This window comes from Sphaerodactylus townsendi, linkage group LG04 (genome assembly GCF_021028975.2).
Source record: "Sphaerodactylus townsendi isolate TG3544 linkage group LG04, MPM_Stown_v2.3, whole genome shotgun sequence".
NCBI classification, from domain to species: Eukaryota; Metazoa; Chordata; class Lepidosauria; order Squamata; family Sphaerodactylidae; genus Sphaerodactylus; species Sphaerodactylus townsendi.
Genome location: NC_059428.1, coordinates 120,808,896 through 120,880,984, shown reverse-complemented (window position 1 = coordinate 120,880,984; position 72,089 = coordinate 120,808,896). Strand labels below are relative to the sequence as shown.

The window sequence follows — 72,089 nt, the reverse complement described above, 5'->3', positions numbered from 1 at the left end:
TGCTCGGGAGCAACAGCAGCAGAAGGCCATTGCTTTCATATCCTGCATGTGAGCTTCCAAAGGCACCTGGTGGGCCACTGCGAGTAGCAGAGTGCTGGACAAAATGGACTCTGGTCTGATCCAGCTGGCTTGTTCTTATGTTCTTAAGCTTCAGGAGAAATATAAACATTATTTTCACAAAGTGCTATCTTTACCATTGCATAGAATAATGGTTTCAATGGAAGTGGCAATTAAATATGCTTTTCAAATGCTGCCAGAGAACTGGACTTCTTGACATGTGGCGCACCCTGCTCCGACTTCCGCCAGAGAACATATAACCGCATTGTCATCTTTATCCTAAAAACGGTAAAGTGCAAACAGCATTACTATATTTTCTACATTTCTCTTCCAAAATAAGACATTATCAAGATATAATATCTTAATATTTTGTTTTTAATATTTTGACTTTGCAAGCTCCTTTAAGCAGGTTCCTGGAGAGGCAACATAAAAATGTTTTGATAAATAAATAAACTGAATGGATACTGTATCCTGATCTAGGTAAGCAACAGGCAAACAAAGTATTGATTGTGCAAACCACCCATCTACTTTGCAAAAACAGCCAGCTCTTTGAAAGGAAAGCAGCAGACGTGTGATTGATCATATTGTTCTATATTATTTCTTCCAAGTTCACCAAGCGGTTCCAGTTCTGTGAAGAATACAGAAAAAAGCAGTTCATGAGAACAAGTTGCTTACTTATAGCTGTTGTCCTTTGAGTGGTCATCTGCATTCATACCGATGAACTTTAAACCTGAACAAAGCTAGGATGCGGGAAGTTCAAGAGGTAGCTTTTAGATGCAAAAGCTAGCATTTAGTTGCTTTCAAGATGGATGGTTTCACTCCCTCAGAGCCTACAGTACAGAAATCCATCTTCAATGCTGCCAAAATTGTGGGGATAAATTCCTCTGGCATGACTGCTGACCCTTTTGCTTAAGACATAGGTGTCAAACTTGTGGCCCTCCAGATGTTATGGACTGGCAGGGGATGATGGGAACTGTAGTCCATAATCCATAGCATCTGGAGGGCCACGAGTTTGACATCTGTGGCTTAAGAGAACTAACAGGGGGTTGCCTGCATTCACTGTCAAAAATTCAGAAAAAAAGGAACATCTTAATCAGGCCCCCCTTTGAGAACAAGAATTAGCTCTGGGAAACAAATGATCTTACCAGAAGATTCCCATTGTGGCAGATAAAACAGAACTATATGTGTGAGTGTGTGTATGCATATAAATGTGTGTGTGTGTGTAGGATTTTTTGAATATTTAGACTTAAAAAAAAAGTTTAGTTCTGAGAGACTAGGGCCCCTTCCGCACAAGCAGAACAATGCACTTTCAATCCACTTTCACAATGGTTTGCAAGTGGATTTTGCTCTTCCGCAAAGAGGATTGAAAGTGCATTATTTGGCATGTGTGGAAGTGGCCTGGGGCTCTCACGAAAAGGTTCACAATCAGTACTGTCACTGCACTGGAAAAAAGGTAATTTGAGTGGGGGAAGGATTGCATGGTCTAAACTGCATCGCTGAGGGGAGAAGATTTTGTACCTAAAAGCTCTGATCTGGAGGTTTCTGAAGTATAGCTGTACACAGGTGCAAAACCCACCAGTGCGATGCACAGAAACCACACAGAACTTGAGTTATCAGCACCTTTTCCTGACAAAGCCCGTTTTGTATTCCTTTGTGACTATGCAACCAACCACCAGACTTGACTCCTGACTCCTCTTCCCATCTTAAAAGAGACAGCCGAAGCTGCCATTATCAAAATACTGGGCCTGCATCTTTCCAGCTCAATTGAAAGGGTGTGTGCGCGTGTGTGTAGATCTGCAGTGGTTGGACATAGTGCCACCTCCGAAGAGAAAAGGAACAGAAACCTCGTTGGTTGTCGATGACTTACAGTATCCTTTTTGTTGGTGTAAGTCTATGCCCAGAAAAGGAGGTGTTCCTAGGCTGAAATGGCAGTGGGAGCTAAATAAAGTCAGCTTCCGCCAGGATCGCCCCAGGACACCCCCATCCACACCAGCAGGGGCTCCTGTGGCAGAGGGGTGCTGGCGAATGCAGTATCTTTAGCATTTGGGCATTTGTGCAGCATCCCGCCACCAGCATAACAGCCCCTCCACCGGTGTATTTGCCCCTTATGCCAGTGGAGTGGGCACCCACATTGGCGCAACCCTGTGTCGCTTCCAGGGCTCCACTCGCCACCACCACTTTTGGATTGCACTCTTAATCAAACGTTGTTAAACGAACTGTTCAGTGTCAGTTATCACTAAGATATTTTCTGATTGTGAACAAATATCGCAGGCTGGGCATTTAAGGCCCCCTCCCCAAACCATTAAATCTTCTTAAAAAATCTTCTTTAAAAATTCCCCTTTGCAATTAGGGGAAGGTTGCTACTAAGCAATGGACCAGGCAAACTTAGTTGAAGCAGCAGCCAGAACTGACTGAATGGAAAAGATGCAGGCCCAGTTCATTCATTAATGGAATAGTTGCTGTGCCACAGTAAGAAAAAAACAGACTAGACAGGAAAGCTGGGAAGTGATTCCCAAACCATTCTGGTAAATTGGATCTAATGTACCATTTTGACTCCATAAGACTGATCCCAGGCTGAGGTAACTTCATGATGGAACCACAAAAAGAAGTTATATATTGGATTTGTTTGGTGTGGTGAATACTTGTTGCCTCTTAGGTTTTTTTGGAAAATGGCAGAATTACCAAAGGCAGCTAGGATTTGATTTAATATATTCTTTTTGGATTTCAATTATATGAAGAAAAACATCCCACCATGTAATGCTACAATAAAAAAGTAGGAATGATATTTTCCTACCATATTCAGCCAGAGAATTCCAAATATTGTCTCCCTGTATCTGGTCCCACCCTTCCCTCCTCTGACATGCCAGGTGTCACTGAAACCAGCGTTGCTCTGATTAAAGAAACAAAAATGGGCTGCTTACCTTTAACTGGTATCTGTCAAGCAGTCCTCTGGGCATATGGGTTCCACATGAACACAGAAGCCATTCTGGAATATTCTAGACCTCGGGCCATTCAAATTCTGCTCTCCAAGGGAGAGACTGACTTTTCCATGGTTGCCCTGAAACAGAGGGAAGAATAGGTTTGGGCAAAACCCAATGCTCAGCTGACCTTGATGGCGAGCACAAGAGAGTGAGAAGTGGCCTGCTAAAAATACAAAGACAAATTTTGTTGGATATCAGGAGCAGGAAGGTGGCAAAGGACTGCTGGGGACAAAGGAATGGACAGATGGCATCAGCAAGATGGGAAAATGGCAGACAAATAATTTAATTCTGCTGCTCGCTGCTAGTTGATACAGTAATAACCAGTAGCATTTAGAGGGCAGTTGGACATATTCATGAAAGATGCCCATCAATAGCTACTAGACATAGCGACTAAAAGGAATCTCCATATTCCGAAGTAATCAACCTCCAAGCTAACAGGCCACATCAAAGGAAGACATCCATGTCTATGTGCTGTTTGTTGACTCTCTAAAGAAATCAGGTGGCCACTGTGTGAAACAGAATGCTAAACAAAATGGACCCCTGGTCTAATCTCTTGAGGTTCTTGTTCCCAGACCATAATGTGCACTGGTTTCAAGTAACTAACCCAAGTTTTTGAATATTTCAGGAACAATGACTACGTAGGTTTGAATATTTCAGGAACAATGACTACGTAGGTTTGGTCTTGAAAAAGAAAATGCTGATATTTAAAGAAAAGAGTGCCAAAAGACACAGTTTAAAGGCAGCCTCGAAATAAGTTTTTCTTTATTGCTGATTTTTTTTTTGAAAAATGATGTTATCCTATAATTAAAAGGAACAGACATCCAGAGTTCTAAAACAAAATAATAGAAAGAAATCAACTTTGGTCAAATGTCTTTTTCTTTTGCTTTCGAGTTCACTTTCCCCCCTTTTTCCTTCTATATGAGAAGCGATCCCTTGGCAGGTCCTTCATTGTTTTCACTTATTCTCAGGTTGGGCAGAAAAATCTTGCGTTTGCTGAAACACTGTGGAATACTGGAAATCTACTGAATATCTGTGGAACCCCAAACTAGTGTTCAATCTGGGTAATGCTAAACATATTAGAACTGGAGGCATATGTCCTCAATTCTTAATTCATTCCAAACGGGCGTCAAGGGTACAGAAAATTCTTTCCGATGGCCAAAGCAACAGGAAAAAGAAAGAAGAACGAATGGGGTTTAGAACGTCTAGTTAGGAGGCAAGGACAGGCCTGCAGCCATCTGGAGATTAGGGGAAGTGAATACATGGCAAAAACAAAATAGAGCCATCTCAGAAGATCATTACACAGCTGTGGAACTTCTCCCCATGGTATTCTTTCCCCCTTATTTGCTCTGTTGCTCATGTGTTCTTCAGCTATTCATCTCCTTCAGCTGTGACATGTATGAAAGGCAGATGACGACAACTGAACTTATGATTGAGAACTGGAGCTCACCCAAAGTCATCTTAATCAGTGTAACCAACTACTTTTTTTTTTTTTTTAAGAAAAGAGGCCAAATGAGAATGCTCGGTTAGCAAAACACGAGTACCTAATCACCCCACCCTCTCACTGACATTTGAAACAGGGTAGACTGAACTTGTAACTTCCAGAAACCAGATTTTAAATGAGGCTTTTGTAAGAAGCGCACAGTATTTTGCATACAGATGCACAAACATTCAAACATTAGATTTGAGAAGCCCAAGAGAAAAGGGAAAGGCTGAAGAGGAGCTGGTAAGCACAGGAAAATTAGTTTGGTTCCCAGTTATGTAGACAGAGTGCCCTCTAGCCTTCAAAAGAAAAAGTGTACGCATGGAATTATAAACCTTTCACACTCAGATGTGGCTGAAAAGTCTTGCATTAGTTGTAAGAAAAAGGAAGCTTTTTTCCCTTTACATTGCAAACAGGTGAAAAACATGGGAAACCTCAACAACCAGGTGTTCCAGAATCCTTCGGAAATGCATTAACAAGCGACAATCTTTCATCGGGAGAAATACAACCTTTAAGGTCCAGTTCCTGTCAAAACATACACATGGACCAAGTGCTAAGATTCACCCTCACAGATGTCACCCATTCAAGAACATTACAGTTGCTTCAAGCTATGAAATCACTCGTCACGTTCATGAGAAGAGCCTCAGTTCTTCATTTTTTAAAAAGAGGTTCTTGCTGATTGTTAGCATCAAGCATTCCCGATTTCCCAACAACAAGGAACCAAAAAATACATTCATATAATATTTCCCCAGAATAGGCAGAAGTGCTGCAAAGTATCTGATTTGAGGCACCAGTTTTTCTTCACACTGATCACAGCTCCCATTGCTTTCAATGAAATTAACACCGGAAGTGGCCAATTTCGGTGCCATTTGCACAGAAGTAGGTTTGGAAACAAAGAGGGGGCCTTAAGCCAACTAATAGTCCTACCTATCCTACTTATTAATCTGGCCATCCTCCTTGGAGCATACAGTTCATTCCTTCCCATATTTGCCTTCGATAACTTCCATTTCTCAAAGGCCAGAATTTCTTTAAGCCACAGGAAGGTTATTCTGCAAACACTCCGAAGGAAAGAAATTAGGCTGCGGTTAATGCATTCTGCTGGCTTTCAATATGTAAAAGTTTATATATTAACAAGAAAAACATAGTTGTCCAATTTGCAACCCTTCCCCTATAGCTTTCACCCCCAAGGGCTTCTTAATGTTGCAACAGCCCTTAAAAGTTACCTTTGAATTTCCACCTTCAAAAATGATCAGAAGCCTTTTCAGCAGAGAAAAAGACACGTCCATCTTGCTGAGCGATTGATTAGCTGCAAAGTTTGGAAACAAACAAACAAAATCAGAACGTTATTGGAGAAGGTAAAACAAGCAGTATATTCAGAAAGGTCCATTAACAAAAAATAAGCAACGTCATGGAAATGCAAAGAATTCAATGGAAAATATGTGCACAAAGTTGCCAGAAAGGGCTTCAGTTCTTACTACAGGAGTGGTGGTAGAAATAGAACGTGCATTGGGTATGTTATAGGTTGAAACATAACATGGCATAAGAAATATGCAGCCCATTGTTGATACTCTCTGGTCTTCTTTTCTATTTAGACCCAACTGTAGAGATCCCTTGTTCCTTGATTTTGACATTTAAAAAAACGCAGCCTTCTGAACACTGAAGTTACCATGGCAAGAGCTATTGCCAAAGGAAGGAAACGTGGCCCCGGAAACAACTCAGAATAGCCTTTCAGCTGCAAGCCTGGGCTCCAAGCCTCATCCGTAATGCTTGGCAAAGTAACTTGCCCACGTAAAGTTGATAGATTTGTGCTGCTTTACATAATTGGGTGCTGACACTCTTTCCTAAGTTCACAAGTTCTTTCCAGCCAAAACTTTTAAAGACGGTTGAGAGTCATGATTTAATCATATGGGCAGAAGATGGGATTCCTCCACAGCATCTTGAATTGCATTGTGCCCATGCCAAAAATGCAGGTTTGCAATGGCCTTCTCGCTCCAGTGTAGTCGACCCACGTGGTCAGCGCAAGAACGAGACGAGACGCGGAGATAACATCTGGTGGAGATCGCCAGCAGCGGGAGCGCGGAGGTCCGTGTTCCTAGCGAATCTCCCGCGTGCTGGTTCCTGGCACCTTTTATTATCATTCTATCGGGGGCGTGTAGAAGGGAGGAACGGAGGGAGTTCCGGGAGAGCGGGAGGTCGGGAGATCATCATGTGATGCATGATCTCACCTGGCTACGTGCGGAGAGGAGCGTAAGCGTCTAAGCCTAATCCTCACCTGGGGGCAAGACCATTGTCCCTGCGCCCGGTGACTGAGCCAGATAGTTCATGACCCGTGACTCATACGGGGTTGAGGAGTGGGGGTGCGGTGCGACCAGAAGGCCGTAGGTCCGTTGGTGTGCTGCAACGTTTTACTACCACGGGGTGCTGCTGGGTCAGCAGTGCATTACCTACATCTCCTCCTTTTACATTTTAGAAAAAAGGGGACCGGAATTGCTAAGGGGCGCATTTAGGGGGACACTTGTCTCCTCCAGCGGTCTGGTCGAGTTGACCCGGAAGCTGCTTGTGCAACATTAGAACTTTGGCTATGCGAGGTAAGGGAAAGTCGAGGGAGCTTCTTACATGAGGTTACAGGCAATATTAGACATACATTTGAACGCAAACAAGATCCGGAGTAATGAGGCATACAGATTAAATCCAATGCAGTGAGCTGGTACAATAAAGCATCTTTGCAACCATCCTCCCGGCAGCCAGCTCCAGAGGGCTGACCACCATTGGTAAAGGCAAAAACATCATACTTCAAGATTAGATACAACTTCCTGCAATTCGCCAAGCGAGACTTTCAAGGTGGTATGAATCAATTGGGAATTATCAGAGAGATTAAAGCAACACATATTACGTATTATTTTCACAACCTTTGGTGATTGCAACAACAATAAGTAATCAATAGCTGACTACACGCGATTATCTAGGGTCGCTTGATCGAAGTTCACACTTTGCTGCTGCTTTCCGGAGGCCATGGGCATCCAGGAGGCGGTGGAGGTAGAAGTTGATGGACTTCGCAAGGGCACAGGTACCAGCCGCCAATAGTCTTAGCATTGTAAGAAGCGAGTCCGGGGACTCCCCACTAGGGAAGTTGCGAGGGAGACGAACTCCGCCGGAGAGGGCAGCAACCGCATCGCTCCGGCAAGAGGGGTCGAGGGGCAGAGTGGAGCTGGCGGGCGGCGGCGCCGGGCTCTCGGGGTGGAGCCTGGAGGCAGGACCGATGGGTGAAGGCGACTAAATTGGCAACAGAAGAGTCCCGCAGGAGAGCCGAAAGCAGGGATGTAGTTGAAAGTTCTCTCCCTCAAGCAAAGTCCAGTGAACCAACCCTTCCGGGAGCAAGATGTTTCGAACCACGGAGAGGACAATGTCCTCGGTGTGCGTGCAGAAAGTTCCAGTTGGACGAACCGGTGAATGGAGCCCTGGTCGGTTCCTCGAATCTGCGGCCGCGCCGGAGATGCGGGCCGCAGGTGTTGGACTTCGTGATTAGCGACAGTCTTGGTGACAAGGGAGAGAGCGCCGGCCGGAAGGGTTTGGACGACGTGGTCCCCAGTCAAAAGCGCCATGGAGTACTTCCTGATGGATGAAGCATTCATAAAGGGGCTTTCAAGCCAGACTCCGCTAGGAAGTCTCGGGGAGGAGGCTTTGCAAACGGGGAGCAGGCAAGTGGTGAGCTTGAAGCAGGCTCCCCGACTCCTCAGGTACTGGGGCTCCAGGCAGAAAAGATGAGACGCTGGCAGCGGCAGCAAACTGCTCCCCAGATGTTGGTCTGGCTAAAGCTCGTCAGGGGGTGGCCGATTGCCATCGGTAGGAGGCAAGCAGACGCATGCAAAGGATGGTGGCCGCCGAAAGTTGGCGGTGATGATCGCGAAAGAGAGCGGCACAGAGGTTCTCGGAAGCGTCTTGGGGTGGCCTTAAGCTATGCAGCAGCTCTTAGCGAAGAGCTTGGCTGGCGGTTGCTTTGGATCGCTTTTCCCCAGGTCATCATCATCCGGGTCTTTGGACCCGTCTACGCCGGGCGCCGGGCGTCAAGGCGTTCCGTTAGAAGGCCGGGCTGGCGGGATCCTTCAGAGAGATGTGTTCCATCTTCTGGGATGGGGTTGGATTTCCTCTGGCGCCATTCCATGGCTGGCCCGCGTCGTGGCGGAAGTCCCGGAATCCACAAGGAGCCTGTAGGAATAGGGACTGAACACACCACCCTTCCCCAGGTTATAGGAGGGGGCCGGGTCCCGCCAGGCTTGGTTCCTAGAGCGGAGTGGCGGGGAGATCAAGATCGAGAGTTTTTTGTTTGAGTTGGGAGCTTAGAAGCTTCTAATATAAGAAGAGCTTTGTTCTTTTGCAGCTCATGCGTGAAGGTTGCTTTTAATGCAATCTCTGCTGGGGGCGCCTACTCCTCTTTCTTTAATTGTTTGACAGGGAGGGCAGGAGGTGGGCGACCCTGGTGGGAATTGGCTTCAGAGCGTCATCAGGGTGCGTCAAGGCGGGGGTCCGAGCCTCGAGGGGAGGGGACAGGCCGAGGTCCTGGGGGTTGTGGGGATGCATGCTTAATCAGCAACACAAAGGGGGCTTGGGAAGCGCCTTTTGGGGGGATGGGTGCATCCGGGGAATGAAGCAATCAGGCGATTAGAGGCAGATTCCTCGTGCACAAAGAAAAAAGGGGGGGGGGGGTTTTTTAGCAAGGGAGTTGCACTTACCGTGACCTTGGTGGCTAATGCAGGAAGGCTGGAGGGGCGCGAAATTTGTGATCGAATTATCTTTGGGAGATGCCGCCCGCCCGGGAGCCGCTCCTTAAGGGGCGGTTTCGGCTAAGCGCCTGGCTTTTAACGTGGTATTGGTAAAGTTGCCAGGCGCTGGGCAGCCATAACCCAAGCAGGTTTGGGTATTAGGGGCATAATGGTGGCAGCCCCTTTTTAACCTGGGGCCTGTCCTGGCAGTGCTGCGGTACCAGGACGGGCCCAGATTTTAATCCAGGGAGGGCTAGTCAGCCAATTGGCCCTCCCGCCTTAACTGGTCGAAAAACAGAAGGAGAAGAGAGGGGGAGAGGGAAACAGTTTCCTTACGGAAATTAGGAAGTAAATTTCGGAAGGCACAATTGGGATCACTGCTCTGTGATGGCCTCACCCATCCCAGCCCCAAGTCGCTTTGACTCGACTCATGAGGTCCCTTCCCCAGAGATTGGCATGGATGTCTAAAACGATGGGGCGGACTGTGAGCTGCCGCTCGAGTCCCGGGCTGTTGACCGTGAGCGGGCGGATGCTCCGTCTCGCGGTTTGTCTCCCCCCCACCCCCCAGATGCGCGGGCAAGCCTCGGTCGGCCACTGGTCGGGCCCCTCGGCTGCTCTGATGACGGTAACATCAGCGCCGGTGTCCACCAGGCCCTTGAACATACATCCTTCTATGGCGAGCTCCAGGTATGGGCGGGAGCTCCCGATAGGCGTCTCCACCGCTGCGATGGTGGTGTGGGCTGCGCCATGTTGGCTGCTGGGGCCTGTAGCCTTTATTGGGTCGGCAGCGGGCAACGCATGGGGCAGGAGAATCAACTGAGCGCAGCTGGCTCCGGCAGGCAATTCTTGTGGGATGTTTGTCCAGACCTGGAGATGGATGGGTCGCTTGGTGCGTGGAGTCGATCACTCCGGGGGCGATGAACAGTCCCTGTTCAGCGGCAGAGGCCTTTGGCAGCACTAGCCCAATAGTCCCGGTAGGGATGGGCTCGGCATACCGGATTGGGGCGACATGAACCTCGTGCGGGGACTTAAAGGAGACAGGCTGGGTGCATGCGAGCGAGATGCCACGAGAGGGGGGTGGTTTTGGCAGGGGCCTTGGTGTTTGGGTCTGCTCTAGTACTCTCCTCCTTGGTCCTGGGCTGGGGAGATGCCCGGGCGGGAGTTTCCCGACGGGCAGTCGTTCCTCCAGTGGAAGCCCTTCTGGCATCGTGGGCACCGGGCTTTAGGTGGCCTTCTCCTCCTGGGGGAGGACCCTCCTCCATCGGGGTTGTAGGCCCCCCCACCGGGCTGCCTACACTCCCTTCAGAAGTGTCCGGGTCTGCCGCAGTTAAAGCAGTCATCCCGAGGCTGCCTCCCGCCGGTGGAGAGTGCTGCGGCGAGGGAGGCTAACGGTGGGCGGAAGATCCGATGTCCTGGCAAGCCTTAAGCATGTCGGCCAGTTCAGGATCTTTGCCCAGGCCTGTGATTGCTCTGCGGCACTCCGTGGAAGCGTTCTCTTTAGCGAGGCGCATGAGGAGCTCGTTTTGGGCCTCTTCGCTATCTACCTGCCTCTTGAGCTTCCTGGAGCCTGCTCACACACTCGGCATAGGGCTCTTGGGGCTTTTGCGGATGGTGGAGAAACTCTGGGTTGGCTGGCGGCATTGGGGACTTTGATAAATGCCTTATAGGCGCACTCAGAGGCTACCGTAAGGGTGGCCTCAGGCAGGACAATCTGATCGTTGGGGTTGGCGAAGGCATCGAAACCGTAAAGCTGAGCGGCTGTGTAGGCGCCGCCGGAGGCGGCTCCCCTGCTGATGCATTGCTGGCGGAATTCGCTTTCCCAGATCACAAATTGTGCAGGGCTCAGGAGCGTGCGAAAGTTGGTTTTCGAGTTGTCCGGCACCATTAGGGGATTCCTCGCGATTGCCTCCGGCATGCCTCTCCCGTAGGGGCTAGTGATTCCTACGTCTAGCATCGCTTTGCGGTGCTCAGTGCGGTTGTTATAGCTTAAAGGGCGGTTTTCGACAACCCGTAGCGAATGACGCCACCACTCCCTCGGTATCTGTGAAATGGGCCGGGGCATAATGCAAGAATATCGGCATCGTCTTCCGTCAGGGTTTCTTTCTTCTGCAGATCGTGGCTAATACGCTCTGCGAGAGGTTTGAAACTCAGCCATTACGTGGCGCTGGCAGCGGAGGTGCAGTGGCTTCGGAAAATGAAGGTGGAGCAGGGAGGAGGCGGCTGAGCCAGCGGGAGAGTTTGAAATGGGCGAAGGAGCAAGGGGCAGAAGGAGGACAGGCGTCCAATTTAGCGGATAGAGAAAATTCCGGGGTTGAAATTGAAGGTGAAAGATCGAAGGAGGCTGACCTACAGCAAGGGAGCCATAGGTCTGCAGGCTGATGGCGACATAACATTGTTCCGATCCACGTCAGTAGCAGTGACATCGGCGCGCGAGGCTCTGTCGCGAAGAGTGCGCCCGATGTTTTCAATCCTTAAGATTCAATGTCCCCCCCCCTCTGGGTACCATGGACATTGAGCTTCAATCTCCTCAACCAATTTGCGCAGCTCCCTTCTCTTTACGGGGACCCTGCCGCATTTCGCTAACGCTTTCAGCTCGTCAACGTGCTTGTCATAAGCCCTGCTTTTGCAAGCTCCCATACTCACCGGTGTTCCGTCGGACGAGAGAGTGTCCTAGGGCCAGCGTGTCTCTGGATCGCTGATCCAGAGGACAGGCGATACCGAAACGGTGGTCCCTGGATGTGCCGATCCAGTGGACTTCGGTATCGCGGACCCTTCCCAGGCGACGGTGAGCAGGGTGGAGGTTCGAGGATTCCCGGGTTTCGGCACCAGCTTGTAGTCGACCCACGTGGTCAGCGTAAGAACGAGACGAGACGCGGAGATAACATCTGGTGGAGATCGCCAGCAGCGGGAGCGCGGAGGTCCGTGTTCCTAGCGAATCTCCCGCGTGCTGGTTCCTGGCACCTTTTATTATCATTCTATCGGGGGCGTGTAGAAGGGAGGAACGGAGGGAGTTCCGGGAGAGCGGGAGGTCGGGAGATCATCATGTGATGCATGATCTCACCTGGCTACGTGCGGAGAGGAGCGTAAGCGTCTAAGCCTAATCCTCACCTGGGGGGCAAGACCATTGTCCCTGCGCCCGGTGACTGAGCCAGATAGTTCATGACCCGTGACTCATACGGGGTTGAGGAGTGGGGGTGCGGTGCGACCAGAAGGCCGTAGGTCCGTTGGTGTGCCAACGTTCTACTACGGTGCTGCTGGGTCAGCAGTGCATTACTACACTCCAGATTTGTTTTTTTCCCGGGAACATGTTTACTTCATTCAGAAATGGGAGTGTACATAATCTCATCACAGCAACCGTCTCAATTTTAGCTGACTTTGAGGATACGCAAGAACAGCTTTGCGGAAATGAGACTTTTTTATTCCAATCACTTCAGAAAGACTGTCTGATATGGATTAGTAGACCACACATAATACAGACAGGATGAATACCTTTGGCCATCGCTGTTCCCAGTGGCAGAGCACTACGCAGAACCTTCAATGATCTCTTTCATTTTTCCAACATCATTTTGCAGCGAAAGGTGCTCCCAGTAAATAGATGATCGGGTAGGGGCCACATGGTAGACTGCTGTAACCGTTTTCCCACCACTGCTTAGATGAGATCCAAAGCATGATAAAATCTTTGCGGCTGTGAAGACCGCTAGGACGGGTTTCCTGAAAAGTAGAAAAAGACATGGCAAATCTAAGTTGGTATTTCCTAACATGGTTCAACCACAAAACCCCTGTTCTGCTATCTCATTTGCATCTCAGTTCTTGCCAAATGAATTCAGCTAAAATTTGACAAGGAAACAACTGGATAGCAAGTAGACACTAATTGCAGGATGCACAGAACCATCCATTGAATCAATTATCTCTAGTGAATGAAGAAGAAAGTTTGGGAGAATTCTGCCTCACTTCCTGCTTTTCCAAATTCCAGAATGGGACAGAGGGGTGAAAAATTACCTACCCTGCTTGCTTGGATGACTTCCTACAGGATTCCTTTGGCTTCCCACAGGATTCACACCATGCAAACTTTAATACTTTCCCACTGTCCCATAGTAACATTCTAAAATGTTGGCTATCGCTGCCATGTTGTTTTAAGCTGATAGATCAAAAAGGCATCAGGAGAAAACGTTCTTTAGGAATTTGAGATTTGGTCTCCACTATGACATTCTAAATCCAAACATTTGATAATGAAGTGTGCTAATATATCTTTAAAACAGCCCAGAGCATCAAATCTAAAGACTAATGGCAGAGATGGCCATACATAGACGGTTGTGGTGGGAACTTAACCTGTTTCCTGATTTATTTCCCATATACCTTCTTTTAAAAAAGAGGAAGATATTGGAATAACTATCATTCAACAAGTGACTATATACAAAGTTTTATATGCAGTCTGTAAATATAAAAATAGCAACGAATCCTGTGTTTAGTGGGTCTAATGAAGTTATTTTGATTTAAAATCTGACAGTAGCCAGAACAATTATCTCTCTCTTGGAAGGAGGCCCTGAAGAAACAATAAAATGGTGCTACCATACAGATGCACAAATTTAGAAGCAAATACCTTTGCCAAAATCCCCTCCCGTCCCACTCTAGTTTGGAAAAGCCCAGGCAATATATCAGAATCAGCCCCTGCGGTAAAAGAAAATACAACCCAAGGGGACAATTTGCCACGACACTCTCCAACTAGGTTTCACCTCTCCATATATTGTTTCCAAACACTACCACTGGGGAAAAGATGCACCCAAAGTTGCGCCCAAAAGAGGGGTGCATTAAGTTCGTTTGTAAAAGTGCAGCTACATGGAAGGTGGGACCAGTTGCCTCTGGGTTCTCCTCACTAGAACAGGCTGCAACCCGGGGTTCTCCACTTCAGCATTTGCAAAGTGGGCATGGGGGTCTCTGAACGTGCCTGCTTTCCCTCTTCCAACTGCAGTCCCTTTTGCCTTACGAGTCATGCCTACTAGATTGTGGGTCGTTTTGCGATGGACCTGCCTAGCTTCTTTCCTGGTAGATTTGGCTGGAAAGAAATTAATACCTACCAGTTCCTGAGCTCATTTTGCTATCCTTCTTTAACCATTGGGGCCTTGCCAGAGAAGCAAATCTTCAGTTCCCCAAGTACAAGAGCGGTGCTGTTGATCTTGAAGCAACAACCCATGTCAAAACAGCCTTGTCTGGAAATGAGGCGGCTTAGAATGTGCTTCAGCACATGGTATGTATGCAACGTTGGCATATGGCTCCATTTTGAATGTTATTTTATTGTTTACGAAATAGTGATTCAGCTCTTTTTTTGAATATGGGGGGGTGGGGGTCACCACTTGGAATGGTCTCGTTCTTTTTTTAATTTTTTTTCTCCAGTATCATGGGCCATGGTATCGTTTTGTTATTGCTTTTTTTTTTCTTCTTTGGGGGGAGAGACCATTCCGTTTTTATTTTTTAAAACATTTTAAAGTGATAAGGAGAGATATATGCAAAGCGGTCATACACAGTATCATTAAAACTCATACGTAAAGTACGTACACAAATCCAACAAAAGGCTAGTACATAGTAAAGCCTAAGCATACTACTATGCAATATCATGAATACATAACTTTAGAGAGACTTCGGTTTAGTATTGTTATCTATTATTTCTGAAAACATTCACAAAGATCTTAAATGCAAGTTTTCATTCCATACTTGGAATAAAACAAACAAACAAAAGTTATCTATGATAGAACAACTCTTGGTCGCTTTGTTGTGCAACCAATTTTTTAAATTACAAAGAACCCAAAGAATTCTGTAATGTTTCTGTAGAAGTAATAAAAACATTGCATATGTTCCTAATGTGATGTCTTTAGCAATCATTTACCGAAATGTAAATGCAACTTGAACAGCAATCACTCAAAATACAGGGTCGGCTGTGTATGCCTTATCTGAAAATCCAACTTTCCATCAGTTTTACCCAAACGCTTTGTAGTACAAATATGCAAAAGTACATTAGGAAATGCTAATGCAACATAGGTACAGTTCTTGTATTGATCAGCTGAATCATCTTCTCCAAGAACGAGATTCATTGTCGTCGTCATCTTCATCATCGTCTTGAAGCAGTGAGTCATCCACCAAAGATTCCTCCTGAAACTATACAGAAAATGCCCAGTAAGGGAATGGCGTAGAGAAGCTGATAATACAGACCCAGCTAATAAGATAGAGAAGCTGCCGTTTGCCTTGTAAGACTTTGTGGAAACTGCTGCTGCAGTTTGCAAGAACGGAAGAGGTATGAACTAGGGAAAAATCAGAATATTAATATCGGCAGCAATAAAAGAAGGTGCACCAAGGAAATAATAATAATAATAATAATAATAATAATAATAATAATAATAATAATAATAGTTATTATTATTATTATTATTATTATTATTATTATTATTATTATTATTATTATTATTATTTAGCTGCCATAAATTGGAAACAATTCAGCATGTGTTCTTATTTAAACAATCAATGGCCATTTACTCACTGCAAGCTGTTTCCTGCCCTTGCCAAGCTCTGGCACAAAAAATGGTACTGGAAGTGCTCTTGCTTTCTCTGTCGAAAGCGAGAAGCACGTGCGGGGTAAGAGGAAGCATGTTGAGTCAAGAAATCTTGCCCTGACATGCCTTCTCTTTCAGCGTGCCACAAAGAGGAAGTGCGTCAGGACAAGATTTCTTGCCCCAGTGTGCTTCTGGTCTCACCCTGTGCCAAAGCACCGGTGGGTAACTAGCCAAATACTATTTTCCCCCATCAGAAACAACATGGGACTCGATTGGTACATGTAAAGTTAAAAGACAATCCTATGCTACTGTCTGGCCCTGCTCTGACCAAGGTTGAAGTTGTGTTCTCTGCGAACTCACAGTAAGAAGGCAACCAAATTTAAGTCACTGTAGATTCTCAACTTGTGCAAATCTTCGTAGTTGTTTTCTGAACAGCTGCCATCTTGTTGTGAACTTTTAGCGAATTGCACAGAGAATCTCTCTTTGTCTAAATCTCTCCCTGCCTAAAAACACCTTTAGGAGCAACATCATTTAACACGTATTTTCTGCACAGCTGCCTTAAACTTTCTGAATAAGGCAGGACAGAATCTAACTAAGCAAGCAAAACTACACGAGCTGCCCTCCAATCACAAAGAGCAAGTTCAAGAGTGAGTACTTTATTAAAGTAAAGGTTACTATTCAGCAATTAACACCCCCCCACACACACACACTACTTCCAACACTACAGATAATCAATTCTAGGTGAGAAGTTACAAAAGTAATTTTCATAAATGAAATATGCATCTACTAGGAAGTGCTTACAAAAAGGTCAAAGCTAAAGACCATAAATAACAGAAAATGTCCTGACATGGCAACAGCAACTCTGACAAAATTTACGGTGAATGCAATGGAGGTTCTCACTCATAATTTACTCTATAGCTAATACATCTAGGATCTGGTGATTACAAATTTTCTGTCTCAATACTCCTGGGTGCTTATGCTAGAAGCAGTCGTGAACTTTTCTCTTTGGGAAAGCTGACATTTCACAGAATGTAAAATGTTTGAGAGGACTTTGATTGGAAATCCATTACGAATGGGATTACTTGAGGAAAAGCAGAGGGGACTAGATCAGTAACAGAAGAAAATGTAAATTAAGTTGACCTGGGTAAATAAACCAGGAAAAAAGGACCAACACATGTCAAGGTGGGCAATGCGACAAAATTACTGAGAACCTTTTTAAAATCTAAAAAAAAGAAAGGGTTTTGAAAATATCGGGCATGTCCAATTTTAAAATTCCAAAAAGCATCAAAAGAACCATTTGAGAGAAAATTAAGGATTCCTAAATTATGCTTCTCTTGTTTGTTCTTAAAATACAATGAAGACCTCTCAGAGTTATTGGGAGGATAGATGGGATACCCCCAGAGTTACTTGAAAGGAGGGCACAGAACAGATGAGATCAGTATTGTACTGACACAGAGGACTGGGGGACAGAAATAGAACATAGGTAACCGAACAACTGAACAAAAATGAACCTATTCTAAGCATTGCTGCCCATCCTCTGGAGTAATACTCCAGATGTGGCTGATAAGTGTTACATTTTAAGATTTTTATTCACACTACTCTTCCGATAAATGTCAGTGTCTTACGATTTCTGGAGGAAAGGGGGAGAAGAGAGAGAGAGGGCAGACATCCACACGAACAGAGTGTGAAATAAGAGAAACTCTTACTTCCTCTTCCTCTGGTTCTGTCTCTTCTGTTTCCACAGCAGACGTGTTGGTGACCGGCTTGTTCCAAGCCAACTTCAGGTCTTGCCCTTTGAATCGAGCTCCATGGACAGCAGCCTGAAGAGAACAATATTCTCCGTGAACTCTCCTTTGGAGGGAAAATGTGCGTTCCACAACCAGCAGTTCATGACCACAACCAAGGTGGCGTGTGGCAGGCGGTTTTTCTCGCTGGGGCACGCATGCAATGGTTCGGGATGGACAAAAGGAAGCACTTTTCCATTCAATGAGTCATTAAACTGAGGAGTTCTCTGCCATTGGAGGTAATGGTGACCAGAGGCATGGATAGCTTTAAAAGGGGGCTTAGATGGATGGGCTCGCTAGAGCAATCATCTACAAAGGCAGCAAACCTCTGAATACCAGTGCTGTGCAACAGAGGAGGGGCCTGCCTCTATGCCATGTCTGTGTGGCCCACCAAGGGACCACTGTGTGAATAGAATGCTGGGCCAGATGGACCACTGGTCTGATTCAACAGGTTCTACTCATATTCTTAACTGCTGTGATTACTTCTTTGCGCCCAGGGCGGCCCAATATTTCTACAACAGCATCTTACCATGCCACAAACATATATATTTTTCTTTTCCAAGACCAAAAGGTTTGCTGCTCAAATAGAGGGGGGAGGGGAGATCCCCTGGGCATACTGAAGTCCTCAGATACACTTTCAAGGGCCTAATAGATTCGGGTCCTAGTTTTCAACGCAAGTCCTTCCCAAGTCGTTAGGACGTTGCCAAGACTTTCGTCTTAAAGAAATGCGACCACAGACGTATTACAGATTACAAGTTGTTTCAGAGCTTGCAAACATTCACACAAATCCATTCAAAGCGTTTTTTTAAAGCAGCATGCGCCAAGACTGTGAAATGCCTCAAAGACAGATGAACGTAACCAAGTCATGAGCCGCTTTGAAATGCAAGCAACATACTGTCCTGAGCAACCAATTGTTAACCGAACAATGATCTCATTGGCGTTATGTTTTTCAAATACTGATTATTTTTAATCTCCATGCATTATTTCCACTAGCCGAAGCAAAAAAAACCTTGAAAACAGTCAATACAAAAATAAATTTAAACTTGGTGAATATAACTTATTCTGCTGAAAAATGTTCCGTTTGCTGCAAAGGCTTGGTAATTGAAATGTTGAAAAAAAAATTAACCTATGGGATATTCATGCCTCCTTAAGTACCAGATGCATTAAGTGGCTGCTTTGGAAATAGTATGTTCAAATTAAAGTAACATGAACTAGCATAAATCAGCGTTAGCAACATTCCGAAATAACTGCCACGGTCACAAAAGATTTATAGTACAATCTGAAAGTACAGCATAATGTGAAATGTGGAAACAATTACATGTTCAATGACATCTGAACATGAATTGTGTGATATTAAAGTCCCCAGGTATAAATTTTAAATCTGTACATATAAATTTATGATAAATTTTAAAAGATTCCACGCCTATTAAATGCAGCTCAGGAGAGGGGCTTTTTTTTTTCCGTCCAGTCTCATCACAATGTCACACAACTGGAATTTTTAGAGAATGCTTATGTGTGACATTTGGGTTGAGAAATAAATTGTAATCTTTGAAGGAAATTACTGGTATATAAAAATGCAACATTTTATGACTAAGGAATCCTCCTCCCATATCCTACCTAAAAAGCAAATGACTATAAACCCATTTTGTTCAAGGTGGTAACACAACCGGCTACCATTTCTTGGAAGAGGGCATTACAAAAGCTATAGCTGCTCTACAGATCAAACTTTTATTGCCAATCAACAATTTAAATTATAAATTTGCTAATAAGTAGAAATCTATGGGTTTGAGCTATAATTCTGAACTTTTTTTAAGATTTTGGTTTATTAGTTAAACATCTTCTATTTCAAAAAGTCCCCACCGCTGTCCTATTTTAAAAAGTCCCCTATTTCAAAAAGTTCCCACATAATATGCCACCTCAAATCTCAAGGGATCCAAAATGTTGAGGAAAAGACATTTCAATCCCTCAGGGCGCTTGGCATATAGGCTTAGCATAGGGTACCACTTCAGGTATCCAAGCATTTAAAGTCCTGCCCACTTATTCCAGATCTCCCAAAGTAATCAGTTCCTGGGGAGTTCTGTATGAAAAGCTTGTTTCACGATTTAACAGGGAACTCCTTTCAACAAGTCATCGTGGTCTTTAATAGCATTCCACTGTGAAACAGTGAAAGTTTCCCCAGAGATGTAAGTTCTATGTGTTCACAAGCTGCAAACATTATGACAAAGAATCCATGCTGTAGCTCTTTCTACAGCAAATTTTCATAATGCCCATTTTCTTAAGTCTTCAATTAACACCCTAGCTAAGCCCCAGAAAGCTTCCCTGGATTAAAAAACTGCAGCAGCAGTAATTACAACTACTACTAATAGTAATGAAGAAATTAATTATTTCAAATGCCTAGACTCCCAACAGCTAAAAGACCGGTGGAAAGCTACTTTACTCAATCCTCTTCCTTGCAGACAGTCCCCCCACATGGCGTTCTCCCTCAACTGATATGCAGAAAGAGGCATTCTTTCAGCACAGAGGTCTGGCTTTCACTTTTTATTTCCGTAACCTCAACAGAATCTAATTGGGAGCTGGAGCAAAGCAGGTATAATTAACTTGCAGCAGGAATACGGCAGATCTGTTTAAAACCTGAACGTAGTCAAACTCAATCCTGCCTTTTAATATGAAAAGTCATTGGGGGGGGGGGGGGAGAGGGGGAGACACTTACCGCTTCTGCTTCCGCTCTGGTCTTGAAAGTGATCACTGCGTGGAGAGATGAGTCATCTATCTGGCAGTCTTCAATTTCACCATATTGCTTTTTAAGAGGAGGGAGATCATCAACTAGTTGAACTATTTCTCTGCCACGCAATGCCTTTCACAATTTTAGAACGACCTGACCTAGCGAGTCCTAGTGAACTATGCCAGTGTAGGATCACCGGGGGCGGGGGGTGGGAAGGGGGGGAAGAAAAGACAGAGCCCAAAATGGACTAAAAGGTAGCTGAATGCTAGGTGTATTAAAGTTCAGCCAAAAGAGACCTGATTTTTTATCAGTTATGGAACATCGCTTGATTTATACCATTTGAAACAATGGCTCAAGCTTCTTACATTAGCTATGCGTGAATTTCGACCAGGGACTCTGACCTGGACTTTGGATGAAAGACAGCTAGAAGAGATTGCAAAGGGCCACTTTACATTCTACTCGGAATAGAAGCTAAACTCTGAACCAAAAACCAGGCCTCTCTTTTTTATGAATGCACCAACAAACAGGGGCTTCCTAAGCCATTTAACTGCAGGAGGTCATCCAAACCATTTTCCTATACAATGTTCTCTATGAGGGGAATATTATGTTAGAAGCACCCATCGGTTACAGCCCTTGAAATTATCACTGCTCTTATTGCATTCTTCAACAAATGAAGACATATATTTATTTTATTTATCTATTTCATCTATATCCCACCTTCTCCCCCAGTAGGGACCCTAAGAGGATTATATTCCCCCCCCTCCTCCATTTTGGGCTCACAACAACCCTGCAAGGAAGAAATATTTTGAAAGACATCGCTGCAGAGTTTCATTATGATTATAAGAGCCGGATTCACATCCTCTCCCATGCTTATTATCAGATACTGTTTCAGTCTGAGCAAAAAAATACACTGGCATTTGAAAAGCCTGAGGAATCCACAGATGTTCAAGATGAAAATGGAATTTACATCCCTTTGGCTGAATATTCTGCTTTCACAACTGATCACAACCATTCTGTGACAGGTCAACACATACCCCTGTTGCCATCAAAGAACAGAGAAATGCCTACATACCGCAAAGTGAGGAAGGAGATCTTCTCGATCATTCTCTGTAAAAGCAGAGATCTCAAGTGCCCTCGGACGGTGATCCACCACAGCATGAACAGGAACGCCTCTTCCTCGGCCACGGCCACGAACTCCCCTACCTCTGCCACGTGAAACACCCCGGCCTCGAGCATGAACTCCTCTACCACGGCCTGAAGAAAGAATCCCTCGTTTTGCAGCCTAGCAAGTAATAAGAAGTAGTATTTATACACCACTGCTTCAGAGACACTGGGTTGCACGCAAAAGATTGCAAGTGGAAAGAAGGTTGTGCTTGTGCCAAATCGTTACACAAGATCTGCCCTACAAACACAGATAGGGAACAAAACTTAACTATATAGCAATGGAATTAAGTACCCGACGGTCAAGAAAATACAACTGAAGGACTGACAATTACAAAATATATAATTTAGATATGTGGTGACCCTTCCACCTGCAACCACCAAATGCGATATCCACTTTTTGCTTTCTAAATAAAATGATATGGCAAGTGCCAACTAATGTTTATTCCTTTAGTTCTTCCTCATATGGTAGATATCAACAGAAATATAAACTAAAAAAAACCCCAACCCCTTTATCTTCTTTTGGTAGTGTGTATGATCTTATAAAGCAAAGTGGTCTTAAGGAAAATAGGGTGAGATTCCAGTGTTTCTTCAAAGAAAGAAAGATTTTATTTATAACTGATAGGTAACTTCAAGGTTTCAAGCTAAATAATTACAAAATAAAATCAAACTGAGGTCACAAATACTTTTGAGGAATTCACTCTGACACTTTCTTACAGCTTCTCTCTCATAGTTCTCTCAGACTTTCTGCCTTTATTTTGATTAACAGTTTATTGAGGCTCTGACTTTCTCTGTACACCTCTGACTTTCTGACCGATTCTCTCATGGAGCTTTGACACTCTATGACTTCTCACACAGAAACCCTAACGTACTCACTAACATTTGTTAACCCCAAACTCATTTGGCCTTTTTACCAGAAGCCCACATTTTCTGCCATGCTCACACAGAGCTTTAACTCTCTCTGACTAGAGTTTTGACACTCCCAGTTCTTTCACTCTGAAATCCTGTCACTTTCTGCTCTCTGTCACTTTCTTCCAGTCCAGCACAGCCCTCCCACATGCACACTCTACAATCAACATATCATATCACTTTCTTACCCTCTTCCCTTCTCCAGCTCAGCTCTCTGTTCAAAGTCACACACACACAAATTAAAATAATTACAATTTAGAATATATACACACACACACATATATATAGATGTACAGCAATTAAAACCATCATACATGTTAAGGGCCCATAATAGCCTACATAACAAATATTCACTTTTACATGCATTACACAAATGGGTACAGCTTAGCAAGTTTTGACCCTGGCGAACCAGACATGTTTCAGTCAAACGGCCTTCTTCGGTGGTCAAAACTAAAACATCTAACCTCCAAAATAATGTTTATTATACTCTTTATGACTGAGATTTGCAAAAATAGCCTCAAATGACACCTGGGTATTCACACAAAATTAGAATCTTCAATAGGAGATTGATATGTTGTCCCAGTATGTACCACTCAAGATCTTCTTGAAAGATCTGCGCCAGTGGAAGGATATCTTAAGACTGGGTCATACATGCCTCTAGCGGGAAGTGTAGGAACAGTCCTTTCATAGGTGGAAGAAGACCTTCCTCTGTTTGAGGTGGAAGAAGACCCTCCTCTGTTTGAGGAAGGGCACCTTTGGATCCAGCCCATATTTTTTGTAGTGCTGACTACCACCAAATAGGGCAGGTCAGTATTGCACATTACAGATGGAAAGTTGAGTTGGAATTATTTGTGTAAGGCCGCCAAGTAAAGTATTCCAAAACAAGGACTTCCCAATGTTTAGCTCAGCAGTTACATTGCACCAAGTTTCTCCAAAGTCTTTCTTCCTTGCTTTCTAAAATACACACCTGGAGTCATTTCTTAGTGAAGTTTCATAGTGTGAGCAAGAAGCCACTAGTATTACAGGCAAGCGGACAGTAATTGGATTCATTCCCAAAAAAATGTACCATAAGGTGCCGTGTGATGGCTGTTAAACAAAAATTCCACTGATGGGTGAGTGACTGAGGAAAATGCTTTGTAGCCATGCTTGCAGACCAATTATGGAAAAACCTGGCTTCAAATGACCAAAGCCCCCACAAAATTCAGCCAATCTCTACAAGCAAGTTTTATGAATGTATCTGAAATTTACAGCTGAACAAGGAGAGAAATGAACAGGTTTTCTGTAGGGAAAGACCACTGTTACAAACCTGGAAAAGAAAAGCACAACCTATTGGATGCATACAAATACCTAATGAGTGGACACTGACAGCTGTCCCAAGAATGCTCAATTCATCCTCTGGGGGAAACAGAAGGAGAATGATGGCTGGAGAGCAATAAGCTGGAGAGCTACCTGGCAAAGTACTAAAGCTAAAGGATGAAACAGTAGAAGAGAATGGATGGAGAAAAGAAGCCATGTTTGAAACTTTACCTAAATCCCATATCACACTCCCTATCCACAATATCTAACTACAAGAACCATTTTCCCAGCATATTTTGTTCTCATAGCCTTTTAAATGTTTCACAAGCCTCTCTTTCCATTTCATGTAATATGTAATCCACAGGAATCAGTTAAAAAATGCCCAATTTTGTATTGGTCTAGAGACAGTCTATATAAATTTCACTCTGCAAATTCTGGATTCATGGTTGCATAGGTGGGGCTACCATGGGGTGGGGAGAGAGGACAAATGCCCCGGGCGCAAATGTGGCAGGGTGGAAAATCGATCCCCCGCACCTCTGCTCAGACGCCCCCCGCGGCCTGGAGCAGCCCCTGCAGCCCAGAGCAAACTGCTCTTTTCAAGGTGAGGCATGTTGGGTGGGAGGGGGCAGGCGCGCCATTTTGCTCTGGGCGCCAGTCCCCGGACACTGCATGGTTGTACAGCAGGAGGGCACCTGTCATATACATTTGCATAATACCCATACAAGAGAAAAAATGAAGGGTTGCTTGAACTCTTTGCACAGCTTTATGGCATACTGATTTGCTCCCCAATACAATCTGTTTTTCATTTCTTATTTCCTGGAACAGCTTGACAAATCCCAGTAATGAGATCTGCTATCAGCAAAACACCTACAAGGCAGCAAACATCAGTATATGAAGTGGGGTGTGGTAAAGTCACTTACCAACAAATAAAATAGGACATTAATGAAGGCTTTGCAGTTATTTTCATTAATTTCTTTAATTTCTTAAATACAAGACTAGCAATCTGTTACCTATAAAGCTCAGTGCGCTTCAAAGAAAACTAGGTAACTATTTTGGATGCCACAACCACCTAGTATGCAGTAATTCTAAGATTTACACTAACCCATTTAACAAGTGATGTATGCTCTTCAGAAGACAGTAGATGTGTGAAAGGAAGGCATCGCAGTGAGTGCGGCTACAAGTTCTGAATACCAACAGCACCATCTATGGGGCATGTATTAAAAATGCATATGCCATACGAATAACAGAGTATGGTTTCAGGTGGGGTAGCTGTGCTGGAACTCGAGATCTGAGTCTAGTAGCACCTTATGGACCGATAAAATATCCAGGGTATAAGCTTTTGCGTCAAAGTGCCCTCCATCAGACAAAACCGGGGAAAACTAGAAGGGCGCAAACATTTCTGTTCTAAGACAAGAGAGCTACTCGTTTAAAAAGTTTGAGTCCAGTGCCACCTTTGAGATCAACAAAGTTTTATTCTTGGTAGAAGCTTTCATGTGCATGCACACTTCAAAAGCGTATAGCAAGAATAAAACTCTATAGGGCTTAAAGGTGCCACCGGACTCAAACTTCTTTCTAATGGATCAGACCGACATGGCTGCCTAGCGAATCTCTTTTCTCTTAGAAGGGCTTCTGTATGATGATTCCAGAGACAATATCTTGCTAGTCTGCTGCACGCAAAACAGTGTCTTAAAAACTAACACATTTATTGTAGTACAGAATTATGTCAAGTCAGGGGCCACTTCTTAAGTTACGCAGGTACACTCGGATTCACGCCATTAAAAACACATTGGGTAATTTTGTAATTTTATTAAGTTTTCATGGAAACTTACTTCAAGCTGCAGCTCTGTGTACCTTTTCCTTAGTTCAGTGACTTCTTCCCCGGCCTGCATCTTCTTGTACAAGTCCAGCTCGGTGTCCAGTAATTCTTTTTGCATCTAAGGAGTTATTGGAGCAATTTAGTAGGCATTTCTGAACTTGCATGGAAGAACAGGCAAATAAATAACCAGATCCCGATGGGCACTGCAAGACTGCCAAATTCAAATAAGTGGGACCTCAGTGTGTGAAGTGAGCTCTTGGTGAAGGAAAATGGCCGGTTGAACCCAGAATGCTCCAAGACTGGAGAGCCAGTGTGGTGTAGAGCTTAGGAGCAGGTGCGCTCTAATCTGGGGGAACTGGGTTTGGTTCCCTGCTCTGCCACTTGAACTGTGGAGGTTGGTCTGGTGAACTAGATTAGCTTGTGCACTCCAACATATGCCAGCTGGGTGACCTTGGGCTAGTCGCAGTTCTTTGGAGCTCTCTCAGCCCCACCTACCTCACACGGTATTTGTTGTGAGGGGGGAAGGAGTTTGTAAGCCCCTTTGAGTCTCCTTACAGGAGAGAAAGGGAGGATAAAAATCCAACTCTTCTTCTTCTGCTACTACTATGTGGTTCGAAAAATAAAGCTCAAGAATTGCATCTGAGCACAGGACCCAAAAAGCCAGGTGAATGAAATAAGCTTTCACTTTTTACAACCCGATAACAAACCCGATCCCCTCAACCAGAAAGAAGGATGACGGACTAATCGTCTCTATATTAAAAAGGTTCTGATTCAAGTGTCGACTGCTGGGGAAGGAAATGGCAAACCAACCCATAAGCATATTCTGTGTAGTAAATGTCGTGATGTGACATCACCCCATGGAGTCAGTAATGACCCAGTGCTTGCACAGGGGGACTTGTTTTATCTTTATGTAATTCAAGGAACCGTCTCCAAATAATCGTTGACACAGCTGATCTGGTAAAATAAACCCTGAAACTGCTCTTTTCTTATTGGAATGGTTGAAACCAACAATACTATTAGATCACTGAAGTAAAGTTATGATACAAACTCGATAAATATCAACTTGTTTAATAGCAGTAGAAAACTATTATTAGAATACCTGTGTTTTCGTTTTCATGTTTTTCAGTGGAGCGTTTGCTGGGGCAGAGACTCCTTTCAGTTCATCCTTTAATTTGGTGATGCTGTTGGTCAAAGTCTCCAGGGTTTTCATGATTTCTGCCTTGTCCTCCAACTTCATGTTTTTATTCTTCTCCAGCTTCGAGATCAGCATCTATAGAGATCACAACTATTATTATAGAAATCATCTATTGGATGGCTCTTTCTTATCAATCTTTTCAATAAAAGTTATCTTTCTTCAGTTATGTTAAATGTACAGAGGTGTGCATTTGACCACTTGAGTTTCAAAACATTCCCCCTTCTGCCAGCTACGATAAACATCCAACTAGCTCAAATATTTACCCACAGGTGAAATGGGAAGAGAATGAGATACCAGACACTATTTATATTCCAACATAGGGATCAAAGGATTGTCACAGCATATAATATGCTGAAAGACAGGGAGAACTCTCTGGTGTAAAATTGTATCAGTTGCTTCTGCAAAATTTCTTCAGAATTTTAAAACTGGGAGTTCGCTCACATAGATACATTGCAATACCTAAGTTTCAAAAACAGAACCCAACCTTCAATTTTTACTAGCCAACATGACCACATCAAGAAATCTATTGCTAAAATCCGATCAGGCGGCTCAAGAATCACTTACGAAACTCATGGAAACCCGTTACTAACACTTCCAGTAAAAGAAAGCATCTTTTCTGAAACGGAATTCCTTTAGTGCAGAATTCTGTTATGACAGATCTAAAGCTACAATTTACGACACACCTCTGGATGTCCTTCAGCAGTGGGACAATCGCAGGACATCAATACACTACCTTTTGTGTTTCAATATGTTTTTCTAAGATTTCTTGCTTTTTCTTCCTCACATCTTGCTGTAGTCTTAGTGCCTCCTGTAAGCATACACCAAAAAGGTAACATCACACTGTGACACAGGGAAAACTAGAGAAAACCCAACCATAATGTCTACTAAATACAGGCTAGGTACACAGGATTTACAGTTTTACACACACACACACACACGCACGCACGCACGCACGCACGCACGCACGCACGCACGCACGCACACACACAGAGAAAGAGAGAGAGAGACTTTCTAATTCATAACAAAAAGTATCTACTGTCAGGTAAGTAATGGAAATCAGCACTGGAATATTTAGACTATTTCACTGAATCATCCTATAGTCTCCTTCATGTCTTATTTTTTGGATTTCCCCCAATTGTCTGCTTCTGTTAGTAATGGACTGGAATCTTTGATTGTGTTGATGGTAATAGTTTGTCAGTTTTTTTTAAAAAAACACATAATGATTAAAATAACAGTTTGAATCCTAGTCACAAAAACATAGAGAATCTGGCTGTTATTGCAAAAAAAAAAATTTGCATCCCCCACAGAAGTTAGCACCGAAAGGGGGGAAGACACTCAGGCTCCTTCCACATGGGCAAAGTACAATGGGTTGCAGTCAGGGTTACGCAACCGGCATTGCCGTCGGGGCATTCACATGCCTCCATGAAGGCAGCGAATGGAGCCCACGGAGGCAATGTGGGTTGCCGTTGTGCCTTCCTATGGAGGTGTGTTTTTTTTTCACTTACCTCCCTCTGCTGCGTAACTACGAAGCCTGGCAGGCATGGACCTTCACAGCAATATTGCTGTCCCTGTGCCCCTCCGTAGCAACACAGCAGAGGCGGGGACTGGAAAAAAAAGGGAAGCGTGGCCAAGTAATGCCCTTCCCAGGGCAGCCGTTTGCTCCGCTGTGGCTGCAATCCACATTAAAACTGGAGAATCGATGATAGTGCAATTCTTGAAAAACCCGGGTTGGGGGGGGGAAACACGGAGTGGACTCGTACTAGGAGATGGATTCATGCGAAGCCCCTCCCCCCCATAGGTTTTATACCATGGTTAGCCCGTTTATTGGCCCATGCGGAAGGGACCCGACACTGCACAATAGCGGAGAACAAGTGTAAAATCAGACATCCCTTTATAAAAATGGAAATGTCTTCTGCTTGGACTAAAGTCATGACTGAAGTTGATAAAAAATTCAAAACGCACTGAGGAAAGATTTATGAATTTGAAGCTGAGTTTCAAAATGACTAACTTCCATTTCCTAACTTCTGTTTCTTGTAAAGGTGAATGTAACAAAAACATCTGGAAAGAAAACCTATTAAATACTATGTAAATTAAATACAATATTTAATACATAGTATCTCTTTTTCTAAAGGATACATTAGAGAAACCTCTCTTTTTCTAAAGGATACATTAGAAAAACCAAGGACATTGTAACTTTCAGGGATTTCTCATATAGTATTTCTTATATAGTAAGTTGAATTTTACCTCACAATTTTAATATTAAAGACATACATGGAAACCAGAGGAAGTGGCTGTTGTGGGTTTTCTGGACTGTTTCTGGACTGTGTTAAAAAACTGCCAGATTGCAGCCACACAGCCCAGAAAACTTACAACATCCAGTTGATTCCAACTATGAAAACTTTCAATAAAACTAGACAAAGTCTTATCTGTTCCCAGTTGAAACTGTCAACAAATACAGGTAAATAGAACATAGACCATAGCTTCCAATCAAGAATCATAAATCCCCATATCTTTGGCCGTGGCTTTCATGCACTTGCTGTTAAAACCAGAGGGAAACAGAAAAGTGCCATGTTGCATCTTGTGGAAACCCTATGGACTCAGATAAGTTATTTAATGCATAACTAGATATTATTTGAATTTGAGGTTTCATTCTAAACTGTGGTTGCTTTATAAATAATGTTGTCAAGCCTAATCGCTGAAGCAATAAATCTGATCTGAACCCAAGTGAGAAAACTTTGAAAAACTCCTCAATCACCGAGCTGGCTTTCTAAGACAAATTATCTGAACACCAGATTTGTAAGGGGCCAACTGGAATGTTGAAAGCAGGCTAATACAAATCTGTAAACAGTTCTGGAAGAAACCCACAGAAATGCTCAGCTGCTGTGCTGTTTCAAGGACAAATCATTGAAAGTTCCCTGAGGTGCACAGTGGAACTGAAAGGAAAGGCCTAGCAGGAGGAGAAGCACAGATGATCAAGTATGGGGGGGAAAGCACAAAGTTCCATATATTCGGACGAATGATGACCTGTGGTGAGCTCTAAAAGGTAGTAGTATGAGAGTTTGTACACCAGTCAGAGGCAAGAAGCCTGCAAAATTGCAGGAGCCTTCCAGCCTCCTAAATGGGGTTATTAAATCAGGAATATTACATATACCAGACCTAATCTACTGTGCATTCTTCACCAGAGAATCACTTCATCCAAAAATCATAACTGTCATTTCAGTCTGAAGTAAACTATAGGTAAACTGGGTGAACAAAAGATTTACCAAGCAGTCTTTCCGGCTGTAGAACCCCAGGAGTAAAAAGGGTTATTCAACCTGTGACAGTACATCAATTTTCTGGAAGGAAAAAATTACTCCCCGCAAATTAATGAAAGCAGTTTTGCATTTATGATATGCCTATCAGTAAAGCATCTCAAACTGTGTCTAATAAAAAATAAAAAAAAATTTAAGACTAGGCTGTTTGAAATCCAAGCCAGTCATTACAAATACATACTAGGATGCCACACACACCTCAATAATTATGGTGATTTTAAGAAGCAGCAGAGTTAAATATTTACCTGTTTTTTCTTCTGTGCTTCATTAGCGTCTAGCACTAAAGCGTTTACAACAGGCAAAGCTTTCTGAGCCGCCTTCAAAGCCGCTGGGTTGTACACCGTTTTTGTCAAGCCAGTAGAAGTAGACAAGACCTACAGAAGGAAAACATTTTATTGTGCTGGAAAACCAGCTTTTAAAAAACTGATTCAAACACAGGCTTTTTGTCAAGACAGACACTAGTGAGGGCAGCAAGAACATGCACATCGAGCAAAAAAAACGGTCTAGGTAAACACAGGCCAGTCCACCAGAAGGCAAAGATGAAGGTTGTGGAAACAAGGACAGATCTAAGGGGGGGGGGGGGGGACACAGAGGGAGCACCTACCCCGGGCAGCAAATAGAGTGGGGGCAACAGTAGGAGCAGATTATATAAATAAAAAAGTGTATACATTTGTACTTTTGCCCCCTTCAAAAAATGTAGATCTGCTCTTGTGTGGGAAAACAACAGAAACGAGAAGCTGAATTCTCTCTACCTGAGTATAGGAACACTTGATTTATATGATTGCGGGGGGGAAAGGATGCAAATAGTATCACCTGTAAAGGCAGCGATTTGGGGTTCTCATGCCCTCTTTTATCTTTGGATGCATATAAGTGGCAAAAACGGATATGGGCTACGAATTCAGAGGTCTTCCAATGAAATGTGTCTGATAAACATGAGAAGCCACAATATACATTTCCAAGAGAATACTCATGTAACAGTAAGCCACTCACAGTCTAACTGAAGGACCATGCCAGTTGACTACAGGGAACAGGAAATGGGTTTTTGTCTTGTTAAAACCTAAGAGGTCACTGAAACAAGCAAGCTAAGCCATGTGGAACAATGGAAACATGGTACTTAGTTAATGTCACTGTGAAAAATGACTTCCTAGCCTTGGCACAAGTTGATCAGTTAAACCAAAGTGTCCAAGCTAGACTCTGAAATGTGCTCCTTTGTCTTAGGGCCGGCCATCTGATCAACCAAAACAAGTCTTTTGACAACTGGCTGCCAAACATTATCTATTTTTTAAAAACCATTACATTTATTGGAATAAAAATACTTCAGCCATTTGCAAGATCTGATACTTTTCCAGATTAAAAGACCAAATTAGTCAACTGTCACTTATTAAAATATTAATAACCCAACTGAAGAATGCCACTTCTTACTGTTCAGAGCTCTCAAGAAGCTGCACTGAACTACAGAATGGATGCTTTCCAATTTTTTGAAGGCTTTTCCCACCTTTTTCCTAATGGCAAAACCATTTTGGGAAACAATGTCAGGCTGATGACTTCATGGCCCAAATAAGAAGTAGACAATTGACTGGTCTACTGATACTATTTCGTTTATGCCACCCCAGGAAATTCTAGTACCGTTCTTCCTCAGCTATATGGCTAGAATTTCCTGAGGCAGCAAAATAGGATCGGTGCAACAGTTTACCTCTCACCCTTATAAATGCCTACTATTTTATTTATTTATTAAGACATTTATATCCTGCGTTTCCTTGTAGTTCAAGGCTGCCGACAATACTAGTTAAAATGTTTGAAAACAATAAGGCTAGAGAGTTTTCTATTGAGGAGCAAAAACTCTCCAGAGATTTTAATTACCCGTAGCAAGTGTGGAATTGAGGCAGGGAAACGTTCTGCTCCACTGACAGTCCCCAAATACTCAAAAACACCGGTCTTTTAATACATGCACCTTCTAGCATTGGCCAGGATCAAGAGAGTTATTTTAGCCATATCTGAAATCTTGGGCATGCTCAATGGGATTACTGAGGGTTTTTTTCCTTTTGAACAGCAAATTCTGGATGCCAGATCACACATCACTACTGAGATTCCTCTCAGTTTCAAGCTATTGCTACACAAGAATGTGAATAATAGAGTCCTACTGCTTAAGAAATAAAGCAAAAGCATTTTTAAATACATAAATCTAAGCCGCTCTTTGCAGATATAAGGCAGGTAATGAAAACAAAGGCTATGAATTCCATTCTATATCCAGTCCAGAACATGTGAAGCTGGGACAGCAACACTTTCAGGTTTTCTACTCAGATACATGGATCCATGTCATGCAGGTTGCTTAGGCCTACTGAAGTGGTCCACCAAGGAACAGCAACATAAGATGCTACATCTACTCCCAGCATCCTGTCCGAGTTTCACCGAATGTCAAATTACACAATGCTGCATCCTCAAGTCTGTCACATAGTATAGTCCAGTTTGGACCAAAGCAGAACAAAGCAGAAGTTAGCTATATGTGACAAGCTAACGTGGTGTAACTGCAAATCCGAGATAGAAGGATGTGGATTGAACATCCAGGCAAGCAAGCAAGGCAAAATGGAACATTGTCTATCTTCTGCCAGTAATCGAGTAAAGCAGGTGGCATGCAAATGCAGTTCTAAATGTGGTTCAATATAGCAACAGCAGTTCTTTTCAAGTAAAAGGACTGACTTCTCCAGTTCAAGATCTCATGAAAACAGAGGAAAGGCCCTATCTGTCAGGCCGTGCCATTCTTGGCCTGCCAGAGCACACGTACCCAGACCAGCCACAGCTGGGCATGCCATCTCCGCTGCCACAAGGCCATGGGGCCTCTTTCTTTTGTTCGCATGTAACTAGTCAATAGAGCTGACTGAGTACTTCTTATCTATCTTTCACAGGGAGTAACTTGCCTTTCCCAAAACAATGAATCTGTAGTACTGTCTTTCTCATGCTGATATTGGGGGGATGCAAGGGTGGGGGCTTGATGGGTTGAACCAATCTGTAACCTTAAGGAATATACTGGGACCAGGGAGTTTAAATCTCAGATTCAGCTACCTGGCCGTTGGGCTGACACAGTTCTGAATAAAGCTCTTGAAACCTTCCTGAGACTTATTACTGACTGGAGTACTAGACCCTTACACTATCCCAACAAAGAGGTATTGGAGAAATCCTCACATACCAACACATATGCCAAAGGCAATTCCCTACGTTGTAAATTCAGGTAGACTTCTTTCACTCTCCAGCTCAGTTTAGAATTGCTTGACTTAACCTGATAAGATAAAACCGTGACCGACCATCAGGCTCTGGGTTTCAAGATACTGTCTCACAGATCCAGCAAACTCTGTCAACAGATGGGTCCAACTGATTTCAGCTTTCCACCATCTATTTCAAAACGGCACACAACATTCACAATACTGAAAGAAGACTGCCCAAAGCTGTGCTGAAGCATGCTCGTGGAACTGTAGTTCTACAGGTGCCTGCTGAGAAATGTTTCTTACCTTTTCAGTGGTGGGAATAGGTGGCTTAGGCACAAACCCGAGCCTCTCCTTCACAGATAGTTTTGTTACATTCTGGGGGGAAAAGACATGAGAAATCAAGGATCAGAAGCTTCATTAACAAGATACCAGAAGAACAATTGTGAAGAAAGAAACAAGGACAGCAGCAGGGAGAAGACCTGCAAATTCCAGCAACTCGCCCTAACAAGACATGGCCGTTTTGCAAACTGACAACCCCGTGAGCCACGCTGCCAGGAGACACCCAAATTCTGACAGGCGGAGTTCCATCCTTAAAGGCCTAGGTGGGAGAACTGCAACAGTGTCCAACTGAGAAGAGTTTGGATTTATTACCCTGCCTTTCTCTCCTGTAAGAAGACTCAAGCCAGCTTAAAAACTCCTTTACCTTCCACTCCCCTCAACAGACACATTGTGAGATAGCTGAGACTGAGTCCTGAGAGAACCGTGACTAGTCCAAGGTAGGGCTTCATGTGGTGGAGCGAGGAAACAAATCCAGTTCACCAGATAACAGTCCATCACTCATACGGAGGAGTGGGGTATCAAACCGGGTGCTTCAGATCAGAGTCCACCACTCTTAACCACTAGACCATGTTGGCCTCCCTCTTCCCTCTCCCTTCCCCTTCAGTTATGGTATTACTTTTTCTGATTTTCTGTGGGATCTTAGTTTAAATTATGATGATGTTATTTCCCTTGACTGATATTAATGGTGCTGGTATGTGAATGAGAATATTCTATTTCATTTCACTGATCCATAGAACTGACTGCTGTAAGCTGCCCGGAGTCCATTTGGGGAAAGATGGCCTATAAGCTGAAATAAACAAAATAAAGAGGCAAGTCCAACTCTATGATTCCAACTCATCGTCCGTGGCTTTGCCCTCCTTCAATGATCATTCTATTCATTCTGGGTGGGTAACACTGTCACTGGCGAACACAGGAAGGAGATTGGGAGTGGAAGCTGGTGATGAGAGAACGAGGCTCAAGATGCCAGAAGGAAGGCTCTCGGTTATTCAGACCTGGACTAGTACATTTTGTCAGAGTCCCATGGTTGGAACCTCGACAGCTTGTGCCACCAGACCTGGGTCGCCTGAAGGATTGGGCTGTCTTTCACCTTCAGCATTCATGTGATTGCTTGAAGCCATGTCAGCAGGGGCAAGAAAATTTCCTGGTGACGTGTCGTGTTTTGCATTAGAAGACTCTGCTGAAGGAGGAAGAGATGGAGGCATGTTGGGCCCGATGTCTCCCACATCAGCTAGCTCTGGCTTTTCCAGTTACTCCTGCAACGTCTCTAATTTTCAAAAGCAATTTGAGGCGCACTATGGACGGGGGCTGCTCTTCCGGAAAGTCAAGTTCAAGCCCCCTCTAGAATATATCTGGAACTTAGTTGCAAATGTCTGCATCCTGGATCCTAGTGGGAAACATTCAAGGGTAACAAAATCCTACAGAGAGGGGCCCACGAACGCTAGCTTACTGGGCAGGCATTACTTGGGGTCACTAAGCCATCTTCCTTTTTCTTCCTCTGACATGTACCAGAGGTTCAAGAGAGTTTTAGCATCTTCTCAGTTGTAAACAGCAGTATCACAAAATAAGTTTTTGTGAAACCTTACAGCAAAGTCCTCCTCCCCCTTTGAAATTTGTGAAAAATGTTGGAGGAGAGGGGGGATTCTGTACTGAGACAAGTGAGGGATCAACATTTGCTACTGATCACTCTGTGTGTAGCTGGTTTAGTCCTAAGTCTGAAGCAAGAGGCTGTTGTTATCACGTAAACTAGCAACGTTATCAAGGAACACAACTTGCAAGGTGTAGAGAATGACAGTTTTTAATGCCCTAGAAACCACACTCATAAATTAAAGCAAATCTTTCTAGCTAAAGGTCTGAATGATGATTTAGCAGTGATTTCTGGATGTTGTTTACATCAGATTATATTTCATGTCCCATGTCCCCTTTCCACAAACATAAGAGGGATAATTTTGATGACTTCTTCGCAGCAGCTGACCGTTTTCTGTGGTTTTGAGTCCACCTCCCATACTGACTCATCAGCCCTCACAAGATGATACTATGGGAAGGGGTTTTTTAGGGGGGGGGGGAAGGGAGAGGTTTTCCTTTGTGTAAAATCAAAAATAAAGACAAAAATGAGGGTTCAGATTTATAGACACCTAATATTTTGGAAAATAAATATCACAGCCACCTGAACAGGTTCTGTACTGGCACTCTGAGGTTCTGCCGGCTCGATGTTACTGATCGGTACTGGGCCCAGTCGTTCCTTGACTGACTGCTTCACAACAGGCAAGATGGACTGCTGCACTAAAGGCTGTAATACCTTAAAAAGAAAATCAGACGGTCATAACCACATTTTGGAATTTGATGCCCAAACATACTAGTTGCTAAACCTTTAAGTCAGATGGTCTCATCACTCTTTTATAGTACAAAGTCAATAATCACATGGTTGCCAAAAGACTTAAGATCAAGAACCCCACCATTTTCTGTCTCTGGACTATAAAACCACTCAAGTCTAAGAACAAATGAAAAAAGATACAGCTGGTTTTAAACGCAACTTTGCAAAAACTGTGAACTTGGACTCTATGGAACCCAAGTTCAGCACTGTAATTAGTTGAGACACATAACAAAACTGAGCGTTAAAGGTTTTCTGATCTGGTAGTATTTGCTCCTGGCATTTTGCCCACATCTAGGGCTGGCACCTAAAGATTATGCCTCACAAAATGTTACGAGCAAAAACTGCCAGACCACAGCCACACACCACAGCCACACAGTTGATTACAGCCATGACAACCTTTGATGATACACTGCAAAAAACTCCACTGATCCATAGAAACAGGCTTTCGCACAACCAGTACAAACCCAAATCCCAAAAGTTGTATCTGTCTGTGCTCGTTATCTACAGGATTGGCTCTAGATCATTCAGGTTCAAATCCCATTGAAACTTGTAACATGCAGATAGATGAACATGTTTCTGCACACATTGGATTATTGTTCAAATGTCCATCTCTGGATTTTTAAAAGGATCGAATCTCCAACTTTGTTGCCATTATTTGTTCTCATTGTTAACGTCATTTTATCACTGTCATATTCTGAACAGATCAAGCACTGGGTATATCAGTCATGTTCACTGATATAAAATATAGTTTTCCTGGATCTGCAATTTGTTGGTACATTTGTAAAGAAAAATGTCTGCTCATGAGACATCGCTTACAAGATCCTCAACTTTACTAAATTCCACTACAGACGATTCTGAAACTTTTCTATTTAGTGATAATTAAAGGATGATTAATCAGAAGTCCACTGAGACCTTAATGAGTAAAAACTGAGACCTTAATGACCAAAAATGTTTCATAGTTATTTGTCACTGTACTGCTCTGCTGACAGCATCATTTCTGGTGGTCGTTTCAGTCCATGTTCTGTTTTTGCTATAGGGTATGTTTCATTACTCAGATGCAGCTCTTATTGAAGAGGTGGCTGCTGACCTTGTTGTATTCAAACACTGCCATATAGTCCACATACATATGATAAGGATAGCCAATCTGTGTACTCTCAGGGTTGCTTCATTCTTCAAACACTGGTCTGGTGGCTAACTGCAGGAATATGCCCGTGTCTTACAACTTGAAGAACTTTTTAAAGTGCTCTACAGATGTACCTTATAGGTATAAAACGAAATTGGCCAATACAAGAATGACTGGTGCATAAGTTTCACAGGATATATATCCTGATTAATCTAATGTCTTATCATCTAGACTCAACAACTATGCAGTAAAAATATTTAATTTTGTTGTACTAAATGAAAGGGGAGGAAAAACAGCTTCTGAAATTTGACCTTGATTCATTTGAGGAGTCATGCAGAGATACATTCTGATAAGCCAACAGCAGAAATGGAGTAATCTCTACTTGAAATCCAAGATTATGCAGTAGATCTTTTAGTCTAAGTCTGGTATTTTATCATCGTGACTGATCAAAGAAGGGCAACAGAAAACTTTGCTTGTGTCGTCTAGTAATTTCTAAAACTAACGCTAAAGAAAAGAGAAATTGGCAAGCGTAGCAGAGCATTAAAATGGACCAGGAGTTCTATTGCATTACCTTCTGTACTGCGTTCGGCATTGGCGGAGCACTGCCTTCTCTGTGCCAGTAGACTTTAATAAACCGATTGTTCAATACCGCTTCTGTGCTCGATATTGCCTTCTTTGCTTCTTCGTGGGTGGCAAACTGAATGAGAGCACCTTCTGGATCTCCCTGGTAGGCAACCTACAAATTTCAAGGAAATCAAATATAAACGGAGCAATTCCGCCTAGGAAGTGCTTGACTATATAAATATGAGGCTAATATAAATAAGAGAACATCTGCTTGCCATGAATAGCCAGTAGCATCCAGGGGCTTAGTGCCCTGGAGAAGTTGCAGCGTAAAAGTCAATCTGCTACACGGTTATTTAGCTCCAAACAGAAGGGCTTTTTAAAAAAAATTAAATTTCAGCTTTATTTGTAATAGAAAGGAAAAAAAAGTTTACAGAATAGTGAAATAAATGTGTACAAAAATCATACGACAAACTAGTTTCTCTAAAATCTTATCTCTAGAAGTAACAGAAATAAAGGGAAAAAAGAAACTGAGAAAAGGAATAGACTAGGAAAGAAAAGGAACAGAATAAAAGAAGAAATAAATATAATATGGTTCCTGTTTCAAGGATATGGAGTTGGGGGAGAGGGAACCAGAAATAGAGGGAAACTTAAAAAGATAGGCTAGTCACATTCCACTTGGAACAGCAACTCAGAAGAACGACTCTTCCCCAATAGTACTGAATACTGCTTATTTTGAGATGAGAAAAGAACCCCCCCCCCCCCCCCCCCCCAATTATCTACCATATGACTGTGAAGGGGAAGAAGGGATGGTTTTTGAAAAGACAGACTTTCAACGAACAAGTTAAATGGATCACGCCTCGCCCAATTTGGGATAAAAAGACCATGTCTATATAAACACAACTGTTCAAATGCAGACAGATCCGTTAAAGGAACCTGTACGTTTATAACACACTTCACTCTTAAAGGAGGCAACAGGTGTCCCAGGTAAAGAGTCAGAGTGCTAAAGGAAGAAGAAACTAGGCAGTTTTAGACAAGATAAACATAAATAAGAACAGCTATCAGCAGAAGGCTACATTAAAGATAAAAACAGAATAAATCTGAAAGCTGTCTTTTACACACCACGTTGACAATCCAAGTTCTCACTGGAGAAGCAAGGCTAACTGCGATAAGCAAGCAGAGTGATCGCCCACCTGCAAATTTACTAAGTTCCCAAATTTGCTGAAGTGCTCGTTGAGTTTGCTGATATTGTTCAGCTCTGGAGGAACTTTCCTCAGTTCAAGTTTGGTATTTTCGTTCCCAAATTGCACCTTCTTCTGGAAAGCTGGGCTGTTTGTTCGGTTAAAGTTCTGCCTGCAACACAAGGACAAGCTGATTGTCTTGGAGCTACATAGAGTGTGTATATTAGTTTGCAAAGCAACAGTTAATGTCCGGAATATAAAGACAAAGTGTACGGAGCTAATTAAAAAATATATATTTTCAAGTAGAGCTAGATGGGGGCGTGGGGCACCACAGTCATACCAAATAGAACCAAGACTAGAACCAATGGGTTGAAACCTGGTGGAACGCTCTGTCCAGTGAGAGAAAGGCCCTGTGGGAACTGTAGCAGTTACGCTGGCACTCTAAAACAGACCTGTTCCATCAGGCATATGGTTTAGATGGCTATGGTTTTCCACCAATCTGGCCTCCCCTCCCTCCCCCCCTGATACTACCTCTTGGTCCCATATAGTTACAAGATTTTAATATTTTTCAGTGCTTTAAATGAGCTAAATTTTTAAAATGCATCTACTGTATATACTCGCGTATAAGCCGAGCTTTTCAGCCCTGTTTTAAAGCTGAAAAATGCCCCCTCGGCTTATACACGAGTCACTGCTTACAAGCCGGCTCTTCAGGCCTCTGCCGAGGCTGAGGGCGTGGCTGGGAGGACCTCCCTGCGGCTGCACAAGCTGCTTGTTGCTGCCCTCCTCGGAGGGTGAAGGGGAACCCTGGCTGGCTGGGCTTCCTCAAACCATGGAAGGCAGAGGGAGCTCCTTATTTGGGTAGTGACTCCCCCTGATGTCATTGCCCAAATAAGGAGCTCCCTCCACCTCCTGGGGAGAGGCTGCTGCAGTTGGAGGGATCCCTCGTCCAAGAAAGGGTGAACTGGCCTGAAGCCTAGTTCCCAGAAATAGCTAGGGACAGAAAAGATAGACACATTAGGGGGTTTAATAGTTTGTCTACTGGTCCTTACTGATCTCATCCTATATGTGGCTTCAATTATTATTAGACCACATTAGTAAATTGTCTGTTATTCTGTCCGGCTCCTCAAGTCTTATTTGGTCACCTAAACATATTGGGAAAAGAAGCAGTCTGGGCCAGGAAAGAGTGGTAGCAACCAATAAAGATGCCTCCCAAACACACAGACTTCTGACAACATGCGTTGGTCTTTCTACTATAAATCGTAAGCATCCTTAATTTAGGAGTCCCTGATTAGCATTTTAAATGTTAATACAGCTTGGTTACCTCATCAGGCAAGCCAGAGATTTTGCTTGCTAACTTGCTACAAGCTTTATGCCAAGATCAAACTCATCCAGTGGCACAACAGTAAAAGTCAGTGGTATTTCCTCCAGAATAATGGTGATATATGAAAGTATGCCATGCCGCCATCTTGGAGGATATCAACAGGGCAACCACACTCAGCGGCCTATTCCATAAATATAGGCAATGTTATGGTGCCCATTCAGGATACCATCACACAAGCATATTGCTCTACAAGGCCCCTCCGCTCATCCGAGGGGAACCTCCTGGTGATCCCCGGCCCGAGAGACATCTGGCTGGCTTTGACGAGAGCCAGGGTTTTTACAGCCCCACCTCCTGCCTGGTAGAACACACTGCCAGCTGATGTCACAGCCCTGTGGGAACTATGTCAGTTCTGCAGGGCCTGAAAGACGTGGCTGTTCTACCAGGTCTTTTCCAACTAGCCCGCCGGATTTGTTCAAATGTACCAGAACAGGGGTCTGCAACCTGCGGCTCTCCAGATGGTCATGGACTACAATTCCCATCAGCCCCTGCCACCATGGTCATGGTACACCATGGTACAAGAACATCTTTCGGTCTCCAAGGGGAGGGGGGGAGGAGGGATGGAATTGGCAGGCAGGATTCATTTATACCATCAATTAACCAGCGTTATTGTAATATTTTGTTCATTGGTTTTAAAGTTTTAAATCAGGGTTTACATTTTAAAGTTAACGGAGATTTTGAATTATATTGTAACCTGCCCAGAGCCCTTCAGGGATGGGGCAGGTTATAAATCCAACAAATAAATAAATAAATACAGCACCCTGCGGCAAAGATCTGCTCTCCACTGTGGATGTCACGGGGAGGGTAAGTGAATGCTGGCCAGGAAACATGAAAGAGATTTTTTTTTAATTGGAAAAGAGGCTGAGTCCATGGAGAGTTGAGCACAGGAACATCAAGTGACTTCTAAAAACTGTGTTAATATAGCTAATGATTTATTATACAGTTAACGGCAACGACTCACTTGTCAAACCAGTTCTTCTTTGCTGGAACTCCATCGGCTGCCCCGATAGTTCTTTTCCGGGACTCAGAATCCACCACTATCCTCATGCTGTTTTTATTAGGAGGTTTTTCTGTGCAAGGAGCAAAAAGAGTGCGCTGATTAATTTTTTAAAGGATGTTTGTCTGTGCATTTTATAGTAGAAGTTTCTCTCCTTATTACCATCAGCTGACTTACTGCGTTTTTGGGAACACGCTAAGCACTGTACACCTTCAAACCCAAGGTCCCTTTGGTTCAGCGCTGCTCTCCGACAGCTACCCAAACCAGATGCTTCAAAAAGAAGTGCAAGAAACCCCACAGGGCAACTGCGGAATACACTGCCCAGAAAGCAACATTCTTTTCAACTCTAGATATTTAGCAGATGGCTTATGACTTGAAGCCCGAGAAGGATTCCTTTGATATTTTCCAGCATTTTTGGAGGGGGGGAAATAGACGGGGGGGGGGGGGGGGACTGTGTGTCGCAGGAGCTCCAATGCAGATGTAACGTTCAAAATTTCACAGGAATCTTTGTAACACCCGAAGAAACTACATTAAGAATGTCTGTCTTTATTACATCATATAGCAAACAGCATCATCGTATAACATAACAAATTGCCAGTGGTGTGTAGTGGCTAAGAGCTTTAATTTGGAGAACCAGGTTTGATTCCTGTGGCATGCCTGCTCCTCAGCCCCTGTAGAAGGGGCCTGTGTCAGCCCTTCTTGCCCTTCCCAGGCAGTGTTTAGCCTGGCCTCGCTCCTGGTCTCTGGGAAGTGGCTGGTGGGGCTAAGTTTCTTGACCCACAGGATGACGTTGAGGGCGGTTATCCCTGACACTGAGCCCTCCTCGCCTCTCTTCCACATTTCCCTCACCTTTCCCTGGACTAGTCCTTTGCTCCCCTCTCTTCCTCTTCTATCTCTACGTCGTTCTTCTCCACTCGACTCTGTTCCTCTCTAACTCCTAAACACCTCACCCCTTGCCTGTAATTCCTTCCTCCTCTTATCTCCCTCTTCTCTCACCTTGCTCACCCCATTCCCAATAAACACCCCGCCCTCTTCCCATCTCTCAGGCTGGGCCCTACCAGGTGTGGGCCGGTTGCGGTCGGGCCCCACTCCCCTGGCTCAGGGGTGCGACTGCAGCCTTCATGTGGACTGGCCGCTTTCTTGGCCCTCTTTCGGCCTGGCCCCCATACCCCCCGACTTGGCCATCTGCCCAGCATGTTCTCGCCGGCCTCACTAGCCCCAGCTTTTGGGCATCCCACAAACATCCCTGGGACTGGCAGTGGGTCTGCCGTTCTTGTCCCGGCTGTCTGCTCTGATGCCATGGGCCTGGCGGCCCGCTGCCAGGTGTTGCTGCCATCTGCGTCCTGGTAGCCTCTCCCGGAGGGACTGGTGTCAACACTAAGTCCCCTGGGCTCCTGAGTGGGTTCGTGGCCACAGCCGGGTGTTGTTCCCAGCCCCGGACAATATCCAACTCCTGCTCATAAGTGGTAGACTCTTAGAGGGTGAACTGGATAAGAGCAGCGAACTCTTATCTGGTAAACTGGATTTGTTTCCCCATTCCTACACCTGAAGCCTGCTGGGTGACCCTGGCCAGTCACAGTTCTCTTAGAACTCTCTCAGCCCCACCGACCTCACAAGGTGTCTGTTATGGGGAGAGGCAGAGAAGGAATTTGTAAGCCCCTTTGAGATTCCTTACAGGAGAAAAAAGTGGGGTAAAAATCCAGACTCCTCTTCTTTTCTTTCGGTGAAATACGGCATGAGGATCCGGACTGAGAAGACTGTGGCAAGAAGGGCCTACGCAGTTTCATAATGCAACCAAATGTGACAAGCAAGCAGCAGCTCTGCATTCACTTTAAGTGGGCAGCCTGATTACAAAGAGATTCTGTTAGCAAAGATCTACTAACGTGGAAGAGCTGCACCAGAACGAGGGACCGAGTGAGGGTCTGGCTGGCTGTAAACCTACGTAACACAAATGGCATGATCTTTGGGAGGGGTCTTTGTTGTGAAATGGCAGGGATGCTGCCTGGGCAGGAGATGCCAACGTTAGCCTTAACTGAGGCCATCAAAACCCAATCTGGAAGCACCTTGAACAGGTCACCTCATGGTGGTGCTCAAACACCGCGGGCCCTTTACTGCTTCCAGAATGGGGACAGAATCATATTAAACGCAAGCGCCAAGAAGAGTCTAGCGTCAGCCCCCACAGAAGAAAAAACAAGGCCCCAAAAAAGGAGTTGTTTGATCGGTTATTTTCCATTTCTGAAGGAGATGCGCTTGACACTTTGCGACTACAAAGCACTTTCTTGCATCAGTAAAAAGCTACCGCATACCCAAGGCATATTCGCAATACAAGCATTTGAAGTTGTTGGGGTTTTTTCAAGCAGTCTTTTAGTATCAAAAGAGCTCTCGTGGCAGCTTACAAATTACGCAAAATGATAAAATCAGCACAATCAACAGTTACAACCAGTGGAAACCTATTAAAAGATCTATGCGTTGCTAAAAAAGAATTTAGCTAAGACTTTCAAATGGCGTCTGGAATAAGCATTTTAGCCAGCTGCCCATAAACAATTACAGATTCTTTTTTTTTTTAATGGCCTCCCTGGGTGCCAGTTCCACAATGAATGTGCCACCCCGGAAAGAGAATTATCATTGATGAGCTGTATCCAACTACGACACTACATACTCTTCCAATACAAGCAGACTTCCTTTGGAGAAGGAGGATCTTCCCTTGTATTGCAGCAAAATGCCATGCATTAGGATAGAAAAGAGCAGCATACACTTTTCCTCTGAAAGATAAAAGTAGAATTGAATATCAATCTGCCAGTTCCTGGACCTTCTTTGTTCTAGAATGCTCTGCTTGGGTCCTAGTGCCTACCTACTTCTGTTTCAGGTACTAGGACCCAAGTGGAACTTTGTCCTAGGAGCTAAAAACAATCTAGAAACATGTGAGTGCTCTCTAATTCTGCTTTTATCTTGATGGAGAGGAAAAAAGATATAGTATACATCATATTTTTAATGGAATTTCCATGCAGTCTAATTAGGCAGAAGAGAAGAAGAGTTTGGATTTAAACCCGTTTTTTTCTACCTTTGAAGAGTCTCAAAGCAGTTTACAAACTCCTTTCCCTCCCTCTCCCCACCACAGACACCGTGTGAAGCGGGTGGGGCTGAGAGAATTCTGACAGAACTGTGACTAGCCCAAGGTCACCCAGCAGGCTTCATGTGGGGAAACAAACCCGACTCACCAGATTAGAGTCCACTGCTCATGTGCAGCAGTGAAAAAACAAAACTGGTTCACCAGATTGGAATCCCAGGCAGGAGTGGGGAATCAAACCTGGATTAGAGTCCACCGCTCTTAACCACTACACCACATGGGGAATTGACTGGAAAAGGTCTGGCTCCCAACATGGCAGAAAGTAAGCTTTCGCAACATTTTCTTTATACAAGAATTATTATGTTGCCCTTGTTTTAGAAAGCAGCATAGTGCGAGACCGCAAGGAAGATATCTTTCACTATACCTCTTGGTGGCAGGTCCATGTCACCTGATGTAAGTCCTATCAAATTTGGTCTCTGAGCATGCACTCTGTGTCTATACATGGGTCGTGAAGTGCTGGTTATACTGGGTGCTTCAGGATTGTAGCCATCTGTGTCATAGGACTCTGATAAAAGATAAATCTAGTTAGACTATGATGAACAAACGGTTAAAATCGCCCTAAACAAATTACATGTGCCAAGGGAAACGGAACTACTCAACTTTTTAATAATCATAAAAGCAAACCAATAGATATCTAGCAAAATATTCTTTCTCCTATGGAAAAATCTGGTCCAGGTCAATAGACTACCTGCTAAGTAGATGGTATTCGCCCACTGAGTTTTCCATTTAAAAAAAAGGGTGATTTCCCATGCTCTATGACTCCTTTTGGAATGCCTGAGTTTCAAACAAAAATGTACCATAGGAAGACTGCTATTTGAGAAAATAATATCTGATCATTAATTCATACCTGACATCCCACTAGGCTCAACTAGTTTCATAGTAGTTTTGGTCCTGGTTTAATTGCAAAAAATACAGTTGCTTTAAAAGGCTATCCTATATTATGTCACAACATTCATCATTCTGGCCAATAAGAGTTTGCACTGTTCAATGATGGATTAGACTCTTAAATTCTATACAAGTACAATAGCCAGAGACTTCATTATCATAGGTGAAAAATGCCAGTACTGCACCTGTAAAGAGAGAGGGTGGAGCAGGGGGTGGTTGATGATGAATACCCGTTGTTACAACTGTAGGGACTGAACTGGTTGCAGAATTTGGGGGAGCATCCATACCGGAAGGCTGCAAAGGTGGAAGTGGAGGTGGTGGCCCTACACGACATAGAAATAATGAATTACTAAGGATGGAACAGAATCCTGCCAGATCTTATTTTATGTATTTGTTGGTTTTAGACTTATACTCCGCCCCTCCCCAGAGTCACGGGGCTCAGGGCACCTCACAACATTGAGGGACCAATCGATAGAAACAACACATAGATACAAAATCTTAAAGTACACTTTGTAAAATAGGATCCTAAACCTTGTCCTTAAGGATGTTCTGGATCTGGGGTGCCCAACCTTTTTCAGCCTGTGGGCACATTTGGAATTCTGGCACAGTGTGGCGGGCACAGCCACAAAATGGCTGCCACAGCTTACCCTCAGTCTCACATTGAAGGCGCTTTGACGGCAGCTGCCACTACTGCGCAAGGAACATTTTTAAACATCTGCAGAACCAATCAGAAGCCTTGCTGGTTAAGTTTCATCTGGCCCTACCAACTTCCTAAAGCACTTGGCGGATGCCAGGAAAGATTTCAGCAGGCATCGTGCGTGGGGCCCGTTCTGGATCTTCGGAAACAGTTGGAAATGCAGTACAGAATGAAAGATTCCACCACTTCGAAATCCACTGGTTTAGAATTTAAGACTATCCTCACTCTACATGGTTGAAAGAAGCTAAGCACCCTAGGACGTACTGGGTTTTCAAACTCCTGATGAAAAATGTCAAACTCCTGATTAGGCTCTCTTTCATTTGGCCTAGCCTTCTTTTGGGGGTCGCCACCTGTTTGTGTTTGAATCTGTACACTATACAGATGACACAGGCAGAAGCCAAGATTTCCGTGCAAAGCCTCACTGTAAGAAGGCCCAGCTAACAGGGTGGAGCTTACACAATTCCCCTCTGATCGTGTCACACCCAAGAGAAAAGATGCTGTGGAGAAGGGAAGGTGCCAGCTTCCCATCATTCCTTCCCATTCTTGTCAGGAATCAACAGGGGGCCAACACAGTTAAGCTTAACTCAGCTGAAACATAACTGAGGTGGTTAAGGGCATCCCAGCTCAAAGAGCAGGACAATGACTTATCCTAGATACAGAATCAAATAAACCAGTGGTTCTCAACCTTCCTAATTGTAGGGGTGAGCCCGTGAACCCGGCAGAACCGTAGAAGGAGCGCCAGGCATGCCGGTGCCGGCTACGGCCTTCCGGGCGCACACGCTCCCCCAACCCCCGCTCCCCCATGAGTCACGGGTCATGAACTGCCTGACTCGCGGTCACCAGGTGTCCCATACAAAAGGACAAAAGGGCTCCTGCCCTCAGGTGAAGATTAGACCCAGACACGGATGCTTCCTCCCGCGCGTAGCCGCCCGATGAGATCATGCATCACATGATGATCTCCCGCTCTCCCAATCTCCCGCCTGCCCGACCCCCTTACACGCCCCCGTTTGAAACCCTAATAAAAGGTGTGAGGGGCGAGCGCACGGCAGAGTTGCCAGGATCACGGGATCCCGCGCTTCCTGCTTGCTGGCTCTCTCCACCAGATGAAATCTCCGCGTCTCGTCTCTTCATTGGGGCCTCGTGGGTATGACTACACTAATGCCACGACCCTTTAATACAGTTCCTCATGTTGTGGTGACCCCCAACCCTAACACTTATCCATTTTACAGATGGAGAACACTGATGAAGAGAGTCTTAGGCGACCCCTGTGAAAGGGTCGTTCAACCCCCAAAGGGGTCCCGACCCACTGAAATAAACTGTGAGTACTAAACTTCGGCTGTACAATAATTACAATCTTGTACAAAATATGAGTAGATTGTTAAATCATGTGAATGTACAAAGTGAACCAAAAAGTGGCAAAGCTGGTTATAAGCCCAGCCCCTTCTCAAAGCCCAAACAAAGAATTTCATAATCGGGAGGGTACCACAGTCAAAGTGCATAGTGTAAAAAAAGGTCCAATCCAGAATGCGTTTCCAGGTACATACTCGGTCTCGTGGAGTTCAGAATGTATATTTTACTATGCCCTTATTTGTGGAACCATGCATTTTGCATACTGGTCTGCCTTGGTGAGTTCTATATGAACGAGGCATATCAATTAGGTTGGTTACCTATTTATTTGCGTTGATTATTGAAGACTGGGTCACTGTTTCCCTAAACATGCATGGCTGCTGACTGGGAAGCTTCTGGACATAGCCTTGCTGTGTGATTGTGACTGAGGCCAGAATGGTCTTTTTCTAGCTTTACCTAGAACAGGGGTCTGCAACCTGTGGCTCTCCAGATATTCATGGACTACACATCCCATCAGCCCCTGCCAGCATGGCCAATTGGTCATGCTGGCAGGGTCTGATGGGATTTGTAGTCCATGAACATCTGGAGAGCCACAGGTTGCAGACCCGACCTAGAATATTCTCTCAATATATAATCAAGCAAGCTTTTACGTCCCATCATTCATACCACAGTAATTTCTATATTATTCTTGTAAAGAATTCCATAGGAACCCTGTGCTGCAGAGTGGTAAGCTGCAGCATTGTAGTCCAAAGTTCTGCTCACAACCTGAGTTCGATCCCAACAGAAGTCCATTTCATCTGGTCAGGTCAAGGTTGACTTAGCCTTCCATCCTTCGGAGGTTGGTAAAATTAGTACCCAGGTTGCTGGAGGTAAAGTGCAGATGACTGGAGAAGGTTGTGATGTGACATCAGTATCAGCAATGAGTCAGTAATGATCCAGTGATTCCAAGGGGAACTATTTTTACCTAATTTAACTCTTTGCCGGGCTGCCCCTGAAGACTGTCTGGAAGCAACAGCAACTTCAAAACACATTTCTTGGAATTTGAAGCCAAGCAGATCACGGTGAGCATATAAGATTGGTCCTAAAATGTCTAACTCTGATAAGCATTTGGTTTCCAACACAGCACAAGGCTTTGGCTTCCAAGTGCTACATAGTCTGGCCCTTGCATCTTTGAAAATATACTTCCTCATCAAAAATTTTTGAGAAAGCTCTCTGCAAAGGGCCACATTATGCTGCGCAGCTGGCTGCTTTAAGATCCACAGCCTTGTTGATAGCACCACCTCTTATTATAAAACTCTCTGTCCAGACGTCTGCCCAGACATCTTCTGAGAAGCAGGAAAACCTGTGCTACCGTGTTTCTCTGAAAATAAGACAGTGTCTTATATTAATTTTTGCTCCCAAAGATGCGCTATGTCTTATTTTTCCACTCCACAGCTGCATGCTCTGGTGTTCTGTTCGACGGACATGCTTCCAAACAAAAACTTTGCTACGTCTTACTTCCGGGGGATGTTTTATATTTAGCACTTCAGCAAAACCTCTCCTACGTCTTATTCTCAGGGGATGTCTTATTTTCGGAGAAACAGGGTATTTTCAGAGAGTTTTTAGCTGGAGTTTATTGTAATCTGTAGCAGCATCAGGAAGTAAGTTCACTTCATGTATTTATGAGGGCTGTTATAGCTCTTATCGATTTGTTGCTGTAGTTTGGTTAGGGAGAGTATATCAATTTAATTGACATTAGCTTCCCAAGCAGTTATTACTAGCCTACAACAGCTGTAAAGTGTCCTGAAGCATCCCTGGGCAAACAAACCTCAAGAACACTTATATTTTGCACTACAACTACAGTGAAGAAAACCTGTAGACAATCACAGAATAGGACAGACTCAGGGGCCTTCATGCACATTACATAATTTCAACATAAAACCTTATGGTATTATTTATGCAATTAATAAAAAAGGGGGTGGATCCTACCAGTGACAGGTGGAAGGCTGGGTGGTAAGGGGCCTGGAGGCGGAACCGGAGGTCTGAGGTTCACAGGAGGAGGAGTAAGAATAGGTGGAGGGGGAGGAAGTCCCGGAGGAGGGGGTCCTTCAACCACTGGGGGCTGTGATGGAAAAGGCAAAATGCCGGGAAGATTCACATCCTCCACAACGACGGGATCACTTCCGTGATCGAAAGGACACATGTCTCCCCTCATACAGAAACCCTTTTCTGAAAACAAAAAGGTCGGAAAAATACAAGTTAACACTTTCCTTCCCAGAGCTTTTTTTTTACAAGTTGACTCGATTTGAGTTTGCAACACAACAAACCTATTGCAAAAAACAAACAACCCTCCCCCCCCGCCCCCCCTCATTCTTTCCTATGCCTTGTATTGCATTACTTTAAGGGTCAGAATACTTTCTTTATCTTTATCTTTATTAACCTTTAATAGGCATAAAAGGGTCAGAATACTGATCTCGTGCATTTCAATTGTGAATAGCAGAACTCTGAACAACGACATGAAATGTGAAAATTAGTTAATTTCCCAAGTGCAGTGAATCTCTTATAAAAGATACTGGAGAATATATTAGTCGACTGGCAGTTGTGGGTTTTCCGGGCTGTGTGGCCGAATTTGGATAGTTTTCGCTCTTAACGTTTGACTCACATCTATGGCCACACAGCCCGGAAAACACACACCAGCCACTTGATTCCAGCCATGAAAGCCTTCGACAATACAATAAATTAGTCATATTTCATTACACCAAGTTCATCTGCAGATGATCTGCAGTTCTTGAGCCGGGAAATTTGAACGCCGATCATTATTTGTTTCACGAGTGTCTTCCCTTTCTTTTCCGCTTGGTACTTTCTCCTTCCTTTCTGGATTCCAACCATAACAGGGCTGAAGATGCTGTTACCCAATTCTTCTGCAACCCCCCCCCCCTCCAGAACTACTCTTTTAAACCCATGGTTTTTTGCCTGCAAGCACTGAAAGCAACCGCTTCTAGGATTTACAACTTCAGAAGGGTCAGAAAACTGTGTGGGAAGTGGCTGCTGAAGGCTTACAAGCAAAGCAAGGAATTGAGATAAAAATTTCATGCTCTTCCACCTTCTATCCATTTTCCACCCACTTCCTATTTTCTATTACCCCTGTCTTAGCTTCATTTCCAGGACAGTAGTTCATCATTATTGAGCAAAGTATTATAACCAGCAATATAATTTTGACTCCCAGGCCCAGAGGCGGAACAGCAAACCGTATTTTGTGCTACGTAAAGAAGTCAGGAAGGAAGGGAGCCAAGGAGCAATTTTTAATGTTGACCTTGAGGCAAACTATTATTGGCTGCTCCAAATTGCAAAAAACACGACTAGCATTTTTTCCCCGGATCCTATAATGCTGTTCGCCCCGCATTTCTCTCAGGCCATCCTGCAGGCTGCCATCCTCTCCGGCGCTTGCCTGCTCCGACACTGACACACCTAATTGCACAAATCCATTGTTTTCTATGGGATCCTTGAGCAGGAGGATGAAGCAGGTGCCTAAGTGGAGAACAGCTACCACAGCAGTGGGAGAGAAACACAAGAGGAACATCATTATAGGATCCAAAATGCTGGTTTCCAAACCAGAATCGATTGTTGATCAGGAATTCTGGTTTGCCACTGAAGAAAGAAAGGGAAACAATGAAAGTGTTGTAGACTGAAGACAAAACTGGGACAGGGAAAGGAATTCAACTTGCTTTTGGGGGGAGCACAACCCCACTTGAGGTGCAGTCTCACAGTGAGAATTCCTCACCGACCCCTTGACAGGTGACAGGGCTGACAAAGAAAGTTTTTCAGGCAGTTTTGGATGGTTTGTCAGGAAGGGCTGTTCCCAGAGAAGATGGACCTAGTCCTAGTTATAGCAACATGTGCCTTGGAGACCGTCCCCAAAGCATCAATGGGTTCGGAATGCGGCATCCAGAATGTGAACTGGGCCTGTTGCAATGAGCACAGAATATCATTTTCTACAGGCCACACTGGCTCTCAATACAAAGGGCTGTTTCAGTCATTTAAAGCCCTAAATGCTTTAGCACTATCTGTGTATATTTGTTCATATCAGGAGACTGTGCAAAGTGGCTCTGCTGTGGGAATCTAAAGTTATGGTGGTGTGATCCAGTGGGTCTGGATGACCTCAGTTTTTAGAACTCCTTCCCCCCAAGAACCACACATGTCACTCTCGCTATGGAACTTCCAATAGCACTTGAATATTTGATTTCAAAAGGCCTTTTAAAATTAAATTCTTAACCTGGCTTACACGTTGTGCTTTAATCGCCCTTGCACTACAGCTTTTCAGTTTCCTTGCCATAGTGACGTCAGCCACCTTGAGCACTTAACGTTGAATTCAAAGACAAAATGTAAATGTTCCAAATGAAAAAATAACCTGTCAGCTTGGCTGTAAAGGAAAACTGTGCTTTGTAGTAAACGATGAAAAGACTAATTTGACTATCACACGCAAGCAGAGAAGGCCAAGGAAAGAGGAAACATGTTGAGTTGAAGAATCGGGCAGGTTCATTCACATAACAGAAAACCACCTGGTTATATTAAAACCATATATCTATGTATCAGGTTTTGTAAGTACCAAAACGAAAAAGATTACAAGCTGAAAAGGTAGGCACTACAATTAGGGTGGCATACAGATAGAGCAAACAAATCGGCACATTTAGTGACCGATCCCAGACATGACACTAAGACCTCTGTGTCAGCCTGAAACTAAAACACTGGGATTTCATCTCCGAGGCTTACCGTCATAGTCTCTGCAACGCTTCTTTGGCAGCGGAGGTCTCCCATAGGAGTTGTGGTCCATCTGTTCTTCATGAAACTCCGACCAACTTTCAGTAGTATTATTTCCATGGTGAGCAGGAGCAATGACGGTGATAGTGCTACTTAGTGTGGGGACAGGGTAGTGGCCAGATGAAATGTTTGTTACAGAAGAAACAGGAATATAGTTGTTTTCCAGTGGCTCTGTTCTGTCCAGGTCGTATTTGGGCTTCCCCAGATCTCTTTCTGCAAAAAAACATTTTTGGAAAAAAGGCACAGGGTGAAAGGAATGCCAGAGACCAAGGAAGCTGGACAACTTTTTCAAGAAACAAAATTCAGAGCAAGTGTATCAAGTGCATGACCAAAATGTGAGACAGGCAGATAGATAAAGTATTTTTGTTTTTACTGTATATACTCGAGTATAAGCCAACTTTTGCAGAACATATTTTATGTTGAAAAAGCCCCCCTCAACTTCTCAGCTTCTACTCGAGGATATACGGTAATTCCAAGATGGCTGCTGGGGCTGCTGTGGGGGTCCGGTAAGCATGTTGCTGCTTTTTTTCTAACTCACCAGAGAGCCGTAAAAACAAGTTGTAAGGACAGCCTGCATAGCATTACAACTAGGCTGTGTGTGTGTTAAAAGAAACCGAGGCATTTCTCTCCTAAGGGTTACTGGTGTGTTGCATTCTAGAGATGAATACAATTCTTTGTACAGTAGTTTACTGCCAAATACTGATGTTGCTGAAAACAAAGACTTTCTTTGGAGCAAAGTTTAGGCTAGCATGGCTATGAATCCCAGAATTATTCTACATTTGGAGGAAAACAGTGGTTCATTTGTGTTCCTAGAGTGCTGGAAAGCTGCTCATCCCTAATGCAAACCCTGTTAGGCAACTCTATCTCATCTTGCTCCCAAATCTTCTGTTTTTAGCTGCTACTGAGTCAAGGTTCAAAGGCTTATACTCAAGTCAATAAGTTTCCCAGTTTTTTGTGGCAACATTAGGTGCCTCGGCTTATATTCGGGTCAGCTTAAACTCGAGTATATATGGTAGATACTGGAAGTCAGTAAAATAGAGGCGTCCAATTACCTCTGCTTCTTGTTCTGCTTCTGGTGCGACTCCTGCTCCTGTCTCTCTCTCGATCACGCAACCTTTCCTTGCTCCAGCTTCTACTGCGACTTCTGCTGTAGCTCCGACTACGGCCTCTTCTTCGATTGTAACGGTCTCTATAGGACTCCCTTCGGGGTGGATTCCGGTCATATTCCCTCTTGCGAGAACGCTCGTCTTTCTTTCGTTCATCCCTGCTTCTAAATATTTTGGGTTAATTGTCGTACAAACAGTAATAAGTTTTAGACCCAAACAGATGTTGAACCTCCTGATTCATGGCAATGATAAAAATGTAACCCTTTGTGTGAAAAACCACGTACAGTCAGTAAACCAACAAACACTTCTGTATTGTAAATCATAATAATGGGTAAGTGCAAATGTCAAACACAACGCGCAACATATTATGGGCCACACCTAGCTGTGCTCCTTAAACACTCTGACCTGAACTAGTAGTTACAGGCACGGTACAGCTTGTTCAGGCTCCTTGCACACTATACCTACTAAATTTCAGCATCACCTTTCCCTGTGCTATATCGAGTCCACTGTTAGGCGTTTGATGAACCAAGCAAGCATGCTCCTGCTTCAGTATCAATTGCTCCTCTAGAAAGCATACAGTGTTTAAATTGATCCTTCCTTTCACAACTCAGTCACTACCACTTTTAACTTCCTTCTTATACAGCCAAATTCAAGCGGGTGGGAAAAATCACAGACGATGCAGAAATAGGTTGTTACCAGCACAGGTTTGACAAGGATGATTTGAGGCTACATAATTATTCACTTGGTTTTCAGTAAGTTGAACTTCAACTACAAAACGATTCAGTGGAAGATGACTGGTACACTTGACGATATTATGTAAACATTATTTATTTTCGCTTTTTCCAAACATGTAATGTTTTAGGAAAAAATAGGGATCACAACCCTCACCCCAAATGTAACCGTACATAATTTGCTAGCTTATCTGTATCTCTATACTTCTTATCACATATCTAGCACAAAAATGAGAACAAATGGCTACCTGGTTTCTCGGTACCGTGAACTTGATTGAGGTGGACTGTGATTCAGCCGTCGAGAAAACTTTTTCTCTCGTTCTTCTTCCTTAATGACCTTGAAAAATAAGGGGGGGAAAAACAAAGTTGTGTCTACAATTCAGAAAATGTCGTCCAGCAACCAGCAAAAATGGAAACAATTGTGAGACTTTCCTGTAGGATAATACAGTTTCAATCCCAGAGCTACCCACCACCTGTTCTCGTCTTTGCTAGGGAGGAGTTGTCACAACATAATATCAGACAAGAAAGAAATTGGTCTGTGTCACACTTTTGCTTTGCTCTAATCTTACTACTTGCTCTCCCTTACAACTCTTATGCCAATGAACAGAGGTTCCTTGTAACTTCACCCTGTCATTAACTTATTTATTCATTTTACTTGCTATATTTATAGTTTGCCTGTCTTACTAAAACTTAGTGCAGATTAGATTGTGTAAATCGATGTAATCAGTATGATGAGCCATCTAATAAGCAATGTACTTGGAACAGGATAACAAAGATCTGAACACGCATACGATACTAGACATGATATAAAATGCAGACACAATGCAGAAAATGGTATTACGTCAGTAGAAAAAAAATGCAGTGACAGGAGTATAATAAATACATCAAACAGATAATACATTCTATAAACAGTGGTCCAGTTCACACTCCCCTTTTCTTTACACATCACCTTCTTACCACAGACTTTCTGCCCTTTATTTGTATCTCTAGGACTCATCTCCTATTAAATATGCTTTCTCTGTCTCTCTCCGTGTGTGCGTGTGTGTGTGTGTGTGTGTGTGTGTGAGAGAGAGAGAGAGAGAGTAAAGTACCATCAATTCACAACTGACTTATGGCAATCCAGTAGGGTTTTCAAGGCAAGTGACTTACACGTGTGGTTTACCGTTGCCTTTCTGCTATATGATCTACTCAATCCATCTCCCAAGAGCTCAGTGTTGAAATACCTGAAGAAGTGAGTTGTGACTCACGAAAGCTCGTTTTGAAAGAAGAAGAGAAGAAGTTTGGATTTATCATGTCACTTTTCTCTCCTGTAAGGAGACTCATGGTGGCTTACAAGCTCCTTTCCCTTCCTCTCCCCACAACAGACACCTTGTGAGGTAGGTGGGGCTGAGAGAGTTGCGAAGAACTGTGACTAGCCCAAGGTCATCCAGCAGGAATGTAGAAATGCGGAAACACATCTCGTTCACCAGATAAGCCTCTGCCACTCAAGTGGAGGAGTGGGGGAATCAAACTCAGAATAGAAACCACCTGCTCTTAACCACTACACCAAGCTGCCTCCTTTACAGTGCCACTGAACTGTTGTTTTATTTTGTACAAGGGACTAGCATGGCTACCGTGTCACAAAGGGGATCATGACATTTGGATGCAGTTTCTTTTAAAAGGACAGAGTGAACATGCAAAAAACAACAACACAAAATTCCAGACATTACCTCCTCCTTTTTCGTTTCTTTTTCTTGATGCTGAAAGAAGTCTGATTTCAAGCTTCCTGATGATGGCAGCTCCGGGGGAGGTAGATAGCTCTTTGTATTCACAGCATCAAACAGTTTTTCTACAAATATTTGGGTCTCTGAAAAATTGACCAAAGGGGATGCACAAAATTAGCATTTGAGAAATAACTCTGGTTTAGCACTACGTGGATTCCCTTCACATCAGCTGTGTAGCTGCACAGAAAGAAGTCTCATCATATTAAGACTACCACCATTAGCACAGTGCTATCACAGTCAAAGAACATTAAGGATCAGAAAGGAAGTATGGATAACACCATATATGGTAGTAGGACTGTGATGGCCAACCTGTGATTTGTGTGTCAAAGGGGATGCACCTGAATGCTTCAGGTGACATGCCAATGCTCACCAACACCCAACAACAGCTATTCTCCCTGCTTGAGTTTGAGGCATTTTTGTAACTACTTGAAGTTTTCTTACATAATACATAGCACCACACATGATTGGACTGTATTTTTTAAAATAAATGAGTATGTAAATAATTATTCGTCTTTTGTTCAGGCACTTGGGGGGGGGGGGGAGGATAGACCAGAAGAGTCAAGTTAGACATTTTCCGAATTTTTGACATGGTTCACCATCACAGTAGCAGGAAGTACTTGTAGTAGTAGTGGGATTCTGCTTAGCTACACCAACAATAAAATATTCAAGTTAGAGTAATCTTTTTAAACTGCTGGAACCTTTTCAGTTATCATGGGCAGGGGTGGGGGAAGGAGATATGGAGCCAAGTATGGAATTCAACAAGTAAAAACTTCATAACACTTGCAAAGTTCTTTTTCCACACATTGAAATCCAAGGCCTATACAGAATATATTATGTGTAAACTTTCAAGCGAGAAACTCAAGGAGGCTGCTAGCAATGCTACTGCTGCATTAAATACCAGTGGATTTTTGTATGTTTTTAACACCTATATTCTAAGCAACAATAACACTACTAGGCTGAACCTTGTATTCATGTGAAGATGTTTAATCCAAGATACTGTAAAACCAAACAAATGGAATCCTAAACTGAGTGAGAGTTCAGAAACATATAAAATAGAACTCACTGGAGACCTTACCCTTCTGAAGAAACACATCCAGCTGATCAACGCACAAGGCCTTTAGCTCCTTCTCACTTTTGTCCTTCTTCACCAAAGCAAGAACATACTTAGCAAGTGCTGATGGATCGGCATCACATCTACAAATGAAAAGACACAGGAATATCTGTCAGGGAAGAAAGGTATATTCATATTTTATGGATTGCTTCTACCAGATGACTTCTGCATGTGCTAGGGTCCTTGGAGAAGCTATGAAAAAAACCTCACACTAGTATACCTCTCACTGCTTTTCTGATAGTACAAGACACCGCACAAGCAATTTCTGGGCATTATCAGACACAGCGAGGCCAAATGAAATAAAGATGCTGTCTACAATTTAATTCTAACTTTTAGAATGCTGCTGAAATGGATTTAAAATCTGTTCTTCAATGAAATTTTTAGCTATCATGTTCTTATTCTGGTGATAATAATGGTATTGGGAGGAAAGCATTAGGTATTGAAGAAGATAATGAAAAAGCAGAACTGTTCTATGCCTTGTTTAGTTTTGGCTTGGGTGTCACTAAATCTAAGCCGATATCTTTTGCCATTTGAAGTTGCCCACATTCAAGTTCCAGTTCTGCGATTCGCGAGTTAATTCTTTGGTTTCATTGATGTCAAACTTTAAGGGACTGGATCTACTTCCTATCAGTAAAAGTGAACAACCTAGGAACCACTGAATAGCAACCACATGGGTACAACACATCCTGACATCTTCTGGCTTCCTTCCTTCTCGTAGCTTCCACAAGACCCCATTCCTTTGCCAACCTACCCAACTGTAAAAATGACCTTTTCTTAATTATAATAATTTGAGTCCTATGTATTTGTCCCTCGAACAGCAGAACCCTTCTCCAGCGCAAAGTGCTTTTTTCAATGCAAGGAGAAGTTGTGTGACAGAGGAAGGTGGCGCTTCAGCAGAACAAATCCCTAGGATCCAAGTATTATTAATACTGATCTGGGTACTCAAAGATGTCCAGGATAGCAGCTGTCTCTCATGATTGTGGTAGTGGATCCCAGTCATGCATCTCTGAAAGTGTTCCTTCTGTAGTAGAAGCAACATATTCTTCAAACAGTTTAGAACAGTCAGCTAAGAAACCCCAGACAGCCTCAAAACTTGGTTAACCTTAATTGGCTTTGTCTGTTTATATGGGTAATGATTTCTTCTCAGAGAGGAAAAGCTAGGGAAATTTCGTCCCGGTAATTCCACTTTTTTATTCCAATCATCGGGAAGATTATTTCAGTATCGTAACAAATGGAAAGTTCAAGTTGGGGTGAATCAGGTTTTCTTGGAGTGCCAACTGTTTTATCATTTGAAGATCAAAGTAAGAAGAAGAGTTTGGATTTATATCCCCAATTCTGTAGTAATGCACTGCCGACCCAGCAGCACCGTGGTAGAACGTTGGGACGTAGCGGACCCTACATTGCCGATGTACCCCCACTCCTCATCCCCCCGTGAGTCCGCGGGTCATGAACTGCCCGGCTCACGAGCGCCCAGGGACAATGGTCTTGCCCCCAGGTGAGGGATTAGGCTCAGGCGCTTACGGCTCCCTTTCATACGCACGTAGCCAGGTGAGATCCTGCATCACATGATGACCTCCCCACCTCCCGCCTCCCGTTCTCCCGGAACTCCCCCCGGTCACTCCCTCCCTGCGCCCCCGATAGAATAACAATAAAAGGTGCCAGGAACCCGGCATGCCGGGAGCTTCGCTAGAGGCTACGGACCTCCGGTCTCCCGCTGCTGGCGATCTCCACCAGATGTTATCTCCGCGTCTCGTCTCGTTCTTACGCTGACCGCGTGGGTCGACTACACAATTCTCTCCTGTAAGGAGACTCAAAGGGGCTTACAAACTCCTTTCCCTTCCCCCTCTCCCAATAAACACCCTGTGAGGTGGGTGAGGCCAAGAGAGCTCTGAAAAACTGTGACTAGCCCAGGGGTCTGCAACCTGTGGCTCTCCAGATTGGCCATGCTGGCAGGGGCTGATGGGATTTGTAGTCCATGAACATCTGGAGAGCCGAAGGTTGCAGACCCCTGGACTAGCCCAAGGTGACCCAACTGGCTAGTCCAGGGGTGTTGAAATGCATAAGCTAATCTGGTTCACCAGCTCATGTGGCAGAGTGGGGAATCAAACCCAGTTCTCCAGATTAGAGTGCGCCTGCTCTTAACCACTACACCAAGCTGGTTCTCAAAAGGTAGGAGTGTGGATTATTACCCACAGGGATGCAACAGTTTAGCACAATGATTCCCCACTCTGATGCCTCTGGGTGCTACAACACCCACCAATGTGTTTCCTGGTATCCACTTGCTTACCTCTTTCCACACCACCTAGCCTGACAGGGCCAATAACTGTCAACACCACATGGCATGCTGTGGCTACATCAAAGGCCTCAGTTTCTGGCCAGGGGAAGAGATAGGAAAAGCAGGAAGTCATTGGCTGTGTCCCTCCATACACTTAGGTATACCAGCTGGGGCCTCGCTTCCCCCTCGCTCAGTCTGCTGCTGCCCTCTTGCTCTCTGCCCCCACCCCCACCCCCAGCAGGCCAAGGCCAATTACGGATGGGGGAGCTTACCGCCCCTCTGCCCCGCCGCGGCATCAGGCGTGCGCCTGAAGTGCTCTTGCTTTCCATGGGGAAAGTCAAGAGCAAGAGCAATAGACAGATGGCAACTTCTTTGGACATCGGTACAAGGAAGTTTGTAGCGTGCCATTTCTGGTCCCCGTCCACAGCAACTTCCTTGTATGTCAGTACAAGGATGTTTGCAGTGCAGGGGTTTAGTTGCCAGCACACTGCGGGGGCCTCTGGTGTAATTAGCCCAAGAGTACTTTCACCAACGCTTTCCCCCCTTACTTTGCTCTGCCACCCTGGCGGAGGGATGTCTGTCCTCCCCCACCCCAGATGCTATGCTTCCCTGATTTTATGGAAAGGAGAAACGCTCTAGACTCCTGCCTCAATCCCCAAGCTTTCATCAATCAAGGTCTCCCTCAGAGGGGTTCCTTCTCTGCCCCAGTCCCAAATACATGATTAGGGAAGTCAAAGTGATATGTGCAACATTCCCGCCTTTCCTCTTTGCTCTTTTCTGTGCCATAAATTATGGTTGTTTGTGTCTGCTAAGGTTTAGGGATGGAGGGGCAGGTTTTATGGTAGGGTCACTAAATGTAATTGCTGAACTACTGGGTGGCCAAACAGATGGTACAATGTTTGGGATAGTAACAGAGCTCAACTGCTGGGATATGACTTCATTTGAGGCTTAAGAAAAAGGAAGTGGAGTTTACTGCAGTTATGAATTGATTTGCAAAGGGAATTATTGCACACTAGGTATTTTGTGACTGGCTCTCCCCTGACCAGGTCAGCCATTTTGGGGCATCCCCACAACCTTTTCTCGAAATTTCTAACAAAATCTAGCTCTTCTGGCATCTTCTGGCCAGGAAAAAAAAGAACATTTTTCTTGCTTACCCCTCTCCCCCCCCCCCAAAAAAAAACATTAATCATAAAGGATGGATATTATTAGGCATTGTACACAGGTTCAAAAAGCAGGCGACTACTAAAACTATAGGTGTGACATTTCATGGAAATGATGACATTGTCATTCTAACCAAATTGACTCTCAGATCAAACTTCAACCTATCTAAGGCGGATTCCGCATGAGTAAAAAAACAGCAGGGGGAAAACGGTGTAAAATGGTTTAAAACAACATAAAAGGGTTTGCGCCGTTTTCACACCACTGTTTTCGGCCCATGCGGAATCTGCCTAAGCTCTTTGGACAGCCACAGTGTAAGCTGCTTTTTAGGATGGGCTAGTTTCAGAAATATACTAGCAAGAGATCTGATAGAGAGTAGATTGCTTCTTTTTGGAATGTTTGCCTAGCAACAAAAAGACTCAAGTTTAAGTGTGCAGTTACTCCTATCAGATCAGGTCGGGTGGCCCTTCGGTTAAGAATCGTATTTAAATTGACCAATGAGAAAGTTCAAGGAAACTGCAAAAACCTAAAAATAGCAGAGGCAAGAGCAAATGACTGCATGCTCTTTGAAGATTAAGAATTAACTCCTCACCATTTTAATTCTCTCTCATCAATCACATCCTTCCAGAAGAAGAAGCCAATTATTAGCATTAATTACTTGGCCAGAGGTCAGGATAGTGTTTAACATAGAACATGTACTTTCAAGTCCAAAAACAGAATCTAGGAAAAAATAATGAGGTATGGCTGAAATGACAGGTGTTCAGTAGCTTTAAATTCCCGGGCCTGAAAAGTGTTCGGGTGTCCTCAACTAAGACCAGGGCTTTCTTGGCCCTGGCTCCAACCCAGTGCAATGCTCTAACAAATGAAACCAGGGCTCTGTGGGATTTGTCTCAGTTCTGTGGGGTCTGCAAGACAGAGCTATTTCTCCAGGGCAGAAATGAAGGTTATGGTCATCTTGGCTGGCCTCCCTTTGTGCCGGTATGGTGGGTGGGGAGTAATTAGGATTCACCCAAATTCATGTGCTACTGATTGCATAGCTTTTATTGTACTAATAAATGTTTTAAACGGTTTGATTTTATTGTATTTTCTATGCTGTAAGGTCATAGATTCACAGAGTTGGAAGAGACCCCAAGAGTCATCAAGTCCAATTCCTGCAATGTAGGAACACATAATCAAAGCACTCCTGACAGATGGCCATCCAGCCTCTGTTTAAAAACCTCCAAAGAAGGAGACTCCACCACACTCCGAGGTAGTGCATTCCACTGTCCAACAGCCCTTAATGTCAGGAAGATTTTCCTGATGTTTAGGTAGAATCTCTTTTATTTCACCTTGAACCTATTGCTCCTGGTCCTAGTCTCTGAAGAAGGTAGCAAACAAGCTTGCTTCCTCACCAACATGACATCCCTTCAAATATCTAAACATGGCTGTCATGTCACCTCTTAACCTTCTCTTCACCAAACTAAACACACCCTAAGTCTCTCCTCTTAGAGCATGGATTCCAGACCTTTTGCCATTTTAACTGCTAGCCGCATCAGGTCTCGGACGCTGAATCAATGAACGAACTCTGTATTGCTGATCAACAGCGGTTATTGGAAGGCAGCGAAGCACCCAGCTTGCTAAAGCCAGTTCTGCCAAACCTAGCTTTTGCTATCCCCTTTATTCAGAAATAATCCCCCCTCCCATTTTCCCAAAGAATGTGAGAAAGAGTTATTTCAGAGCTGAGCCACCCCAAGGTTGGCGGCAGATGGAGATAAAGTCATCTGGCCTCTTGCCCCCACAGGACAATGGAAACATCCCGTTTCCCATAAGACTAGAAGTGTCAGGGGTAAGCCTAGTGATCTATGTAGCGAGTGAAACCATAAAGAACAGATCAAGGAAAGAATGTTCCATTACAGCAGTGGTAACATATAGCAGGCTGGTTACATATATCTTGTAGCGATTACATTGAGGTAGGAATGCATCTCAATCAACTAGATACAATCACCAACAATATATTTTGTAACAACCTAATTGAGCTAGGAATGCATCTCAGTTAACTTGGTTGAATCCCTGACACGGTGTGTGCAATCTCTATAGCAGCCCCTGCCCTATGAATCGGCTTGCCCAAAGAGGGTTCCCACTCCGCTGGCTTCACACAAACAATCTAAAACGGAATTATTCAGAAAAGGGGTTTAAAAAAACACAGGTAAGATGGATATACTATAATGAAATGGTTCAGAAAGATACCTTGATAAAGGGTTAGGGACTGACCACCACACTACTAAGAGTGTTTCTCCGTTGCTGCAAGCTTCTCTCTTACTCGGCAATATATTTCTATTTACATAACCCCATTTCTTGCACCGTTCAAGGTGTCATTTTTAATACTTCTGCCTCGAAGCAGATGTCTGCTCTCCTAATCCTTTTGCATTGTTCGTTAGATATCTTCTCAGCCTGATGGTGGTGACTTAAGTCATGCAATCTGCCTTGAATCTCAGGGAGAAAGGAAGACTATAAATGGTATAAATAAAAATAATTCATTATTTATTTATTTATTTTACTCGGCTTTTGTCCCACCCTATCCCCGCAGGGCTCAGGGTGGGTCACAACAATTATAAATACAATCATAAAACCTATAACATCCCAAATTTACCAATGCAACCTTAAAACAATAAATAACAACATACATTAAAAAGATTAAAAACAGGTGGTCATAAATAATCCTCTTCTCTGACCTCTTGCCCCCATCCCGCTGGAGGCTGAGAAGCTCTTACTTCGCTCCATCCGGCTGGCTAGGTGGAAAAGGCCTGGTGGAACAGCCATGTCTTGCAGGCCCTGCAGAACTGCGACAACTCTCACAGGCCTGTGACACGATTTGGTAGCCTGTTCCACCAGGCCAGAGCCAGGGCCGTAAAAGCCCAGGCTCTTGTTGAAGCCGGATGTCCCTCGGGCCAGGGATCATCAAGAAGTTCCCCTCCGACCGAGCGGAGGGACCTTACAGGGCCATATGGGGAGATGAGGTCAGTTCCTGAACCACTAGAGAACCCAATGCTGTGTAAGACTCCAATCCCTCTTTCCCAGTGGTGTTGCTTGTGAAGCATAGCAAAAACACTGGGAAGATGAGGCTGCTAGTACCAGTTTCATGTTCAGCAGATTCTCAGGAGGTTAAAACGAATATGGTAAGAATTTCACAGTCAGAATCAACTGGCTATTGTAGGTTTTCTGGGCTGTGTGGCCATAGTCTGGTAGTTTTCGCTTCTAATGTTTTGCTCGCATCTACAGCTGGCATCTTCAGAGGTATGTCCATGGTATACCTCTGAAGATACCAGCCGTGCAGGTGAAATGCCATGAACAAAAACAACCAGACCACGGTCACGGAGACTGGAAAATCCACAACAGCCAAATATGGGAAAGGTTGCTTCTAGGATGGGAGAGGGGGTTAGAAAAACATTTTGCCCATCACACAGTGCCACAGGCAGGCCTGAGTTACCCATAATTTACAGCCTAAATGTATGTTCCAGCAGGCTGAAATCCCCACTCTGCCATGTGGATTCACTATTACAGATAACACAGGTTGTGTTTGGGGTCCCCACTTTGAGCCCTGTGTAACCGTCACACGTTGAGTTCTCAGTTTCTGAACGCATCATGTCTGGTTTCGATCACAACTGTGGCACTCCTGCAAAGTATCTTCAGCCTTCCCCTCTGTGCCGTTTCCCTACCCGCAAATGTCTTGGGACAGCATAATTTGGACTGCTGGGGAAACCCACACGTACACCTGCAGACTGCCACAGTGACGGTTCAACCAGGCAACTCGCTGGAGGGAGGTAAAGCGAGTCTGCAACTTGCATGTGACAATCACAAAAGGTAGGGACCCTAGACTAAGCCAGCATCCTCCTTAATGTGTGAATCGTGCTCAGGCCTGAGCCGGTCACTCTGTTCCAGCCTTACTTATGCACAGGGCTGCAGTGAAGATAAAACGGGTAACTGGCTTGTAGAATTTTTCATTCTGGCTAGCTGGCCAGCATGTTTTACCGGTCACTTTTGGTAAATGTTCAGCAGCACAATCTGGTGGCCTGTGTGAATGAGGGTGGAGGTGATTGCCCGCCCACCCCAAATCATAAAGGGCTTCTCTGCATTGCTGCATGGAGTAACATGGGCAAAAATCCCTGTTTTGACGATTCTCAAAATTTTCTGCATGATAGCCCTCTCCCCTTGAAAAGTAGGTAGGCGGTACTTAGAAAAGTTACCGATAGGATCCGAGTGGGTCATCTCAAAAGCCTACATACAACTGTCAAAGACTTTCACAGCCTGAATCGACTGGCTCTTGTGGGTTTTTCAGGCTACGTGGCCGTGGGTCTGGTAGATGTTGCGCCCAACGTTTCACTTGCATTTATGGCTGGCAGCTTCAGAGAAATGTCACAGTAAGATATGCTTCTCTTTGTTTCTCTCCATGGCACAGAAACCCCATGACAGGCCTCTGAAGATGCCAGCCACAGATGCAGGCAAATCATAGGTGCAAAAGCTACCAGACCACAGCCACACAGTCTGGAAAACCCACAACATCTATGTGCAATTACTTGAAAATAAGCACTGCTGAACTCGGTGAGTCTTAGTTCTGAATAAACAAGCACAGAATTATGCCGCTAAGAACACTTGCTTTAGCTCAGTAGAGAAGGGGATAAACTAACTGGAGCTGGGGGGGCGGGGGGGAAGACAGATTGTTTTCCCATCCAGCACAATAGGATTTTGCATTATCAAATTAAAAACAGCAACAGAAAGCCACTGGATGGAATTTACCGCTGGGGAAATAACTGACCAAGTTACAATGAAGCAATTGACTTTAAAAATGGTTTCTTAAACTTATAGAGAGGACTATTCCATTGCTACTGGGTGATTAGCGGCCTGCGCTCATCAAATGGTCCCCATTCCACCCCATTATCCTCTTCCCTAAATTTTCAGTGGGTGGGAACTTTCTGTCAGTAACCTGCTGTCAGTAACCTGCAGCACGGCCACACTCAATAACAGGTTATCCAAATGTAATGTTTGCATATCAAATCCAGGGACAGTGTGTGCACTCCTACGATGCATACTATGTAGTCTTTCAAACAGTAACATCAAACCTTTCCCATGGAGCACTTCTGCACTGTGTCTAATGGTATTTAGTTAGGAGGTCTGTATCCACGCCAAATGGAGACATGCATTGTGTATCGGCCTCAGTGCAGCATGAACCTGTACTCCAATTGTAGCATCAAGCTAGAGTCATATGCAGTTATTAAGTAACTCCTCACAGCTTGGACAGTCAACACTATTACTCTTCCGAAGATCAGGCAGGTTTCAAAACTAAGAATCAGCTGGGGCGGAGTGCATGGGATGTGACCATACTTCTCATTCGGCTTTTCAAATGTTCTCAGTGCTCTTTAGTAAGGACAGGTATGGACATGAATAAATTTTATACAAGCTATTTACATGTAGTGCTTTATTAGCTCGCCAGCAAAGTACTTTTCTTATCCTGACGATCTGGAAAAAACACTCTCCAGAAATCCAGTTTCACTGAGTAAATCGATGGGAACAAATTTGCATGCCTCAGCTCCCAATCACAGTCTGCCAGATCATCAGTACTCAGTCAAGCATGGCCCGTAAATTTTGTTTTGCTTTATTGTTTTAATATTAAATAAAGGAGGAGTTAAAAGCAGTCAACTTGCTAAAAGAAACAGCAGTGACTGTTCTGTACCCATGGGGTAGTTCCGCGCAGTTGTTTTTCCTCAACAGCATATTAAACTGAAAATTTTCTTTGGAATGATTCATCCATATAGATTACTTAAAATAAAAGCAGTACTCCAAATTTCAATAGCCAGATGCTAACGAAACCACTACAAGGCAGAAGAAAAGAAAGCACCACTGGATAAATAAAAAATATGGAGTCCGCTTCTCTCAAACTCAGAATACAAAAATAATCGTAAACCATGAACTACATTTAAATCTCTGTACACAAATTCCTTTAACAATATGGAGTTACAACAATAAAATCCCAGCTATATAGCCTATGATACTACACTATCTGACATAATTTAAATGTTCCAACAGACATGCCCGACAAACTGAATAAATAAAGTACCTTGTATTTACAAAATGATCATGCCAAACAGGGTAGATTTGATTTAAATCAAACAGATTGAAATCACAATTTAAATCATGTACGGTTAGATTTAAATCTTGATGTTCTACATGAAGGCTTATTCTTGCTGGTATAATCTTTATATTTACAACCGGACGAAGGTTTCATTTGTAGAATAATAACCCATAGGTGTTTGCATTTCGCACCCTGCTTTCCCCATAGGTAGAGGAACTTCGTCAAAATATTCCCAAACCAGCTTGCTGCCATTATACATTTTCTCTTCCAGGGAGAGAATAATACAATAAATCTCAGAGCATACACACAAAGATCCCAAGACTTGTGGAGTATTCTGCTCAAAAGATTTCATTTTCTTGGCTTGCCCCTGCCTTCTCACACTTAGCTCCTTGTGCAGATCTATTCCTCTCCAGTCTTCTATTCATTCAACGTCTTGAAACTTAGCAGTTGACAGGTAAGGGGCTGATTCTGCAAAGGGTCAGTGGGCTTAAGGCTTTTTCTCAACTCTTTATATTTATGTTATAGTGTTTGTTGTGGTGAAGCGGCATGTAATCTCTGTCGTAATATCTTCTAGACAGGAAAAACTGCCCCAAACAGTCCAACAGTAACCTCTGGAAGAACATGACATTGTGAATGGATTAATACATTAATGGACTAATTTACAAAAAAATAATAATTAAACTTTGCATGAATATACAGCCTCATGCAACATAATAACTAACTAACCATTATTTAATGATGAATAACCTTTGAACAATGTAACGGTAAATAGCGAACTGTCTTTAGATAGATTTTTCCTTAAAAACTTTGTTTATTTAAATAGAACAAAACCCAATTTAAATTTAAATGAAAACACTCCGCTGTCAACGCAAGGAAAGTGCGCTACACTGAACAGTCTTTAAAGTATTTGTGAAAGCCATGCCAAAGCAACAAGCTCGAGCACAACACAAATACAGCTAAAAAACTCCAGAGATCAGGGAACTGGAAATAACACTCTTAACAACCCTGAATGTGTTTGCCCAATGAGATACATGGACAGCCTCTCTAAGGGCACCAGCAATCTGGGAGCACGGGAATACTAAAAGGAAAACAGGAAGAAGATTCTCTGCTCAGAGAACAATAAACCACATCTTGTTTTAACATTAATTATTCTAATATTGATCCATTTCGCATTCATAAAATGCACCCTGACAAAAAGGTTAAGCAAATTCAACCAACTGAAGCTATAACTTCCTTGCAAAGAAGAAATACGGTAATTTCCTGTGTTTACTTGTGGAGGGGGCGTGACCTGTTCCAAAACCACTCAAGGAAATCTACTGCAATAATTTATTCCTCTGCATGGTCCTCCGACCATCCAGACGTAATGGCCTATGAGAAATATTGTGAAGCCCCATTGTGTTCAATATACTGATAATGATTAACCCTTTGGGTAAAAGAAGGCATACAGACAAGACTTTTTTCATTTGCACGGTTGCAAAAGTCCTGTTATTTTAACACAAAGTTACAAGACACTTAATATTAAGACCGCGTAACACACAGTCTCAAAAAACAAAGCGTCATTCAGTGGTCAACTTCTGAAGTAGCAGAATGAAGGGGGGGGGGGGAGTTTGAACATGAAATATTTTCCTCCACCTCGCTTCTACCCTTGGTAAGTGGAAATGCAAAAACTGTCCTGTTTTTGCAGAGCCATACCCTGCCACGTTCTTCATTTGAGCCTGCACACAATTACATATCCTGTAAAACGAGGTATACCACAATAGAAGGTAAAGAAGACAAATCCCTCAGTCAGCCCACACTCCACACTCCAATTCTGCTGTCTATCCTGCATAGATAAAGCGACGTAAGAAACAAAGCAAGCACCGTCACTAAACATGAACTTAAGTCAGTCATTGTTGATTCTTCTTGTAATTCTAACCAGACAAGAATTAATCAGCGGTTGACCTTTTGAAAAATTATTTGTTCCTGCTTTTCATTTCCTAGTCGCGCTCGTCTCTGCACAAATCTGAAGCACGCAGCTTAAGGACAGCAGCAGAGTATCCTTGTAAAATAGCATCTGTGCAAAGCAACAAGGCCCAAGCATCACACAAATAACCAAAACAAGAGTAAAGTACATACATACATCACCAACTATTTGTTCATGCTATAAAATTTTAATACTCCCATGCATAAAAACCATTGAATGCAACCACTTACCCTCACACATCTAAAACTTGCACCAGAGCCTTTGAAAACATAGGCCCCTTCCGCACACGCAGAATAATGAGTTTTCAAACCACTTTCGCAACTGCTTGCAAGTGGATTTTGCTATTCCGTACAGCTTCAAAGAACATTGAAAGCAGTTTGAAAGTGCATTATTCTGCATGTGCAGAAGAAGCCATCAAGTATGCATCCATCTATCCATCCCTCCCTAAAAAGGCACAAACTAAGAAAGCACACATCCTCTTTTCCAGGATACTGCATCACCAATTTCCTCTGTAGCCCCACTCCTAGGGAAGAGGAAAACATTAGAGCCCTGGGAGCCACACATGGGATTTTAAAAATATATGATGCATGAGATTAGGTAGCGTGGGAAGAGAGAATCGTCCTCTGGAAGCCCATGGCAATTTCCAGCACCAATTTATATAGTACAAATCTCACAGTAGGTAAACTTGGGTAGGGTTGTGTCAAGCCACAGTCTCATCCAGTTAGTAGCTTTTTAAACAGAAACAGAACAGCAATATTCAGAAAAGCTTGAAACTGTATCTACATGTAATTTGCAATTATGGCTCAGCTTTAATTTTGGTCACACTCAGACCCTAATTTTTAGGTGTGTTTTATATGCCAGTAAAGATTTCCTGTCTGCCTAATTTATGATTTCAAGTGTGCGTGTGTGTATATATGTGTGTGTACATAGTATTACTACTTTAAGTCACTGAGATTTTGAACAGAAAGATACACATTTGGTTGAATTGCTCTGCAATATAAAACAATGTTGTGTGATAAATAAAATAATAATATCAGGACAGGATAGAAAGGCTCTGCTTAGGATCCCAAAGACCTGTTTCTGCCAGCCAGGGCAGGTGATGCCATCCTCCACAGACCAGAGGCCCAACTCAGTAGTAAGCATAATAGTAACTTGTGTTCAGTGTATAATAGTGTCCAGTAGTAAGTATAATAGTAACGTATGTTCAGTGTGTACCAGAGATATACATGGCATATAAAACGTATATTGTACATACATACAGTGTACATACAGAGATTTTGCATGCTAAAACATCCTACCATACAGATGGAAGCAGATAAAACTGCTGGTTCAATACCAAAATTTTATATTTTTACAGATAATGTAGATAATGTACATATATATCCCTTGTCTATTAATAATATAAATCCCTGGTGTTGTTCCACTGCTAGACTTCTAGGAGCAAGCTTGCAAGGCTGCCCTTGAAGGCCCTGCTAGACGGAGCCTGGCTGAAAGGGGGCGGGGCGCTACTACGGGCTTTCGTCCACAGCCCCGACGACACGTGTCCAAGCTTCCACACGCATCACCTGCGTGTACCGGGTCAGGAAGGGAGGGAAGTCGGGGTTACTCACATGGGCTCCAAGGTTTTGCTGAGCCAGGATTTCAGCGCCTCGAAGTTTTCTATGATCATTTTCACCACCATCCAGAGTCCCGCGACGGCACAGGCTGCAGCCACGGCCCGGGGCCCTGCGGGGCAAGGCTCGCCCCCACCCGGACGGCTCGGTTCGGCTCGGGCCTGCCCGTTTCTCCCTTGCTCCGCCCGCCCCGCTGCGGCCTACACCGGTCCACCGCCCACCGAGGTTTCCCCGCCCCGCCGCCGCCAGAACGACTAAGATGGCGGCGCGGAAACGTCGCGGGGTTTGGCGGGACCTCGCGGAGAAGGGAGGGGCCTCAGGCCGAGTGGGGGGGGGGTGGAGGTGTGTGTGTGTGGGGGGCGGGGGTTCTCCTTTGCGCCTTTATTTATTCACCGCCTTTCTCCCTCCAGGAGAACCCGAGGCGGCGGACACGGTTTTCCTCTCAAAGGATGTGACTGTCTCAAGGTCACCCAGCAAGCGGAGGGGGGGGGGGGGGAGAGGACAGGAGTGAGGCTGGGGGTCGTTCTCTTTTTCTTCCGCCCACCCTTTCTCTCTAGCCCCACTCTTTCTATTCCCCTCTTTCTTGTTCTCCATCTTTCTCTCTCTCCCCATCCCCTTCTTTCTCTCTACCCACCTTTCTCCCTCATCTCAGTCTTCCCTCCCTATCCCCCCTCTACCCCTTCTCGATCTCCCTCTTTTTCTCTCCCTCTCTCTATTTCCCTCTTTCTATCCCACTTTCTCTTTCCCTCCATCTTTCTTTCACTTTAGCCCCATTCTGTCAATCGTTCTTTTTCTCTCTATTCCCCCTTTTCTGTCCCCTTTTCTCTCTCTCTTGTTCTCTGGATCCCTCTGTTCCCCTCTTTCTTGCTGTCCCTCTTTCTATCCCCATCTCTTTCTCTCACAATCCCCCCCTTTCTCACTCTCCCTTTCTCCCTATCCTCCCTCTTTCTCTATCCTTCTTTTGCTCACTTTCTGTTCCCCTCTTTCTCTCTATCCCCCGTTCTCTCCCTGCCTCTTTTTCTATCCACCTTTCTCTCTCTTCCTCTCTCTATTTCCTCTCTTTCTCTTTATCCCCCTTTATTTCTCTCTTTATCCCACCCTTTCCAAACAGGGACAAGATTTAATTGCCCCTTTCTCAGACTGGCTATGTCCCTGCTCCCTTCAGTCAATGGACTTCTTGGGGCATATCCTTCTGCAATGCCCTTGTGTGTCCTCTGATTTAGTATTATGTCATGTTTTAATAAATGGTCTGTGTTTTCTAGTGCCACTTTAGAAGAAAACGTTTGATTCCTCTTAGAGGACCCTAACCTTTGACACATTTATATTGTTGCTTGTTTTAGGGGCTGCAGAGAAGAGTCAAAGGGAGGAGTGTTTAGATACGGATCTTATTTTTAAGTTTTATGGTTTTTATTAAAGATGGACTAAGAAAAGGGGAGCTGAAAATAACATTAAAATGGGGATTAAGGCTGTATTCTGTATTTTCCCCTTTCAGGGAACCTGAGTGTTTTCTTTACTTCTTCCCCCATACTTTTAATCTGCTTCTGGCTCCAAAATGTCTTTCGATCTGCCCTTCCAATTCAACACAGCACAGCCCTGGGAAGTTTTACTCCACTCAGGACTGTGGTAATTGATTCATAGGGTCTCCAAGAGTCAGAAATGATAGCACTGAACACACACATACGTCCTAGTCATTCCACAATTCTCACAATTCTTACAATGCTGTCTTGTGCAGTGGATTGTTTTGGCAAAAGCAGCTATTGTCATGGTTAACTGTAAAGGGTGGAACATAAGACATGGCATTTATTCCATGATGTAGCAATCATAGGTGTTTACAGGTTTAGCAAAATTAACCTCTCCCCATATATATATCCTTTATAAAAGGTTTCCTGACCTTGACAGCCAAGACAACCTCATCTCACCAGATGCTGAAAGACACTTATAACATGAATATCCACCTAGTACAGTGGTGACGAACCTATGGCACTCCAGATGTTCATGGACTACAATTCCCATCAGCCCCTGCCAGCATGGCCAATTGGAGTGCCATAGGTTCGCCACCACGGACCTAGTAGGTAAAAGATAAAGGTGCAAACACTAGGTCAATACTGTGCAAACACTAGGTCAATACTGACCCATGGGGTGACATCCTAGCATGACATTTACTAGGCAGGCTATGTTTACAGAGTGGTTTATCATTGTCTTGTGAGATAAAAATGTGTTGCTTTATTGAATATTAATGCTCACTT

At 43.9% G+C, this 72,089-nt stretch overlaps 1 protein-coding gene across 1 annotated transcript; it reads right to left on the bottom strand.

Moving 5' to 3' along the window:
• Positions 1–14,610: 14,610 nt before the first annotated feature.
• RBM26 (RNA binding motif protein 26) lies at positions 14,611–70,119 on the bottom strand. The gene is made up of 22 exons (XM_048493107.1): positions 69,841–70,119; positions 56,693–56,811; positions 55,564–55,700; positions 54,103–54,191; positions 53,070–53,287; positions 51,970–52,230; positions 49,189–49,428; positions 45,362–45,499; positions 44,656–44,796; positions 41,129–41,237; positions 38,802–38,961; positions 37,619–37,783; positions 35,718–35,849; positions 33,518–33,589; positions 30,260–30,388; positions 27,437–27,511; positions 26,608–26,778; positions 25,522–25,626; positions 21,399–21,608; positions 20,315–20,401; positions 17,527–17,640; positions 14,611–15,428 (listed from the first exon to the last, which is right to left on the bottom strand). The coding sequence occupies exons 1-22, from the start codon at positions 69,909–69,911 to the stop codon at positions 15,339–15,341; spliced, it is 3,033 nt and encodes a 1,010-aa protein (XP_048349064.1). The 5' UTR covers positions 69,912–70,119; the 3' UTR covers positions 14,611–15,338.
• Between the last annotated feature and the right edge of the window lie 1,970 nt (positions 70,120–72,089).

Coding starts and splice junctions, on each gene's coding strand:
- RBM26 (XM_048493107.1), bottom strand. CDS start 69,911: ATGGTGGTGAAAATGATCATAGAAAACTTCGAGGCGCTGAAATCCTGG. Junction 49,429..51,969: donor GCGTTGCAGAGACTATGACG/GTAAGCCTCGGA, acceptor TTTTGTTTTCAG/AAAAGGGTTTCTGTATGAGG. Junction 17,641..20,314: donor CCAGAGCGGAAGCAGAAGCG/GTAAGTGTCTCC, acceptor TGTTCTCTTCAG/GCTGCTGTCCATGGAGCTCG.